This window comes from Hylobates moloch, unplaced genomic scaffold (genome assembly GCF_009828535.3).
Source record: "Hylobates moloch isolate HMO894 unplaced genomic scaffold, HMol_V3 SCAFFOLD_1, whole genome shotgun sequence".
NCBI classification, from domain to species: Eukaryota; Metazoa; Chordata; class Mammalia; order Primates; family Hylobatidae; genus Hylobates; species Hylobates moloch.
The window spans coordinates 171,041,613-171,113,701 of record NW_026652276.1 but is presented as its reverse complement, the minus strand read 5'-3'; positions in this window follow the sequence as shown (position 1 = coordinate 171,113,701).

The window sequence follows — 72,089 nt, the reverse complement described above, 5'->3', positions numbered from 1 at the left end:
GTAAAAAGCATTATGTTTCTGAAAGTCCAGTTACCTCAAACAAGAACCCTAGGTTTCAGATTCCCCGGCAACATATCTTTTCACTACAGCCCTGGGGCAGAGCTTCAAAAAGCAGGTGAAAAGAAGTATCCAGTTTAGTTATGGTCATTTTCTCTGGGTTTAGCACCTTGCTTTTCCTGCAGAAAAGTAGTGTCTGAAGCACTAACTGCAGTAGGAGTATAGCAGTTAAGCACTGGGTTCCAGTGAGCATCACTTGCTCATGAAAATCAGATACACCATCTCAATGGCTATTCATTCTTAGAGGCCCTTGGAGAGGAGTAGGAATGCAAATCAAAGAAAAGCATGATAGCTTGAAATGAGAAGCAGAAATAGCCTGGTAAACATTCCACAGTAATCTTAGAAGAACCATCAATACGTGTCTTCTAACAAATTGACTTGATACACTTGATTGCGCTCTACACAATGCTGAACACTTCTGAAACATTTTCTAGAGCCTATATTTCTAGAGTCTGTTTTCTAGAGTTGTGGGCCAACATGCCTGTGCCCAGAGGAAGGCAAGTAAAAAATGTGAGGTTCTGAAAAGCCTGTTTAGTGGTTAAAGAAATGGAGATCTTTACCCAAGAAGAGAAAAAAAAATCAGTGGAGTCAAGTAGTATAAAAAAATCCATAATTGCCATGGGAAAAACCGGGGCTTAAATGAGAAAAAAATAAATAAATTAAAAAACAACTTAGTTTCATGTTAAAAAACATGGTTCTAATTATAATTCAAAATGCTAAATTCTGTCTAAAAACAAAATGGATTGTCTTGCAAGGTGATGAATTCCTCATCCCAGAAAGTATTTCAGCAGGATGTCATGAAAGGGCTTCCTATATTCAAATATCTTACAAGATTATCTCAAAAATACTTTTGAAGTACACGTAAGATTCTGGGCAATGTCACAAAAGTATAATCTTTACAACATTGCAGGCCTCTATACGATCTCTTATCTTGCAAGGAAACATTTGCCTAGACAGTTCAGCTGGCTGAAAATGAGTTTCTAAAAGTTTCCAGAAAAGAAATTTTTAAAATACGCTTTCTTCTAAATTACATTGTTATGAATTCTAAGTAAATACCAAAAAACCTCAATAGGACTTTGCCAAAATTTATATTGTTTTTATTGTTCTATTTTCATTTGATTAGCTCTCTGCAGTGTACATCAACCCTTTAGCCAGAATGCAAAGACAATGAGAAACTTAACATTTTTCTCCCATTAACATTCTATCATTAGGGCTGAGCAAGTTAAATTTCCACTGGTGCAGTGTGCTCTGCATAAGATAGCAGAAATCTTCCGCATTGAGGGAGCTCTTCAGGGTACAGGATATCATATCACTAATGTATTATCTGCTGAATGCAATCTTCATTTTGGAGTATAATGAGAGAATAAACAATTATCTGGGCTTGGAGTAGATTACACATATGGGATTTTGCTTGAACAAAAGGAATTACAATCACCTAATGGTTGGAAGGAGTTCTAAATATCTACAGATCAGATATTTCTTCTAAGATGAAATTGCTACTTACAGGTAACCAGAGAATTGCTCAGTTTGAATTGTGGGTTATTGAGGGTCAAGGGCAGCATCCCTACAGCCACAGACAATAGCTAAGTCTTGCTAAATATCATCGCCCTCTGAAATCCTACGAAAACGTGACCAATGGGAAAAACGTTATTTTCTGCCTTTCTGATGAGCAGTCATCTCTTTTTCCCATGTGTTCTTTAAGTGTCCAGAAACTCTAGGGTCTCTTTACCCTTCTGCTGTTAAAATCTTTCTAAAGAAGAAAGCTGAGAGACTCATACAACTCATAGTGATCTCAGGTACATTTGTATTTTAAAAGCACTTAATTTTATTTTGTTGCTCTTCAAACTTGTATTTACCTTATCTTAGCTACTGTATCACCATAGGAATAGTTCGATAAGACAAATGATGCTATTTATTTTAGTGATGTATACACTACAATAAGATAAATACAAACTTGAGTTGTACATGCTATAACCTAGCACATCTGCAAACATATATACACGCATATACACATTCAGTCAAAAAGAGAATCCAGAAAGCACTCCTTTTACTTTATTTTAACCCACAGAATACAAACCTAAATTACTAAGAATACAAAACGCCATTTCAGGCACTGGTCAGAAGGCCCCATAGGACAGTAGCTATGTAACTAGAATATTCCTAACCCCACTTGTGCCTTTGCATCAGCTGAAGTATTTCCCAGGTTAACAAAATACAGAATATTAGTGTTTGAGGCAATCATAGCAAATTTGTGCAAGTCTCTCAACCTGGAGATAAAAATGCAAAACAAAATAAAACAGAACAACAGCAACAAAACCCTGAGACTCAAAAAGATGTAGGAATTGATTGTCACAAAACAACTATCCAGTGTCAAAATCAAAATGACAACTCAGATTTTTCCTACTTGTAGTCTTTGAAATATTTCTATACCCCTTCACTCATTCGTTGATATTCTACATTTTTATGTCATATCTTGAAGTTATGTGGATATTCTTTTTATGTGAGAAATTTAAGTGAAGATGTGATTTTTAAAGTAGAATTATGGTAATGTTATATACAAAAACGTATTTTTTAAGGAAAATATTTTGATGAGTGCATATGTGTGTGTGTGTGTGTGTGTGTTGGCAGGAGCAAGCAAGAAATTAATGTTTCAGAGTAAAGATGTGTTTTTATGCTATTAAGTACAACTCAAGTGTGTATTTATCGTATCATAATGTATAAATCACTAAAATAAGTGACTACCTCTGTTTTATTCTTTTGTCTTATTGAGCTATGCCTATGGTAATACAATAACAAAGGTAAGGTAAACACAAGTTTTAATAGGACTTGCTATAATCTAGCATACTTGCATATGTATATCCACACACATATATATTTTCAATCAAAGAGAGAATCCAAAAAGCAACTATGTAAACTTAATTTAACCAGAATATAAAATCATTCTCAAAAATTAGATATTTTTCCAATATTTCAACCACATTTAACAACTTTGTAAAATATTGAAAATACTGACTTAGTAGAAAAACTTTCTTCCATCAATTCTATATATTCATCAAAATACAACACTGTCATTCTCCAAAATTTTATCAGTACTTCTATAATTCATAAGTCAGTGACCACTTGTCATTAAAATCTATTTTTAATAAACTATCAAAAGCACTACATGGGGAGAGGGGGTTTTAAGAAAATAAAAATAAAAAAGCTTAAAACTGAGTTGATGCAAAATTAGATTATCTGCCTAAAAATATAATGCAAATCATCATTGATAACTCGATTATAGGCAGGAAGTACATTATACTCTGCATCTCAAAATCGGAAGCTGTCAAATGATGCTTGTGGGTTGATATTATTTTGAAGTTATATTGTGATTATTAGACAAATTCTCAAATATTTGTTTGTAATTTATCTTTATTTGCAAAATAACCAGGCATGAAAGTTGAAATTTAAAAAGTGTCCAGAAAATGAAAATACAGGAAAGCATTAAAGCTGCTGCCTGTGATTAATTTCTTTCTCATTTCTCTGGGAAAGAAAAAAAAAAAGCAGATGACTCAGTCTAATTTCCTTATAAATTTGATGGTAATTGGACTTCCTGACATATAGATTATTTGTGTTTGCTAAGAGTCTTTATCTATTGAAAGGTTTTATTAAGAGAATCCTGGATTAAGATTGCTTATAGTAAACAAATATAGAACCTGTGGATGCAGGAGGCATGACTCCATGGCAAATGTCTGATATGGTTTGGCTCTGTATCCCCACCCAAATCTCATCTTGTAGCCCATCTTGTAATCCCCATGTGTTGTGGAGGGACCCAGTGGCAGATGATTGAATCATGAGGGCAGGTCTTTCCTGTGCTGTTCTGGTGATAGTGAATGGGTCTCATGAGATCTGATGGTTTTGAAAACAGGAGCTTCTCTGTACAAGCTTTCTCTTTGCCTGCTGCCACCCATGTAAGATGTAACTTGCTCCTCCTTGCCTTCTGCTATAATTGTGAGGCCTCCCAAGTCATGTGAAACTGTAAATCCAATAAACCTCTTTCTTTTGTAAATTGGCCAGTCTCAGGTTTGTCTTTATCAGCAGTGAGAAAACGAACTAATACAGTCAATTGGTACTAGAAGTGGAGTACCTTTGATAAGATACCTGAAAATATAGAAACGACTTTGGAAATGAGTAACAAGCAGAGGTTGGAAGAGTTTGGAGGTCTCAGAAGAAGACAAGAAAATGTGGGACAGTTTGGAACATCCTAGAGACTTTGTTGAATGGCTTTGCCCAAAATGCAGATTAGCGAAATGGACAATAAAGTCCAGGCTAAGTTGGTCTCAGATGGAAGTGAGAAACTCGATGGGAACTGGAGCAAAGGTGACTCTTGTTATATTTTAGCAAAAAGACTGGCACCATTTTGCCCCTGCCCTAGAGATTTGTGGAACTTTGAACTTGAGAGAGATGATTTAGGGTATCTGGTGGAAGAAATTTCTAAGCAGCAAAGCATTCAAGAGATGACTTGGGTGCTATTAAAGGCATTCAGTTTCAAAAGAAAAACAGAACATAAAAGTTTGGAAAATTTGCAGCCTGACAATGCAATAGAAAAGCAAATCCCATTTTCTGAGGCAAAAATCCAAGCCTGCTTCAGAAATTTGCATAAGTAACAAGAAGTGGAATGTTAATCTCCAAGACAATGGGGAAAATGTCTCCAGGGCATGTCAGGGACGTTTGCAGCAGCTCCTCCTATCACAGGCCCAGAGGCCTAGAAGGAAAAAGTGGTTTTGTGGGCCTTGCCCAGGATCCCCATGATGTGTGCAGCCTAGGGACTTGGTGCTCTGCATCCCAGCCTCTCCAGCCAGCAGCTGAAAGGGGCCAATGTAGAGCTCAGGTCATGGCTTCAAAGGGTGCAAGTCTCAAGCCTTGGAGGCTTCCACATGGTGTTGAGCCTGCAAGTGCACAGAAGTCAAGAATTAAGGTTTGGGAACCTCTGCTGAGACTTCAGAGGATCTATGGAAACACTTGGATGCCTAGGCAGCAGTTTGCTATAGGAGCAGGCTCCTCATGGAGACCCTCTGCTAGATCAGTGCAGAAGGGAAATGTGAAGTGGGAGCCACCAGAGTCCCTACTGGGGTACCGCCTAGTGAAGCTGTGAGAAGAGGGCCACCGTTCTCCAGATCCCAGAATGGTAGATCTACTGACAGCTTACACCATGCGCCTGGAAAAGCCGCAGACACTCAGTGCCAGCCCATGAAAGTAGCTGGGAGGGAGGCTGTAGAGCCACAGGGGTAGAGCTGCCCAAGACTATGGGAGCCCACTTCTTGCATCAGTGTGACCTGGATATGAGACCTGGAGTCAAAGGATATCATTTTGGACCTTTAAGATTTGACGGCCCCATTGGATTATGGACTTGCATAGGGCTTGTAGCCCCTTTGTTTTGACCAACTTCTCCCACTTGGAATGGCTGTATTTACCCAATGCCTGTACCCCCATTGTACCTAGGAAGTAACTAACTTGCTTTTTATTTTATAGGCTCATAGGTGGAAGGGAATTGCTTTGTCTCTAATGAGACTTTGGACTGTGGACTTTTGAGTTAATGCTGAAATGAGTTGATATTTTGGGGGACTGTTGGGAAGACATGATTGGTTTTGAAATGTGAGGATATGAGATTTGGGAGAGGCTGGGCAGAATTATTTGGTTTATCTCTATGTCCTCACCCAAATCTCATCTTGTAGCTCCCATAATCCCCATGTGTTGTGGGACGGACCCAGTGGGAGATGACTGAATCATGAGTGTGGGTGTTTCTCATGCTGTTCTTGTGATAGTGATTGGGTCTCACAAGATCTGATGGTTTTTAAGTTGGGAGTTTCTCTGTACAAACTCTTTGCCTGCTACCATCCATGTAAGATGTGACTTGCTCCTCCTTGCCTTCCACCATGATTGTGAGGCCTTCCAAGCCATGTGGAACTATAAGTCCAATAAACATCTTTCTTTTGTAAATTGGCCAGTCTCAGGTATGTTTTTATCAGCAGCATGAAAATGGACTAATACAATGTCATATAAGCTGTGTAGCTAGCTAAGTATAAAATGAATATGTCTTATAACTTAAACACTCCTTACTCCATGAGTTAGCTCACATAGTTCAGTAGAGACTAAATGTTATATTCTGGCCCAGAGTATAGGCCTGATATGACAAAGATTTGGGAGGCTATCCTTGATGTCTCAAACTTCCCTTTGCTTTGCTTGTGTGTCTTGATAGAATGCATCCTTGAATTATGCAGCAAATCAGAATTCTGACTATTACCTTACCTTATTCATGTGAATCTGATTTGATAATATGATCTTTGTGATTGCTTGATCATCTGTTTATATCCTGCCTCTTAGAACATAGTCAGTATCAAATGTTCTCCCAAACTCAGTCTTATCACCACAATTTTCTTGACAAATATCATGGCACCACAAGACATCCCAAATTCCCATATCATTCCCTTCCAGATTCTCATCCCAACAGGGCTCCAGTATTACCTTATCTGCTTTTATTCCATACCCCTCCTGAAATTTCTAATGCTTCTACTGTGCCCTTAGTACTCGGAGGATATAATCAGCATAATGCTATGTTTCTCTAACATTTTTTTTTCTGAATGATTTTCACAGTAACTTTTTTTAACTGTAACCTGATTTTCTTCTGAGGCACTAACCATAGAAAAAAAATTTTTCGCATGGAAGCATTTTATCTTTCACATATTCTGTCTCACTGAGCCCAAAGATAGATATCTATCTTGCTTCTCATTTCTTTTCATCTCATTTTGTCTCTATCATCCCGTAACTCTCACACTGACTACCCACTTTGGCACAATTTCCTACAAAACTTTGACAATTCATTCCTTGGTGACTTTAGCTGTCACTCATTATAATGTGATGGTTTGTCACATTTAGCTGTTCCTAGCAGACATACATTGCTATGAATAGTTTTATTTATTCAGCTGGAAAAATTGTAAGTGTCATGAGATCCAAAGAATAACCACTTCTTTAGAATCCAAACCCTCTAACATCAAAGATACTTGTATCCTTTTCTCCAAATCTTTTCCACATTTTTAGAAAATATTTCCAATAACTTGGTCTTCCAGTTCCTTGTCCTCTTCTTCTCCAATGGCCTTGACTTCTGGTCTATCTCAGCCACTCATTCCTATCTTTATACCATAACATTTAATGCCTACTTTTTTTTAAACTCTGAAGTGTCTATTATTATTTATAAATCTTTTATATAGATATAGACACAGGAAAAAAAACAAATCTATAGATACAGACATAACTAGAATTTGAGGAAACATCTTGAGGACCTCCTCTCTCATTGGCCACCAACAAAATTAGGCATTTCTAACAGAGATTGGCAATGTTTACATAGCCTTTTGTAGATAACAAAGTGATTCTTTAGACATTCCCATACAATTGATACAAAATGATTTCTCCTCTGCTGATTTTTATTTCCATATGCAATGGCATTCATTTTAAGAAATGTTTTTTGAAGATTCAATACTAACCTTTGATTTTTTAGCATAACTTTGGTACCTGATAATAACTTTTAAATTATCCACTTATTATTTTTTGTACCTGCCACTTATTAAGTGTGTATCTGAAGGAGACAGAGACCAGTGATGTGTTTAAAATAGCAGAGACACTGAAGAAGTGATTATGTGATCTAAATAGACAGGGATTGAGAAGCAGAAGGATGATCAGGGGAAATAACTAATATTTATTGTTTATTAAAGTAGAATTTACCTTCATCAGAATGTACAGGTATTAACTGTTTATCTCAAGGAGTTTTACAGTCATATACACCCATGTGGCCACTACCCAAAACAAGATACAGAACATTTTCATGATTTAAGAGAGGGTTCTCATTCTTATTTTTAGTTCATCCTTCGCAGAAAATTCCCTTCCTGACTTGTATCATCACTGCTTCTTTTGCCTTTGTTTGGACTACATAGGGATGGAGTTCATATCTTTTCACACAGAAGATATTGACAGAAATTCTAATCTTATAAGGGGAAATATGGATACTTATTATTTAAAAAATAAGCAGGAAGATAAATTCTCAACCAGTAAGAATTACGTTTTAAATAGAAAGAAGCTGTGTGTTTACAAGTAAAGCTTGTATAACAGATGACAATTTCTCTTTCTCACACACACAAACACACACACATACTCACGTAAATACACAATATTATAAAGACAATGGAAATGAATAGAGCCTTAAACTATAGTAGAAGTTGGATGGGCTATGGCTGAAGAAAGAAAGCTCAGACAGCAATCAGGGAATTTCAGGGAAACATAATCATCACTGATTTGTAAAGATTAGGCTGTAGAGAAAGCCTGAGCAGCTATTTTTAAAATAGGCCTTATAACATCACTAATCAGCAGTAGTGACTGGCCAAAATATCAACATTACACTGTAGTTTCTCACCTAAATGTTGATTTCACATTTATTCAAAAGGTTTTGTTTTTAAAGAGAAAATGTTACTGCACTCCATTCTGATGTGGTTTGCTAGTATATGGATCAGGAAACAAATGCATACATTAAGAACAGTAAAATAGCCTCTATTGAATCACATTATTACATTTATCCTTGATTGTAACTATTTTATCCCCTGCAGTATACCCGTTAGAAACAAAATGGGTGTCCTAAACACATACTGTCCTCTTCACTGTGGGTTCATGCCCTATATTGGTCTTAAGGTTTTTGCATAATATGATAGCACAACAACCAGCTGAATGTGTACTTTTCTAGAATATGTGCAGTTTATTTCCTAATTATATCCATTGCTATTCCTGGTCTCACCTGCAGTCTCTGGACCTTTTTGAAACAAGTGAAGGACATTATTGTTGGTTACAGCACCTGAAATAAGTGATTCCCGCAGATTGGTCTTCCTCTTTCAATGAGAGAGATCTGTTTTAAAAGGAGATCTCAAAGCAAAGCCTAATGGGACATTTTTCGCTGTCCTAACTCTGCTTGGCATATCAAGTGTTAGATATTTCCCAAGAAATTGAACTGACGGCACTCTGACTGTCCTGGAATCAGTGCTCAAAAAAGCAACCAGCCGGCAGGTTCTCGTAAAGCACGCTTCAGTCTGCATCACTCCTCAGTTCATAACCTTTTAGTGGGTAAAAACAAGGTCCTTTTCTTATTAAATTGCTTCTTATTAATGTTGACTTCTTATTAATTTGTATGTTACTTTTATGTATTTTGAATACTAATTCTTCAATAAAAACATTTTAAAATATATTCTCCAAGTTTGTGGCTTATAGTATTTTCAAATCATTTTAATGTAGTCAAATTGGTGAATGATCTGTTTTAGAGTTTGATATTTTGTAGGTCTAATTTTTTAGATCTTTCTCTATTCTAATATTCAAGTATATATTCTGTATTTGTTTCCTTACACTTTGGAGTTTTGTCATACCTATAATGGATTTTAAAAATCAATTGGATTTTTAAAAGTGTTATATAAAATCGAAAACGAATGCCACCTTTTATATTGTTAACTAATTGTCTCAGAACCATTTATTAAATATTCAGTCATTTCCCCACCGATGCCCATTGTTAATACATCAGAGTCTCTTGTCATTTATCATTTCTATTAGCTTTTGACTCCACTGCCACCTTCCCAATGAGGACTTTACTTATTTTCCTATAATTATACCCTACCCTTCACACAATCACAGAGAAGCTTTCTATGTCCCTTTCTTGGATAATTTTTCTTCGTAGCAGTTATCACTACTGATGTATTATATGTTTTAGTTATTCATCTCATTGATTTATTTTCCCTCAGCTATACCACATCTCCATAAGAATAGAGTTTTATTTGCTCATTGTTGCTGTATCACTAAACTTTCAAACAAAATTAGAATACAATAAGCTAAAAATATATTAACTAATGAAATTTATAGTCTGTATGTTTTTTGCCATTCCTATACAAAATGTCTTAATTATTGTTTTACAATGTGTCAATATTTTGTATCTCAATCTATTTACCTGGTCTTCTTCACTGAGAGTATCTTGGAACTGGGTTAAATTTACTTTCACAGCTATAAAAAATACCCTATTTAGGGGGATGTTAAGTCGGCATACCAATTTGGGAGAAACTGAAAATTTTTTACTTTGAGAGTTCTTTTCTACGAATATTGTTTATCTCTTTAGTTGCATAGGTCTTATTTAATTGCCTTTAAGAATATTTGTAATTTTGTATATACAGTTCTTGCATACATTTTGCTAGTGTGTTTATTAAGTTCATTTTGTATTTGTTGCTGTTGTAAATGATAATTTTTATTTATTTATTTATTTTTGAGATGGAGTTTCACTCTTGTTGCCCAGGCTGGAGTGAAATGGCACGATCTCTGCTCACAGCAACCTCTGCCCCCGCCAGTTCAAGCAATTCTCCTGCCTCAGCCTCCCAAGTAGCTGGGATTACAGGCATGCGCCACCATGTCCAGCTAATTTTGTGTTTTTAGTAGAGACGCAGTTTCTCCATGTTGGTCAGCTGGTCTCAGACTCCCAACCTCAGGTGATCCACCTGCCTCTGCCCCCCAAAATGCTGGGGCCTAAATTTTTTTATAGAGGTTAAATTAGCTTTTTAAAATACAGACTGAAAAATGACAGTTTTATTTTCTATTTCAAACATAGATGTACTTTGTCTCTTCTTGTGTATTCTTTTGTCTTAATATGATGGTGAATATCTCTAATAAGTTGTTGAAGGAAAACCATAAGTCAGTTTTATCTTTCTCCTTATTTTAACAATAGCATTTACAAATTCACCACTGAAGTTATATTTGTTGTAGGAGTTTTCCTGGGGGTATTCTTTTTCAGATTAAAGTTTTTTATTTGAATTATTTCATATTTTTATTAAAAAAGAATATTTTAAAACTCTATCAATGTGTTATTTAGACTGTTATTGTGACTTCCATTTTTATGTTCTGTAGACAGCATTATAATGCTAGAATAAGACAAGTCATAAGCTTGTTAATTTTTAAATAATTTTTATGTATATTCTTACATATATATTATGTATGTGTAATAAAAACAGTCTTTATTAGTCTTTTCTCATTTGGCTTTGAGTTTAGTGTTAAAGATAAAAATATCCCATAAAATAAATTAGGAGGGGTTTTTGTTTATTTTGTCCTGGAATAGCTTATGTATATTTTGACATATGTATTACATTGTGTTACTATATATTGAACTCACTCTAAAAACCATCTCAGTCTGAAATTTTCCCCTACAGAAGAATTATCAACTGCTGTTACAATTTTCTTAATAATTTTAGGACTATTTAGTTTTTTTGTTTCTCCTGATTCAGTTTTGGTTACTGTGGTTTTAGGAATTGTTCATTATTTCTAATTTTTAAAAGGATATATGTTTTTTCTATTGGAAAATTGAAAATAATAATCTATTGGAACATTGTATATATTGCGTTTTACTTTTAGCTTTTTATTATGTAAAAATAAGACATCCACAAACGTAGATAAAATACTATCACAAACTCCCATGTATACACATCTATCAGTTTATGCGCATTGCATCAATGAATAAATAATTCTACAGAAGTTAAAGTTAATTAACTAGAACAACTTATATGAATAGCTATGATTCTCAAAAGAGTTGTATAACAGATGCATATTCCCAGATGTGTATGATAGAACATCATTAAAGTTTAGATGTAATAATTTATAGCTAGTATTTAAGAAAATATATCACAAAAATATTGCTATAGGCTAGTTTTAATACTGTTGCTCAATTCTGCAATAATTTCACTGTTATCCCTTCCAAAACTGTTCTTGCCATGCACAATACTTTTAGAAACAATAATCTGCCTTCAGTAGGCAGAGAAAAATCAGCTGAGATAAGGCTATCCATCCATTATGTCCTCACAGCCTGCAGCAACTTGTATGGCATTTTAGTTCTGAGGTCTTCCTTTTCAAATTGCTGGCAGAAGGCACCTGGTTTCTGGTTTTAGGGTTCACACAGGGCATTATCTCCCAAAAAGTTCAATCCAACGTCTTTTCAGTACTAGGAGGGATTTAAACCTTAAGAGTTCAAATCCCCTCTAGAAATAAAAAGAAGGGATTTAACATTTAGAGTTTGATATGAGATGGAATGACAAGGCATGGCATTGCAAATAATTTGGACAGAGCTATAATTCTACTTCACTGTTTATGAGTAGAAAACACTATTTTAGATGACTGACCAATTTTTTTAAAAACCATACCTATAATTTTCTTCTCGCAACATCATGTTAGGGTAAGAGTGGTGCTGTTTTTTTTTTTTTCTCTCCTAAGATTTGTTCTTTGTTAAAAGAGACAGAAATGCCATGCTTCCATATTATTCAGAGGCAATATATATTATATATTCCATACTTTGGAATTTATCAATATTTAGTTGCATCTAATTTTCCTTGAAGCAAGTTGGAATTTTCCACTTAGCAATTTTTATGTAAGATTCAGATCATAAGTGCACATACTGAAACATGAACTAAAGATGGGATGAGGAAGGATGAGATTGTTATTATCCTAGAAAAGAGTTGATAGCATTTGCCTGTGTCCACACCCAAATCTCATCTTGAATTGTAACCCCTACAATTTCCATGTGTTGTCAAGAGGGCCAGGTGGGAGTTGATTGAATTATGGGGGCAGGTCTTTCCTGCGCTGTTCTCCGGATAGTGAATGAGTCTCACGAGATCTGACGACTTTAAAATGGGAGTTCCCTGCGCGAGCTCTCATTGATTGCCTGCCGCCATCCGCATAAGATGTGACTTGCTCCTCCTTGCCTTCTGCCATGTGAGGCTTCCCCAGCCATGTGGATCCGTAAGTTCAATTAAACATCTCTCTTTTGTAAATTGCCTAGTCTTGGGTATGTCTTTATCAGCAGCATGAAAATGGAATATTACACTAATAATAGTTAAGTAAAGAATTTAGAATTTAAAAGTTAAGTAAATAATTTAGACATTACCACATTGGGAAGTAAAATGGAAACATTAACCTTACTTTACAATGGTTTTTTTCAACTATATGGCATGTTGGATACAAGACAAAAAAAAAAAAACGAGAAAGCAAACACTAGGACCCATTTAACACCAACTAATTCAGAATTGCTGAGGGTTGGGCTCAGGTGTTGGTAATTTTAAAATTATCTCCTAAGTTATAAGGAGTGTTGAAATACTCACCAGAAAAGTATTTAAAATAACATGTTAATAAGCAACACTATTAGATGGTAATTAACATTAAATGTTCAGGCTTTAATTATATGTGTGTGTGTGTGTGTGTGTGTGTATATATATATATTTGGATTTAGACTCTCTATATTTCATAGCTAATTAAAGTAATTATTATGTTCCATTATTTCCTGTAATGGGTCTTTAAATGTATTCAAAAACACCAAACTATCATTTTAGTTTTTAATTGTTTAAAATTCGGGAAAAAATCTTTGAGACTAAAGGATATGCAGTTAAACTCACTAGCCAGTGTACAATTTCCATGGAAAATAAAACTAAATGTTCTGAACATCACAATATTCATCAAAGAGGAAAAAAAAGCCCTTTGCTATGGGCTTTTGTATGGTTAAATTTTTAGAATATTTATAAAAATAATCCATATAAAAAAGAAATATTATTTAAAATATAGCAAGAAAGGAAAATGCTCTGGAAAACAGGATCTGTATCATTTCAGTTAATAAAACAAAATATGATGACTCAAGAGATATAAAGGAAAACAATATGAAGACGACTTTTGAGCATCAGGTTTAGAGAATATGTAAGAACTCCATTTCAAAAGACAACTCTTTTTCTTTAGGAAAATTTGTGGAGGGTCTTTTTGAAGGTCAAATGTGACAGATGCCCATCCCCATAGCCAGAATGAAGGATAAAGAGATAGGTGAGTTACAATTATTAAAGTTGGGGAATTTTTAGCTTCTTGGGACAACCCGGTGGAATCATGGGGGAAAAAAACAGCCTCAACAACAGGGTAGATTGCCAGCAACAGTCTGAGAAGGGAAGAAGGACTTGTAGGATTTGATTTGCCTTTCAAGAGAGGCAAGAGAATAACTACGTAGGAGTGGGAAGAGGGTATCAGGCCAAGAACGAGCCAGGGTTTTATAAACCCACAATTTGGAGTCTTGATCCATTTCATCTTATTTTAAATTTTAAGAAGAATGTGACCCCATGTGTATGAATTACACACACCTAACAAGCCCTTCTAGATAGTCCAGAAATAAACTTCATGAATACCAAAACTATAAATCCGGGATTCTCAAATTAGGGCACTTAAGAGTAGACGACTCCAGTGTGCTGTGAGAAGAGATAGAGTTAGAAGAAGGATAAATAGTCTTAAAATAGGGTACACAGACTATGGGTTACACTAAAACTTTTCAAAGGACAACATAGCCATAAATATTAAGATAATTAATCATCAGATTCTAATTTTCATTTTTACTCCTTCCTAAGAGATACAGCTACAGTCCAGGTCTCTCGTTCACTTTCTATTTCAGTTTCTCTTTTCAAAATTACTCTTCTCTCACTTTACAAAAGAAAGGCACATTTGCCCAGCCTGCCAGAACTTTTTAGCACTCTTCAAGTTTTCAGTGTTGCTCAGCAGTGGAGTGCATAAACTTCTCGGGAACAAAGGGACAATTCTAATTATTAGTCTTGAGGGGCCTCCTTTAATCAAGACAACAAAAACCTTTGGTGTGTTTTGTATCTTTCTATGCTTTTTACATATTTTTGTTCAGGACAATGGATGGTATTAGAGATACGATATTTTGGCCTGTGTAAGTGCGATGCCATGGAGTTTGTCCCCGCAAACTTCATGTTAAACTTTGGTCCTCAATGTTGAAGGTGGGACCTAATCGGAGATGTTTTGGGTCATGGGGACAGCCATTCCCTCATGAATGGCTTGGTGCTATCCTTGCAGTAATGAGTTCTCTTTTTATTAGTTCCCAAGAAAGTTGATTTTTAAAAAGAATCTGCCACCTCCCCGCCGCTCCTTACATCCTCTCTCATCATGTGAACTCTGCACATCCCAGCTCTCCCTTGCCTGCTACCACAAGTGGAAGCAGCCTGCAGCCTTCCCCAGAAGCAGATGCTGGTGCCGTGCTTCTTGTACAGCCCGCAATGCTGTAGGCCTAGTAAATCCCTTCTCTTTATAAATTACTCAACCTCAGTTATTCCTTTATAGAAACGCTAAATAGACTAAGACAGTTGGATAATCTGAATTCATGAATATTGTAGAGCATGGTGGTAGAATTGAGGAAAAATTCTCTTTAATGTCTTTCCCTCTACTCTTCAATAACTACTGTCAAATAGTACATTATTCCTGAAGAATAGTTATTTGAGAATTTTGGCAAAAGTGTTTTTTAATGCTATGAATCCGTCTCCTTCTAAAAATATCACTTACAAAATTTCTGAAATCTATGAAAAAGCTATTAATTTTTAATTATAAAACATTAATATTAGTAAAAGTGTAAGTAAAGCTAGAAATCTCATTTAGCCATCAACATTATCTTGGGAGCCTAATTTAAATTAGCTTTTCCCAGTGTGAAAGCTAATACTTAGTGTAGGAAAAATTATAATATCTGTTGCACTATTGATAGTTTGAAAATATTAGATGCAAAGTCTATCGTGGAAATCAATGGTATCCTGTGAATACAGAATTATACTTTACAGAGATCAGAAAATAGGAGAGAACATTATTCAATACATTTTGTCAAAACTTGCTGTAAATAAAAAGTACAATTTGAGTAATGAGGTCCAGGGATGTTTCCAATCTCTATCTATTAAAATTGGATATTCATATGTATTTTAAAGAAAATATTCATTAATGACTATGTGTGATGTGCAATTCTTGTCAAATAATATTATCCTAGTAAACGTATGTCTAGAACATTATCACTGTTGTTTGAGTAGATTCGGGCTGGATGGGCAGTGATCAGGTACAAGAATGGTTTACTGCTCATCCTTCCACTTAAAAAATTACTTTATTTGAGGAATGCTATTTTTAAAATAATCTCTTTAAATTATGTGTCAACTGTATACTTTGGTCAGTATTGAAAAAACGAAAATTCAAATATCTTAAAATAATAGATTATAGCAATGTAAGAATCTGAGTAGATATGAAGAAACCTAAGTGCTGATGTTTTAAATTAGGCATTCATAAGGAGCTAGTAGAGTAACACAAATACTCAATCTGGAAATTGTGGAATGTAGTTGGAAGTTTTACATTTATGAAGAGGAAAGTAAGTATAGGCTGAGTGTGGTGGCTCATGCCTTTAATCCCAGCACTTTGGGAGGCCAAGGTGGGTGGATCACTTGAGGTCAGGAGTTCGAGACCAGCCTCACCAACATGGTGAAATGCTTTCTCTACAAATAACACAAAAATAGGCCGGGCATGGTGGTGCAAACCTGTAATCCCAGCTACTCAGGAGGCTGAGGCAGGACAATCACTTGAACCTGGGAGGTGGAGGTTGCAGTGAACTGAGATCACACCACTGCACTCCAGCCCAGGACAGAACAAGACTCTCTAAAAAATAAAAAATAAAAAAAAATAAGTATAGAAAATACATACAAATTTATTATTTTTCTGGGCTGAACATTCCCAAACAAAAGGCAAAACAAAGTGAATATGTGTAATGTCCATGTCAAAATTAGAGCCTTAAAAATAAATCGAAAGTTGAATGAGGAAATTTGATCACAGCAACAATGAACAAGTGTCTTCATTCATTGATATTTGATAAGATTATAGGTCTATAATCTCATTATTAATTCCAGAGTCCAAAAACTTCTGAAAACCAAAACAGTTTTATAACTTATTTGGAAACAAGACCTGATATAAGCCGATGTGTGGCTATTTATAGTTTTTATCTTACTTTATCAGACTTAGTATGATATATTGTTATATGTTTCCTTACAGAGATAGTTATTAGTTTGAGTACAGGGTGCTTTCCTAGACCCTGCTGAGAATTTATATAATTTATGGCGTATGTACTCTCTTAACATTGTAATGTCTGAAAATTATGAATATCAAAACATACGTGTCAGCAAAGAATTTATAAAAGAAACTGTTGACCTGCTCAGAATATTGATGTAAAATAAACTACAGGAATCACTAGTCATTTTTCTACACGGAAAAGACCTTTGACTCAGGTTTCCCTGAGTTAGTGAAAGAACCCAACTGGCAGATGGAGGAACACTTCAGCCATCATAGGGAGTAGTTCATCTGAACTCACCAAAAGAGGCCGGGCGCGGTGGCTCACGCTTGTAATCCCAGCACTTTGGGAGGCCGAGGCGGGCGGATCACGAGGTCAGGAGATCGAGACCATGGTGAAACCCCGTCTCTACTAAAAATACAAAAAAAATTAGCCGGGCGTAGTGTCGGGCGCCTGTAGTCCCAGCTACTCGGAGAGGCTGAGGCGGGAGAATGGCGTGAACCCGGGAGGCGGAGCTTGCAGTGAGCCGAGAGCGCGCCACTGCACTCCAGCCTGGGCGACAGAGCAAGACTCTGTCTCAAAAAAAAAAAAAAAAAAAAAAAAAAGAGTGCACCTAAATAAGCGTTTAACAGCAGAAATCTGGAAAATATTGCTTTTCCATTCTTGGTGGTACTTTGGAGCTCCAAAATACTGGAAAATACTGTTGCTGTATGAAACCAGAAATATGTGTAAATTCAGCCCTCAAAATGTTGTGACAACAAAGTGAAGAAAATACATTACCTGAAACCTGAATATGATATATTCATTCATTCAATTAGCAACTATTACAAAATGCTTAAAGTGGGTCTGGCACTGCTTCAGGTGCTGAAAATGCAGTGGTGACATGCACATTTGCCTTAATTTTTTGACTATGGGGCCTGTGCTGACGAGCTTCCTTATATTTAGGAGATGGATTTCCTAGGTCAGAGCTGCTCTTCTCAAATTAGAAGTCTGCAACTTAATCTTCTAGATGCTCTTCATCTAGGGCTCGTGTAGGTCACTTACAATTTGCCAAACAGATGCACTCACCCAAGACTTTTGTCCAGAAGGAACAACTAGAGGAAGAAAACACTGAAAGGGACATTTTTCTAAATATTTTAGCTGTCGAGTCATTGCCAGTAGCTGAGAAGTTGTAGTTCCCGAAGCAGCAGGTGATCAGTGTATGAACTGTTGTTATGTGACTCCCCTGGCAACAGTGGTGGGATCTTTATTAGAACATCCCTACTGTGAGGTTCCTGGTGGCTTAGCCTCCAAGTCTAATGATCTTGCCCTTTGGAGAGTCTATAAGCAAAGTTTCAGCTTTTAATAAATTTATTACTTTCTGTGATAGCTATGTATTTCTGCAATTAACAACCATGAATCATATAAAAAGTGAAAAAAAGTTTCTGACCTCATTGGCTGGCATTCTAGGAGGACAAACTGATGAATTCTTAAACTGATCAGTACCAGGCATTTTTTTCAAAAAGAGGATGGATAGTGAATGAGGGGATACCATTTTAAAAGGCAAGGGCAGACCTCCCAAAGAAGATAGCATTTAAGACTAAGTGAGATGTGACAGAAGAGGGAGTTAGCCATGGAGATAGGGAGTTAGCTATCTGACAGAGAACATGATAAATACAAAGTTGCTGAGGTGGGACTTTGCTTAGAATATTTGAAGAACAGCAGGAAAGTTAATGTGGCTGGACTAAGTCCAGATAAATTTAGATAAAATTAGGTCTGAGGGATAGCTAGGGCTGAGAATTATGTAGATCATTGTAGACCATAGCATAGATAGGTGATTGGTTGATCGTTAGATAGATGATAGATAGATGATAGATAGATAGATGATAGATAGATAGATAGATAGATAGATAGATAGATAGATAGATAGATAGATAGTAGATAGATAGATAGATAGATAGATAGATAGATAGATAGATAGATAGGGTGAGTATTCAGCCTGTTTCACAAAATCCTTGGAATCAACCTAATAATATAATGCTCATTAATCAAAGTGACAAATTAGAATATTTAGTTTTGTGGCTTTTTATTTAAAAATAGTTTTATATTAAAGAGATACATAGTAGAATGCTGATTTTGCAGGAATTTGAAAGTTATTATAGGAGTCCCTAAGGATTAAGTTTGTGGACAATTTAGATTGTTTCCCAACCTCTTATTTGTACGGTATCTTTTGCAATTAGGTAAACTAAGTTAAAAAGTTTAAGAACTATATTGTTAAGCAACATACATTCAGAAAAATGAGTCAGTTTTTTTTAGATAAACATTTCCTCTTTTTTAGTTTTATACATTTAGTGAATAGAAGTGCAGATTTATTACATGTGTACATTGTGTAGCAGTGAAGTCTGGGCTTTTCGTGTACTCATCACCTGAATAGTGAACATTGTACCCAACAGGTGATTTTTCAAACCTCCCCCACATCCTCCCTTCCCACCTTTTGTAGTCTCCAATGTCTCTTATTCCACTCTGTGTTTCCATGTGTACCCATTGATAACTCCCATTTATAAGTAACAGCATGAAGTATTTGACTTTCTATTTCTGAGTTATTTTACTTAAGAAACTGGCCTCCAGTTCCATCCATCTTACTGCACAAGACATGATTTCATTCTTTTCTTTGGCTGACTAGAATAAAAATTTAAATTAATTAGACATTTAAAAAGATGCCCTTGCCTATTTAAAATAAGTGTGGTCTAGTGAAATAGTACAGACCTTCAAGTCACTCAGTCCTGGATTCAAATTTTGTTCTGCCACTTATTGCCCGTGTGATCATGGAGAAAGTTACTTAAATATTCCTCAGTTTCCTATTTGTAAAATTAGAAAAAATAAAACTTACCACACAAAATTGTTATATATATTAAATTAAATAAGGCAACTTTTTTTTTTTTTTTTTTTAGATGGAGTCTCTCTCTGTCTCCCAGGCTGGAGTGCAATGGCACAATCTTGGCTCACTGCAGCCTCTGACTCCCAAGTTCAAGCAATTCTCTTGCCTCAGCCTCCTGAGTAGCTAGGATTACAGGCACCCGCCATTATGCCCGGCTAATTTTTGTATTTTTGTAGAGACTGAGTTTCACCATGTTGGCCAGGCTGGTCTTGAACTCCTGACCTCAGGTGATCCACCTGATAATGCAGCATTTCTAAGGCACAAACTAAGATGCTTTCCATAAGTCACGTAACTAATATGTTAATTTTATTTCTTTATTACATTTAATTTTTTATCTTTTGATATCCAGTTTGTTTCACAGTATAGCTAAAGAGCCAGAAGAAAAAGGAGAAAAAGATGCTTGGAATAACATTTATGCTAACTAACTACAATGACAAAAATAAAAGACTAGTTTACCAAGAAACCTCTCTGAGAGTCTCTATATCATACCTTGAAAGCTTCATGTCTCTTGATAAATTCACAGGTTTTGAGTTTGTTGAATTTAGCATCTCATCTTCTTTAGTGCTTCCTGTCTCTACGAAGCACCTGGAGATAGAAAAGCCAACAAGAATAAAACAACCTGCCTCCGTTACCTGACAGTAGGATGGAAATAAACGCAATATAATTGGCTTTTAAGATAGCTAGTAGGTACGTTTATGTAAACATCATAGAGTTTTGGAAAGTACCAGTGACTGGAAAAGCTCAGAAGCTAACATCAAGGTCACACCACTCCAGAACAAACTAGGAAATACATATTTGGAGATGTGTTGGCCATCTAGAACTACAGCCAGCTAGAAACTGATAAATAAAGGTACCAAAAATAGGGATCAGAAGGGTTACACAACAATGATGTGTGTAGAAAAGAGGTCACAATCAGAAATGTACGAAATTAAAATTTAATGCCAAAAAACAAATTTGTTGAATATTTCAGTGCAGTAGGAAATATGTGAGAGAGGACAAATGAAAAGAATCTTCAGTGAAATAGTGTGATTAGTAGATTTTTTTCACAGTTAATAGGCAGCAAATGGAGAACATTACTAGTGCAAGGAGGACTTAGTGAAGGTTATGTACTACTTTAACAGACAAAAAAAAGCTCAGAATACAAACACAATTCCTCAGCAAAAGAACAGTAGGGAAGTATTGGTGTTGAACCTAGGGGCCTGTGTATATGAATATCCACCAGGAATGGCTGATTTGTGTTTCATTTTGCTAACAAAGCATAAATCAGTGAGCTTATTTTGCAATGTAGGATTTTCAGTGTACTGGAATCATTACATGTACTGGTTCAAATTCTGCCTCCTCTACTTAACTACCAGTATGGCCTTGGGCCACAGATCCAGTTTCTTCAACTTCGTTTGTAGAATGGAAATAATAATCCCTATCTTATAGCATATAAGAGGCAACTGATATATTATTTACTTCAGTATTTATCTTACTTTAGTACTGATATTATGAAAAGTCAATATGAACATCTTTTTTTCTCACAAACCTACATAACCACATTTAGATATCCCTGCATATTATTAGCTCTTTTATATCTAACTAAAACACGAACCCCAAGAACATCAAACTAGAAGGCCTAAGGAAAGGATATGGTCTTTAGTCAAGACATTTATTGCCAGTGCTTCTGCATGAAATGATTAAGACCTTGCTTTACATATAGGTCTAAATGTATTATCAGTTCAAATAAATTCCACTTAAATTTAAAGTGTTATTTTCTTTTCTATAAGAAATATATAAGTTATTTGATCCCCCAATTCCCTACCAGTGCCAGACATTTCAGTAGCTATTCTGGGCATTAAAAATCCTCCTGGGTTTAACTGCTCTCAGTTAAAGGAATTATTTCAAAGGTGTTGAGTTCAGAAAAGAGGCTCCCTCTGAAGTATTCAAAGGATAGTGGTGCTAAAATATGCAGTGTTTATAAGGTTTCAGGCCAGCGAATTTTTCATCGGCCTTCTCAGAACACAGTAGGATTTTATCATTTCATACCTCTATTTCGAGATCTCTCAGTAATCAGTATTGTGGGTCCTATTTTTGATCAATCAACCTCCCTATTGGTTTGTGCCCAGGAATTGAGGATAGTTGCTAGGCTGACAAATGTTCTTGGGGTTTAAATTTGGTGAATATTTACTCTCTAACAAAAAGAACACAGATACTACACCCAGTACCCACTTTCTTCTCTTGATCAGGAAATAATTATAGCTTCTGAATTTGTTCAGTGACTTAAACATTTTCCCACCCAGGGTGCTGGCATTCTGGGAAAAAAGAACATACAATATTTGATTTCAGGCTATCGTGTGAGTCTGGATTTTAAAAGTAGAGTCACCCTCCGCACCAGTTTATTGAGTATGCAGTAACTAACAACAGCAGCTCTGTGTGAAAACTGAAGGACAAGCATGCAGTTGGTCAGCTTGATACTACCACCCATGGTCATTTAAATAAACGGGAAGAACAAAATTAGTTTTGCCATGACTTAGGCAACAATGGATACTGTCTAATGCTCTATGTGAAAATAGTCAGTAATCTGCTATTTGAAATTTTACTGACATTTAGACATTTATTGAAGACAATTTTACTCTATCATCAACAGAAAAATTTTTGTAGAGCTGCAAATGACCTGACTAGACAAAGTCTTTTCTCCTAAACGGTTAGTGCCAAAAAGTGAATTAATAACTGTCATTTCAAGGATTAGTGCCATATTAGAGTCCTCTTGCTGGGGAGGAAATTGAGAACAGTCTCAGGTGAAAAGAGAGGAACAACCAGGGCAATATTATATGGCCTTGTTCACCCAGCTAGCACAAAGCAATGGTTTTAAATGTGTTTTCTAAACAAATTCAACTAATCACTTTGATTCATCCATTTTGTAGGGTGGATAGATTTCAAAACAAATTGCCGCTTGGATAGCTTAGCTCACAGGAAGAGTATGCTCTGGACCCTGAGGAATGAGTGAGGAGCCAATTGTTAAGATTATTCCTTTGCCTGCATTTTTCAGGATGTGTGTCACTATCCACTCTGCATTTAGATAGCTCTCAAACTGGGCAATAGTCACAGTGTATACTGCATGGGTTTTAAATTAGGATAAAATGTTAGAAGCTTCCTCAGCTTCATGGCCAGGAGAAAATGAATTTGCCCATGCCAGACAGAGATGGCCACAGTTTGATTAAGGGACTTTAAAAAGTTAAGAGAAGTATCCGAAATTTGCAAAGCAACCACTCAAGGGAATTACATGGCAGCGCTCATGAAAATAATATGAAACACCTTGCAAAGCTTTTCACTAAGCTTTGAGCTTATCACTTGCTCTTTAACTTACTTCTGGAAACTAATGCTGTGGAAAAAAATAGGAGAAGGTACTTGAACAAACAGCTTAAATTATATTGTCTAAAAGTTCCTTACACAGTCCAAACACCTTGAAAATCTAGAGTTTCTTGGCTTTAGCATTGAGCAATAATCTTGCCTGATAAATCGATACATACTGATATTACCTAATAGCTGAAAATGTTTTTACTCAGTTACCAAATAATCATTAGTGCAGAATAGATGTGAGGCCTATTTTCGGTGTCAGCCAGAAGCACTGTTTACTCCTCCACATTTCCAAAAATTCCTCTGTTCTATCTTCCCTCTTGAACTTGCCTTTTGTTTAAATGTTTGTAATAAATGCTGACACAAAAGAAATGTTGTTTACTTCAACTTACTCTAATCGTGGCTGTCCACCAAGAACAAAACAAATCTCTCAATTTCTGTGAAATAAGCCTCTTGCTCTTTCTCATCTTATTTTTAACTTTTGACAATAAAAATGTATGCATATGAGCTTGGCCAAAGCAATAAGTAGGAAAAATGAACTAGCAACCCTGGATCTAAACCTGACTCCTACTCACATTTCTAGCCCTCAATATCTTTTATATAAAATAAAATGATCTATATTAGAATGGTATTTAAAGTCCTTTTCAGCTATGAAATTTCACGAGTCTTTCATTAGACTTTAATCTGTGTATACACAGAAAACAATATCTCACCCTTTGCAAGTTCTATAGTTTTTTTTAAATTTTAATACTCCTCCAATTCATCTTTATCTTAAAAACCAGCCTCCTTGAAATTAAACTGACATGGATTAATATCTCACTTATATTCTAATGACAGAAAAAAAAATTAAATTTTTGCAAAGAGATCATTAAGAAAAACGTACATGTAAGAGGACATATATATTCTATATCAGTAAATATAGAGGTGTGATACAGATCTGTGTCTATAATTATATAGACAACTATATCAGGTTATATACCTTATCAGAAAACAGAATGAAAATACATCAATGTAATAAAACTTAAAATGTACCAACTAGATAAAGCCAAGAACTGATGACTACTGAGAAATAAATAAAATGGTATTATGAATGAATTTGCGTTGTTCTAACTGCATCACATATTTCCAATGACAGCTTCACATTGATTTAATATGGCCAGGCCAAGACTGGAAGAAGAATGTGTTGTCCTGGACCCTAGAAAACCGCATCTGATTGTTATTGTGAATTGTATTTCACATGGCTGTGATTATTCTGAATTGTGTTCACTAATTTCTTGTCACAAAAAAATGCTTAAAATACAGTAAGAAATGGGCTAAAGCAGATTTTAAATGGATTAATAAAACCACTAGAGTATTACTTCTATTTTTAAAGAAATACCATGTATTTTGGAATTGTGAAGAACTGTGTCAGCACATTTTTAAACCACTAGGCTTTTGTTGTTGTTGTTGCTTTTCTTTCCAATTCCAGCTTTTTTTTTTTTTAATTTTTAAGTTCAGGGTTACAAGTGTGGGTTTGTTACATAGGTAAATTTGTGTCATAGGGCTTTGTTGTGCAAATTATTTCATCACCCAGGTATTAAGCCTAGTATCCATCAGTTATGTTTCCTGATCCTCTCCCTCCTCCCACCCTCCACCCTCCGAAAGGCCCCAGTATGTGTTGTTCCCCTCTACGTGTCCATGTGTTCTCATGATTTAGTTCTCACTTGTGAGAATATGCAGTATTTTGTTTTCTGTTCTTGTGTTAGTTTGCACTTGTAAGTGAGAACATGCAGTATTTGGTTTTCTGTTCATGTGTTAGTTTGCTAAGGGTAATGGCCTGCAAAGGACATGATCCCGCCCTTTTTTATGGCTGCGTATTATTCCATGATGTGTATGAACCACATTTTCTTTATCCAGTCTTTATTTTCTTTATCCAGTCTATCATTTAGTTTGATTCCATGTCTTTGCTATCGTGAATAGTGATACAGTAAACGTACATGTGCATGTGACTTTATGATAGTATGATTTATATTCCTTTGGGTATATACCCAGTAATAGGATTGCTGGGTCAAATGGTATTTCTGTCTTTAGGTCTTTGAGGAATCACCACACTGTCTTCTACAATGACTGAACTAATTTACACTCCCACCAACAGTGAATAAGTGGTCTTTTTTTCTCCACAACCTTGCCAGGATCTGTTATTTTTTGACTTTTATATAATAGTCTTTCTGACTGGTGTTAGATGGTACCTCACTGGGGTTTGGATTTGTATTTCTCTACAGATCAGTGATGTTGAGCTTTTTTTCTGACGTTTTTGTTTAAAAATAAATTAGAAATCGAAGAAAAAAAGTAAATGTGGTGAACGGTGTAAGTCAGTTTATTCTGTAATTATAGGGGGATGTTTCAGTATGCTGTAATTCCTATCCCATAGAACAGCACTCCATGGTCCCCAAACTTTTTGGCTCATAAGGAGTGCACAACCTAGATCCCAGGCATGCCCAGTTCATAATAGGGTTCGTGCTTCTTTGAGAATCTAATGCCACAGCTGATCTGACAGGAGGTAGAGCTCAGGCAGTAATGCTCCCTTGCCCACCCCTCAACTCTTGCTGTGTGACCTGGTTTCTAACAAGCCACGAACCATTGCCAGTCTGCAGCCTAAGGGTTGCTATAGAAGGCAATTAGTATGGGGTTAATACCAGATGAACAAGAAAGATAACATCAGGCAAATAAAACACACAGTAAAACAATGTAGATAACAGCACAATGGTTTTATTGACGGCAGAAGAAAAATTTCCTTTGACTTGTAAAAAGACTTTGTTTTATTTAACTCAGTATTTTTCCCATTCTTTTTGTGAGTCGAATCTTTTTTTTTCACTCTAAAATACGTTTTTTCTTGCTACAAGTAATACTATCCACCATAGCTGCTACTTATTCTGAAGAGAAAGTAGAGAGGTCTATCAACAGGTTTTGACCAGAATGTTTCAGTCAATGGCTCCTTTCTTCACATAAACTCTATTTTAAATAGAAAGGAAGAAAATGAAGTTGAACCCTCAAATTAACTTTTTCATACTTTGTCAAGACACATTTCTGCTGAAACTTATCTATAAATATGAAGTGTTTGCATGTTTTCATAAATATAAATAAGTCTCTGATAGAATAAATTTTGGACAGTGCTGTCAAAAGCAAGCAAGAAGGGAGGGAGGCAGGGAGGGAGGGAGGGAGGGAGGGAAGGGGGGGAGGGGGGGAGGGGGGGAGGGAGGAAAGAAGGAAAAGCTTCTGAGGCAAAAAACTTATAACCTGAAAGCTTAATGGGGTAGATGAGAACACAATCCCTAGAAGTAAAAGTCAATGATAAAAGAAAGAGAGACTATAATGGAAGGAGAGAAAATACCCATTGGTTTGCTACCATTCAGGCCACAGCTTCAAGAGGCAGTACAGTTGATAGCTGTAAGTTGTGAGTTGTTTCCAGAGAAATTGTGAAAGTCCCTATGTTTGCACTGATCTATTGGATGCTGAAGTAAGTAGGGAAGGAAGGCTAGTGAATTACTGATTCTTTTTTGTCCATTTTTCCTACTGGTAAAAGACAAGCTCATTGGTTAACTGTCCTGTAGCTGCAGGTTGTGTTTCCTGGGTTCCCTAGGCAGTTGTGGAAGAAATGAGGGTTCCAGTGGTGCAGTGAAGTCAGTGTTTGGTTCTGTGGACTCCTCCAAGTATGTGTGTAAATGTGTGTGTATGCTGGTTGGGGGATACTTGGCCTGTTTTGATGGTGGTGGTGATGACAGCAGTGGCAATAACCTAAGCTTTATGGTTGAGGTAATTTCATCAGTCCTTCCTAATACCATTCTGGCCAGGAAGAAAAGCAATCTGCCAAGTCCTGAGGGTCAGGTGAAGTCGGGTAGAATCAGAGGGCAGAAACTCATTTTCACTTTCACTCTTCAGTGATCTTCAGATCTCACATAAGAACACTTTGCATTCAATTCTTCCCTAGGAGAGGAGGTGCAAATCTAATTCTTCAAGGTGATAATTAGTTGCAATCTCCTAAAAAAAAATTAAAGGGGACTAGAAACCAAGCCATGTTCAAGCTATTGCAGGTGGTACAGAATAGATGTTTCTCGTCATTCTTTTTAACTCAAACTCCCTAGATTCCCCTCACTCCCTCTCAGCCCTTTGGCAGGTCAGGAGATGACATATCTTTCTTTTTTTTTTTTTCTTTTCATTATACTTTAAGTTCTAGGGTACATGTGTACAATATGCAGGTTTGTTACTTATGTATACATGTGCCATGTTGGTGTGCTGCACCCATTAACTTGTCATTTACATTAAGTATATCTCCGAATGCTGTCCCTCCCCCCTCCCCACACCCCACAACAGGCCCCAGGGTGTGATGTTCCCCTTCCTGTGTCCAAGTGCTCTCATTGTTCAATTCCCACCTATGAGTGAGAACATGCGGTGTTTGGTTTTCTATCCTTGCGATAGTTTGCTGAGAATGATGGTTTCCAGCTTCATCCATGTCCCTACAAAGGACATGAACTCATCCTTTTTTATGGCTGTACAGTATTCCATGGTATACATGTGCCACATTTCCTTTTTTTTTTGCAGAGAAACTCAAGTTATTTATTTATTTTTTATTTTTTTATATTCGTGGCTTTTTATTGTAAATAAATTATAGCTCAATTATAAAACAAATAATAAATCATTTGTATTAGCATATTCATTTCATTTTATATTTACATTTCCAAAATAAGACAGAAAACCATGTATATCTTTCCTATTTTCACCATCAGAAACGACAAGACATTTTATTTCTATTTTGTGCACTGTTTTGGGAATTTCTGCAAAGTACATTAAAAGAAGCATTGAGCTGTATTTCCTAAGAACTTAAAGTCATTTTCAAGTAATAATTTTCATCATGGAAATTCTTTTTTTTTTTTAACATGTCAGTATCCCTCATTATTGTTACAAAAATCACAGGCTTATAAACAGTACTTTGCTCAAAATATACAGTTGCAAGATATTGGTTCCACTAAAAGAGATTTCTTCTGTTTTACACCATAGTAATAGATCACATTTATTAGATGCTGAGTGCAGTGTATTATTATTATTATTTTAATTTAATTTTATTATTACTATACTTTAAGTTTTAGGGTACATGTGCAAAATGTGCAGGTTTGTTACATATGTATACATGTGCCATGTTGGTGTACTGCACCCATTAACTCGTCATTTAGCATGAGATATATCTCCTAATGCTATGGTTCCCCCCTCCCCCCAACCCCACAACAGTCCCTGGAGTGTGATGTTCCCCTTCCTGTGTCCATGTGTTCTCATTGTTCAATTTCCATCTATGAGTGAGAACATGCAGTGTTTGGTTTTTTGTCCTTGCAATAGGTTGCTGAGAATGATGATTTCCAGTTTCATCCATGTCCCTACAAAGGACATGAACTCATCCTTTTTTATGGCTGCATAGTATTCCACGGTGTATATGTGCCACATTTTCTTAATCCAGTCTATCGTTGTTGGACATTTGGGTTGGTTCCAAGTCTTTGCTATTGTGAATAGTGCCACAATAAACATATGTGGCATGTGTCTTTATAGCAGCATGATTTATAGTCCTTTGGGTATATACCCAGTAATGGGATGGCTGGGTCAATTGGTATTTCTAGTTCTAGATCCCTGAGGAATCGCCCCACTGACTTCCACAATGGTTTAACTAGTTTACAGTCCCACCAACAGTGTAAAAGTGTTCCTATTTCTCCACATCCTCTCCAGCACCTGTTGTTTCCTGACTTTTTAATGATGGCCATTCTAACTGGTGTGAGATGGTATCTTATTGTGGTTCTGATTTACATTTCTCTGATGGCCAGTGATGATGAGCATTTTTTCATGCGTTTTGTTGGCTACATAAATGTCTTCTTTTAAGAAGTGTCTATTCACATACTTTGCCCACTTTTTGATGGGGTAGTTTGTTTTTTTCTTGTAAATTTGTTTGAGTTCATTGTAGATTCTGGATATTAGCCCTTTGTCAGATGAGTAGGTTGCGAAAATTTTCTCCCATTTTGTAGGTTGCCTGTTCACTTTGATGGTAGTTTCTTTTGCTGTGCAGAAGCTCTTTAGTTTAATTAGATCCCATTTGTCAATTTTGGCTTTTGTTACCATTGCTTTTGGTGTTTTAGACATGAAGTCCTTGCACATGCCTATGTCCTGAATGGTATTGCCTAGGTTGCCTTCTAGGGTTTTTATGGTTTTAGGTCTAACATGTAAGTCTTTAATCCATCTTGAATTAATTTTTGTATAAGGTGTAAGGAAGGGATCCAGTTTCAGCTTTCCACATATGGCTAGCCAGTTTTCCCAGCACCACTTATTAAATAGGGAATCCTTTCCCCATTGCTTGTTTTTGTCAGGTTTGTCAAAGATCAGGTAGTTGTAGATGTGTGGTATTATTTCTGAGGACTCTGTTCTGTTCCATTGATCTATATCTCTGTTTTGGTAGCAGTACCATGCTGTTTTGGTTACTGTAGCCTCGTAGTATAGTTTGAAGTCAGGTAGCATGATGCCTCCAGCTTTGTTCTTTTGGCTTAGGATTGACTTGGCGATGTGGGCTCTTTTTTGGTTCCATATGAACTTTAAAGTAGTTTTTTCCAATTCTGTGAAGAAAGTCATTGGTAGCTTGATGGGGATGGCATTGAATCTATAAATAACCTTGGGCAGTATGGCCATTTTCACGATATTGATTCTTCCAACCCATGAGCATGGAATGTTCTTCTATTTGTTTGTATCCTCTTTTATTTCATTGAGTAGTGGTTTTTAGTTCTCCTTGAAGAGGTCCTTCACGTCCCTTGTAACTTGGATTCCTAGGTATTTTATTCTCTTTGAAGCAATTATGAATGGGAGTTCACTCATCATTTGGCTCTCTGTTTTTCTGTTATTGGTGTATAAGAATGCTTGTGATTTTTGTACATTGATTTTGTATCCTGAGACTTTGCTGAAGTTCCTTATCAGCTTAAGGAGATTTTGGGCTGAGACAATGGGGTTTTCTAGATATACAATCATGTCATCTGCAAACAGGGACAATTTGACTTCCTCTTTTCCTAATTGAATACCCTTTACTTCCTTCTCCTGCCTAATTGCCCTGGCCATAACTTCCAACACTATGTTGAATAGGAGTGGAGAGAGGGCATCCCTGACTTGTGCCAGTTTTCAAAGGGCATGCTTCCAGTTTTTGCCCATTCTGTATGATATTGGCTGTGGGTTTGTCATAGATAGCTCTTATTATTTTGAGATACATCCCATCAATACCTAATTTATTGAGAGTTTTTAGCATGAAGGGTTATTGAATTTTGTCAAAGGCCTTTTCTGCATCTATTGAGATAATCATGTGGTTTTTGTCTCTGGTTCTGTTTATATGCTGGATTACATTTATTGATTTGCATATGTTGAATGAGCCTTGCATCCCAGGGACGAAGCCCACTTGATCATGGTGGATAAGCTTTTTGATGTGCTGCTGGATTCGGTTTGCCAGTATTTTATTGAGGATTTTTGCATCAATGTTCATCAAGAATATTGGTCTAAAATTCTCTTTTTTGGTTGTGTCTCTGCCAGGCTTTGGTATAAGGATGATGCTGCCCTGGTAAAATGATTTAGGGAGAATTCCCTCTTTTTCTATTGACTGGAATAGTTTCAGAAGGAATGGTACCAGTTCCTCCTTGTACCTCTGGTAGAATTCGGCTGTGAATCCGTCTGGTCCTGGACTCTTTTTGGTTGGTAAGCTATTGATTATTGCCACAATTTCAGAGCCTGTTATTGGTCTGATCAGAGATTCAACTTCTTCCTGGTTTACTCTTGGGAAAGTGTATTTGTTGAGGAATTTATCCATTTCTTCTAGATTTTCTAGTTTATTTGCGTAGAGGTGTTTGTAGTATTCTCTGATGGTAGATTGTATTTCTGTGGGATCGGTGGTGATATCCCCTTTATCATTTTTTATTGCATCGATTTGATTCTTCTTTCTTTTCTTCTTTATTAGTCTTGCTAGCGGTCTATCAATTTGGTTGATCTTTTCAAAAAACCAGCTCCTGGATTCATTAATTTTTTGGAGGGTTTTTTGTGTCTCTATTTCCTTCAGTTCTGCTCTGATTTTAGTTATTTCTTGCCTTCTGCTAGCTTTTGAATGTGTTTGCTCTTGCTTCTCTAGTTCTTTTAATTGTGATGTTAGGGTGTCAATTTTGGATCTTTCCTGCTTTCTCTTGTGGGCATTTAGTGCTATAAATTTCCCTTTACACACTGCTTTGAATGTGTCCCAGAGATTCTGGTATATTTTGTCTTTGTTCTCGTTGGTTTCAAAGAACATCTTTATTTCTGCCTTCATTTCATTATGTACCCAGTAGTCATTCAGGAGCAGGTTGTTCAGTTTCCATGTAGTTGAGCTGTTTTGAGTGAGTTTCTTAATCCTGAGTTCTAGTTTGTTTGCACTGTGGTCTGAGAGACAGTTTGTTATAATTTCTGTTCTTTTACGTTTGCTGAGGAGTGCTTTACTACCAACTATGTGGTCAATTTTGAAATAGGTGTGGTGTGGTGCTGAAAAAAATATATATTCTGTTGATTTGCGGTGGAAAGTTCTGTAGATGTCTATTAGGTCCGCTTGGTGCAGAGCTGAGTTCAATTCCTGGGTATGCCTGTTATCTTTCTGTCTTGTTGATCTGTCTAATGTGGACAGCGGGGTGTTAAAATCTCCCATTATTATTGTGTGGGAGTCTAAGTCTCTTTGTAGGTCCCTCAGGACTTGCTTTATGAATCTGGGTGCTCCTGTATTGGGTGCATATATATTTAGGATAGTTAGCCCTTCTTGTTGAATTGATCCTTTTACCATTATGTAATGGCCTTCTTTGTCTCTTTTGATCTTTGTTGGTTTAAATTTGTTTTAGGCCGGGCACGGTGGCTCATACTTGTAATCCCAGCACTTTGGGAGGCTGAGGTGGGCGGATCACGAGGTCAGGAGATCGAGACCACGGTGGAACCCCGTGTCTACTAAAAATACAAAAAAAATTAGCCGGCAGTGGTGGCGGGCTCCTGTAGTCCCAGCTACTCAGAGAGGCTGAGGCAGGAGAATGGCATGAACCTGGGAGGTGGAGCTTGCAGTGAGCCAAGATTGTGCCACTGCACTCCAGCCTGGGTGACAGAGTGAGACTCCGTCTTAAAAAAAAAAAAAATAAAATAAAGTCTGTTTTATCAGAGACTAGGATTGCAACCCCTGCCTTTTTTTATTTTCCGTTTGCTTGGTAGATCTTCCTCCATCCCTTTATTTTGAGCCTGTGTGTGCCTCTGCACGTGAGATGGGTTTCTGAATACAGCACACTGATGGGTCTTGACTCTTTATCCAGTTTACCAGTCTGTGTCTTTCAGTTGGAGCATTTAGCCCATTTACATTTAAAGTTAATATTGTTATGTGTGAATGTGATCCTGTCATTATGATTTTAGCTGGTTATTTTGCTGGTTAGTTGATGCAGTTTCTTCCTAGCCTCGATGGTCTTTACAATTTGGCATGTGTTTGCAATGGCTGGTGCCAGTTGTTCCTTTCCATGTTTAGTGCTTCCTTCAGGAGCTCTTTTAGGGCAGGCCTGGTGGTGACAAAATCTCTCAGCATTTGCTTGTCTGTGAAGTATTTCATTTCTCCTTCACTTGTGAAGCTTAGTTTGGCTGGATATGAGATTCTGGGTTGAAAATTCTTTTCTTTAAGAATGTTGAATATTGGCCCCCACTCTCTTCTGGCTTGTAGAGTTTCTGCCGAGAGATCAGCTGTTAGTCTGATGGGCTTCCCTTTGTGGGTAACCCGAGCTTTTTCTCTGGCCGCCCTTAACGTTTTTTCCTTCATTTCAACTTTGGTGAATCTGACAGTTATGTGTCTTGGAGTTGCTCTTCTCGAGGAGTATCTTTGTGGCATTCTCTGTATTTCCTGAATGTGAATGTTGGCCTGCCTTGCTAGATTGGGGAAGTTCTCCTGGATAATATCCTGCAGTGTTTTCCAACTTGGTTCCATTCTCCCTGTCACTTTCAGGTACACCAATCAGACATAGATTTGGTCTTTTCACATAGTCCCATATATCTTGGAGGCTTTGTTCGTTTCTTTTTATTCTTTTTTCTGTAAACTTCTCTTCTCGCTTCATTTCGTTCATTTCATCTTCCATCACTGATACCCTTTCTTCCAGTTGACCGTGTCAGCTACTGAGGATTCTGCATTCGTCACGTAGCTCTCGTGCCTCAGTTTTCAGCTCCCTCAGGTCCTTTAAGGACTTCTCTGCATTGGTTATTCTAGTTATCCATTCATCTAATTTTTTTTCAAAGCTTTTAACTTCTTTGCCATTGGTTCGAATTTCCTCCTGTAGCTCGGAGTAGTTTGATCGTCTGAAGCTTCTTCTCTGAAGTCGTCAAAGTCATTCTCTGTCCAGCTTTTTTCCATTGCTGGTGAAGAGCTGCGTTCCTTTGGAGGAGGAGAGGTGCTTTGATTTTTAGAGTTTCCAGGTTTTCTGCTCTGTTTTTTTCCCATCTTTGTGGTTTTGTCTACCTTTGGTCTTTGATGATGGTGACGTACAGATGGGTTTTTGGTGTGGATGTCCTTTCTGTTTGTTAGTTTTCCTTCTAACAGACAGGACCCTCAGCTGCAGGTCTGTTGGAGTTTGCTAGAGGTCCACTCCAGACCTTGTTTGCCTGGGTATCAGCAGCAGTGACTGTAGAACAGTGGATTTTTCATGAACTGCACATGCTGCTGCCTAATCGTTCCTCTGGAAGTTTTGTCTCAGAGGAGTACCCGGCTGTGGGAGGTGTCAGTCTGCCCCTACTTGGGGTGCCTCCCAGTTAGGCTGCTCGAGGGTCAGGGGCCCACTTCAGCAGGCAGTCTGCCCGTTCTCAGATCTCCAGCTGCATGCTGGAAGAACCACTACTCTCTTCAAAGCTATCAGACAAGGACATTTAAGTCTGCTGAGGTTAATGCTGTCTTTTTGTTTGTCTGTGCCCTGCCCCCGGAGGTGGAGCCTACAGAGGCAGGCAGGCCTCCTTGAGCTGTGGTGGGCTTCACCCAGTTTAAGCTTCCAGGCTGCTTTGTTTACCTAAGCAAGCCTGGGCAATGGCAGGCGCCCCCCCCCCCACCGCCTGGGCCTTGCTACTGCCTTGCAGTTTGATCTCAGACTGCTGTGCTAGCAATCAGCGAGACTCTGTGGGCATAGGACCCTCCAAGCCAGCTGCAGGATATAATCTCCTGGTGTGCCGTTTTTTAAGCCCATTGGAAAAGTGCAGCATAAGGGTGGGAGTGACCCGATTTTCCAGGTGCCATCTGTCACCCCTTTCTTTGGCTAGGAAAGGGAATTCCCTGACCCCTTGCACTTCCCAAGTGAGGCAATGCCTCGCCCTGCTTTGGCTCAGGCACAGTGTGCTACACCCACTGTCTGTCACTCCCTAGTGAGATGAAGCTGGTACCTCAGATGGAAATGCACAAATCACCCACCTTCTGCGTTGCTCAGGCTGGGAGCTGTAGACCGGAGCTGTTTCTATTCGGCCATCTTGGCTCCACCCCCCGCCACATTTTCTTAATCCAGTCTATCACTGTTGGACATTTGGGTTGGCTCCATGTTTTTGCTATTGTGAATAGTGCCGCAATAAACATACGTGTGCATATGTCTTTATAGCAGCATGATTTATAATTATCTGGGTATATACCCAGTAATGGGATGGCTGGGTCAAATGGTATTTCTAGTTCTAAATCCCTGAGTAATCACCACACTGTCTTCCACAATGGTTGAAGTAGTTTAGAGTCCCACCAACAGTGTAAAAGTGTTCCTATTTCACCACATCCTCTCCAGCACCTGTTGTTTCCTGACTTTTTAATGATGGCCATTCTAACTGGTGTGAGATGGTATCTCATTGTGGTTTTGATTTGCATTTCTCTGATGGCCAGTGATGATAAGGATTTTTTCATGTGTCTTTTGGCTGCATAAATGTCTTCTTTTGAGAAGTGTCATTTCATATCCTTTGCCCACTTGTTGATGGGGTTGTTTGTTTATTTCTTGTAAATTTGAGTTCTTTGTAGATTCTGGATATTAGCCCTTTGTCAGATGAGTAGATTGCAAAAATTTTCTCCCATTCTGTAGGTTGCCTGTTCACTCTGATAGTAGTTTCTTTTGCTGTGCAGAAGCTCTTTAGTTTAATTAGATCCCATTTGTCAATTTTGCTTTTGTTGCCTTTGTTTTTGGTGTTTTAGACATGAAGTCCTTGCCCATGCTATGTCCTGAATGGTATTGCCTAGGTTTTCTTCTAGGGTTAGTATGGTTTTAAGTCTAAAATTCAAGTCTTTAATCCATCTTGAATTAATTTTTGTGTAAGGTGTAAGGAAGGGATCCAGTTTGAGCTTTCTACATATGACTAGCCAGTTTTCCCAGCACCATTTGTTAAGTAGGGAATCCTTTCCCCATTTCTTGTTTGTCAGGATTGTCAAAGATCAGATAGTTGTAGATGTGTGGTATTATTTCTGAGGGCTCTGTTCTGTTCCATTGGTCTATATCTCTGTTTTGGTACCAGTACCATGCTGTTTTGGTTACTGTAGCCTTGTAGTATAGTTTGAAGTCAGGTAGCATGATGCCTCCAGCTTTGTTCTTTTGGCTTAGGATTGACTTGGTGATGCAGGCTCTTTTTTGGTTCCATATGAACTTTAAAGTAGTTTTCTCCAATTCTGTGAAGAAAGTCATTGGTAGCTTGATGGGGATGGCATTGAATCTATAAAGTACCTTGGGCAGTATGGCCATTTTCATGATATTGATTCTTCCTATCTATGAGCATGGAATGTTCTTCCATTTGTTTGTATCCTCTTTTATTTCATTGAGCAGTGGTTTGTAGTTGTCCTTGAAGAGGTCCTTCACATCCCTTGTAAGTTGGCTTCCTAGGTATTTTATTCTCTTTGAAGCAATTGTGAATGGGAGTTCTCTCATGATTTGGCTCTCTGTTTGTCTGTTATTGGTGTATAAGAATGTTTGTGATTTTTGCACATTGCTTTTTTATCCTGAGACTTTGCTGAAGTTGCTTATCAGCTTAAGGAGATTTTGGGCTGAGAGAATGGGGTTTTCTAGATATACAATCATGTCATCTGCAAACAGGGACAATTTGACTTCCCCTTTTCCTAATTGAATGCCCTTTATTTCTGTCTCCTGCCTGGTTGCCCTGGCCAGAACTTCCAACACTATGTTGAATAGGAGTGGTGAGAGAGGGCATCCCTGTCTTGTGCCAGTTTTCAAAGGGAATGCTTCCAGTTTTTGCCCATTCTGTATGATATTGGCTGTGGGTCTGTCATAAATAGCTCTTATTATTTTGAGATATGTCCCATCAATACCTAATTTATTGAGAGTTTTTAGCATGAAGGGCTGTTGAATTTTGTCAAAGGCCTTTTCTGCATCTATTGAGATAATCATGTGGTTTTTGTCTGGTTCTGTTTATATGCTGGATTACATTTATTGATTTGTGTACGTTGAACCACCCTTGCATCCTAGGGATGAAGCCCACTTGATCATGGTGGATAAGCTTTTTGATGTGCTGCTGGATTTGGTTTGCCAGTATTTTATTGAGGATTTTTGCATCAATGTTCATCAGGGATATTGGTCTAAAATTCTCTTTTGGTTGTGTCTCTGCCAGGCTTTGGTATCAGGATGATGCTGGCCTCTTAAAATGAGTTAGGGAGGATTCTCTCTTTTTCTATTGATTGGAATAGTTTCAGAAGGAATGGTACCAGCTCCTCATTGAACCTCTGATAGAATTCAGCTGTGAATCCATCTGGTCCTAGACTTTTTTTTGGTTGGTAAGCTATTAATTATTGCCTGAATTTCAGAGCCTGTCATTGGTCTATTCAGAGATTCAACTTCTTTTTTCCTAATGTATTTGAGGCCTTCCTTGCCTTGCCTTTGTTGGGCTGTGGGTGCTGAAATATTTCACTCACAATTATCCATGGTCACAAAAGAACCAAAAGACACATCAGTGAATACCCTAGGATAAAAACATACTCTACTATCCCTCCATTGTGTAATAACAAACTTATCCAGCCTTACATTCCTGCTTTATAACCATCAGTTAGATCCATTTCCTCATGTGTTTCCCTGGTTACTGCTGCCATATACTAATCAGGCCTTACATTTCTTTGCTGTTTAAGATTTCTCTTCCCAAAGCCAAGTCTACTCTTCTCTTTTTGGATTGTGAGGAGATTTGATCATTTGGTCCTGGGGCCAATGAGGGATATTGGGGACTGATTATTTTGAGCACAAACATTATCTTTTTATACTCCCACTTAGGTCAAGTTGGTAGACAGTCCCTAGAAAACAGCAAGCTGTTCTCCTATGACAAGTTGTTTTAGGACTGTCTCTACTGACCAAGAAGATTAAAGAAAATTTAGTAAGTTGATATTCACAGGTTCATTTATCATCCCAGGTTTTAGGGTCTCACTCTTTCTCTGTCAAGGCCCTAGTTTGATGTATGAAACTTACTAAGAGGACACATTTCATCTCCTCTACAATTTCCCATTCTATGTTCAGATCTGAGACTTGATCTTCAACACAATCTACCAGAGGAACAATATATAAACAAATAACTCCTTCAAAGCTCCCATAAAGCCTTTTTGGTTTTCATAGAAAACAGCTGTCGTTAGACTGTCATTTTTATCTTTCTCAAAGTTTCCAGTGGTACTAAAAGCTCAGTTATTATTGTCCCCATAATGATCAGTGCAGCAGCTGCTTGTATTCCAGCACTTTACTTACCTGTACTCCATTCCAATTAACCCCAGGTCAAGGTGTGAGTAATTATGATATCTCTGAATACCAAAAGTTATTAACCTCCCCGACTTACCATGAGCTTTGTGATTGCTTTTGCCTTCAAACAGGCAGGGAATCCAACTCCAAAATACTCTCCTGAAGGATGTGTGCTGTCTAGAACTAGTCTAGGATTTCCTCAAACACAGAGCCTGAGGAAAAGAATAAGAGCAAAGAGGGAAGAGAAACAGAGAAAGAGGAAGAGTAAATACAAAAGGTGTCTAACGGAGCTGACAGCATCACCAGAAAAACAGCTGGTTTGTTCAGATGTGAACAGCTGATATGTTCACAGGGAACATATCCAGAGACACAGCATGAAACCCCCATGTAGTAGTCTGCTTAGGCTGCCAAAAGAAAATACCACTGACTAGATGGCTTCAACAGCAGAAGTTGATTTTGTCACAGCTCTGAAGGCTAGAAGTCCAAGATCAAGATGTCAGCAGGTTTGATTTCTCCCAAGGCTCTCTCCTTGGCTTGCAGATGGCCACCTTCTCACTGTGTTCTCACATGGCCTTTCCTCTGAGTGTGTGCATCCCTAGTGTCTTTTTCTTTCTATGAGGACACCAATCATTATGGTATTAAAGTCCCACCTTTGTGCCCTCATTTAGCCTTCATTGCCTCCTTAAATTCCCTGTCTCCAAATACAGTCACATTGGAGGTTAGAGCTTCATAATATGAATTTGTGGGGGAGGGATTCAATTCAGTCTAGAACCTGCACTTCTCAAAACAGTCTGTTTTGTATATGTGAGGGGGTAGTGGCGAGGTTGAGAGGACACATCAAGGGAAAGTTCAAGCAATTCAACTGTTGTATATTCCTTGTTTTCTGTGTCTCATTGAGCAATGTCGGCCACATAAGCATTAACTCCCCACACTTTGAGGCCTATCTGGGCAGCCTTTGAAGAGGACAGAAACTTTATGGGTCTATTCAGCAAGTCCTCATTTGTAACAATAATTGTTTTCAATTAACGCTGTTTATCAGGCTCTATGGTCTCTAGCAGTGCTAAGGCTGTAATTAGGAAGAAAGCCAAGAAGGCCTGGAGGAGGAAACTGGTAGAAGGGAACTGGAAGGGTGAAAATATATAGTATTGGAGATCTAATAGTATATTTTTTCTGGATTGATAAGTTTTATCATTACATCAGATAATATGTTTGACTTTTAATGATTTGAGATATTAGACATTTCATTCTAAATGAAGCCAAACTAGCAATTTGTAATGGAGAACTCATATGACATAGTCTATGCTCATGACACAAATCTCTGAAATAATGTTTCTGTGGGATATGGGAAAATTAGCTGTTAGATTGCCAATTTGTGCAACTTGGGAATATTTGGCTACAGGAGAGCTTGTAAAGCGGTAGTCCTTGGTATTGTCCTTCAAAGCTAGGGGTGAAGGGGTATGAGGAAAGCTCTTATTTTTACAAAGTATTATGTACTTTTCTTGTCCTTTTTCGAAAATTATTTGAACTTACAGTTTTAGAGATAGAATAAATGATTGCTGGGTTAAAGACTGGATATCCTTAGAAGCATGAATAATGACATATAATAAAGTGAATATAGATCTTTTTTGTTTTCATTGCAGGTTTTTGGCCCTGGACTGTTATACTTTCAAGGATAGTCATAAGGGTTTTGGTCATTTTTAACCAGGATCAGCTGAGACAGTGATAGCAGAGCATTACACCAAGTGTGAGGCCTTCTAAGCTCAGGGACTTGGGCAATTGCAAAGGACATTAAATCATGAAGCTGGCCTTGTTTACCTCATTTATTGCAAAATAAAGAAAAAGAAACAAGTATTTTTACTATTTCACACAGAAAATATGTATTAGTACAAAGAAAGTAGAAAATATATTTTGAATAAAGTAAAAATTATCTTAATATAAACAATCTTTCCCCATATATCAACATTTAAACAGTCAATATTTAAACTTTAATTCAGAAAATGACAACAATTTATTAATATTTTAATACTATATCATATTTAGTTGTTTTCTTCATACACGACTGCAGTTTAGGAACTGGAATATCTAACGTGTTCTCATATAATTTCTATGATAGATTTAATATAGTACTTCTCATATATCCCACACCCAGCTTTGCCTATTATGAATACCTTAAAATATTATGCTACATTGGTTAAAATTAGTTAGCTGAAAGATGGAATGAAGGAAAATTAGCTTACATTGATACATAAGTATTAACTAAAGCCCATACTCTATTCAGATAGCCTTAGTTTTTACCCAATGTCCTTTTTCTGTTCCAGGATTCTATCTAGGATACCCTATGACACATAGTTGCCTACTCTTTTTATGTTCATCTTAACTGTGACAGTTTTTCAGACTTTTTTTTTTTTTTGGTTTTGAAAACCTTGACGATTTTGAGGAGTACTCATCAGATATGTTGAAGGATGCCCCTCTACTGCAATTTTTCTGATGTTTTTACTCATGATTAGACTGGAGTTAGGGTTTGGGGAAGAATATCACAGACATAAAGTGCCATTGTCATCATATCATATCTAAGATAGATGCTAAAGAGATGATTTACAACTGTTAATGTTGACTTTAATCACTGATGTGCTGTAATGTTTTTTAGGTTTCTCCACTGTAAGGTCATTCATTTTTCCTCCCCTTTCCATGTAGTACTCTTTGAAAGGAAGTCATATGCACAACCCATGCTTGAGAGGAGTCACGTTCCACCTCCTTAAGGCAGAATAATACCTATGTAGATTTATTCTGTCCCTTTCCCCTATTTATCTATTTATGTATTAGTAATCTATTCTTCTATTAATCAATTTTTTATTTGTCAGTATGGCTTCATTCCAGCAGAGAGAAATCTGACTCCCAGTATCCACCATCCATCTACTCTCCTCAATTCCAGTGTGCACAGAAGCAATATAAAAATCATTAACCCATACCCCCATAGGAACAACTTTATCAACAAAATTATAATGTCTATGTACAGTTACTTCTGCCTTTAGTTTCACAGCCTCTACTCGTTTACAAAATTACTTAGGTTGCCACGTTTTCTTCCAATCCCCTTAAGCAAGGCTGCATTATACTTTTGTACTAGGCATATTATTTTATCACATTTTACATCTCATCCTGGGATTCCCCCATACCTCCTGAAAATAGTGTTTTTTTAAATTGTTATATATTAAAGCTCACTCTTTGCATTTTAAATTCTGTGGGTTTTTATAAATTCATAGTTTCATGTATTTGCCATAAGAACACAACACAGAATGAATTCATTTTCCATAAAATTTAGTTTTTTATATTTTCAACCATCTTAACTCCCATCTGAACCTCTGGCAACAACTGATTGGATATAATTTATTTAGTTTTGCCTTCTCTACAATGCCATATAATTGGTCCCATCTAGTATGCAGCTTTTTCATACTAGCTCTTTCACTTAGCAACATGTACTTAACATGCATCCATGTCTTTTCATAACTTGAGAACTCATTTACTTTGTCTCTAAATAATATTTCATTTTATGGCTAACCATATTTTATTAATTAGTTGATAATTATTTGGATTATATCCGCTTTTTGCCTGTTACAAATAATGTTGCTATGAACATTCATGTAAAAGTATTTGTGAGGACATACATTTATATTTCTCATGGATATATAACTAGGAGTAGAATATATAACTGGATCATATGATAACTCTATGTTGAACCATTTGAGGAACTGCCAGATTGTTTCCCAAAGTGGCCACATCATTTTATATTCTACCTATCTACAAATATGAAATATATCCCAAATATTTAGGTCTTCTTGGATTTATTTTGTCAGTGTTTTATAGCTTTCTACATATAGATCCTATATATATATTTTAATTTTATATGACAAGATTTCAAAGTTTTGGCACTAATTAAATTTTCTTTTAGTTTCAAATTCTAATACTTTGCTGCTGGTGTATAGGCAAGCAATTGAATTTCATATGTTGACCTTTCACTAGGTCAATTTACCACATGCACTCATTAATTCCAGAAGTTTTTGTAGATGCATAGACAATTATGTCATACGGCAACAAAGATAATTTTATATTTTCCTTTCTAAATTTTATGTCTTTTATTTCTTTTTTCTTGTCTTACTTCAGTAGATAGGACTTCCACTATGACATTGTTTAGGAGTCGTAAGGGAATGCATCCTTGCCTTATTACTGATCTTAGGTGAAAAGTGAATATTTTCTCACCATTAAACCTGTTGTTACGGAAGATTACATTGAGTTTTTTTCAGTATTGAACCTGGAATAAACTCCATTTAGTTGTGGAGTAAAATTATTTTTGTATCTTTTTGGATGTGATTTGCTGATAATATTTTGTATCTATGTTCATAAGAGATATTGTTCTATAATTTTCCTTTCTTGTAATGTCTTTATTAGCTTTTATTAGGATAATGTTGCCCTTATAACAAGGAGTTAGAAAGTGTTACCTTTGCTTCTATTTACTGCAAAAAAATTGTGAAGAATTGGTAGCATTTCTTACTCAAGTATTTGGTAGAATTAACCAGCAAAGCCATATGAGTATGGTGATTTTGTTTTTAACTGTTATTTTAAGTTCAGGGGTACAAGTGCAGGTTTATTACATAGGTAAAGTTGTGTCATGACAGTTTGTTGTACATATTATTTCATCACCCAGGTATTAAGCCTAGTACCATTAGTTATTTTTCCTGATCCTCCCCCTCCTCCCACTTTCCACCTCCCCATCAAAAGGCCCCAGTGTGTGTTCTCTCTACTCTGTATGTCCATGTGTTCTCACCATTTAGTTCCCACTTATAGGTGAGAACCTGTGGTATTTGGTTTTCTGTTCCTATGTTAGTTTGCTAAGGATAACGGGCTCCAGCTCCATCCATGTCCCTGCAAAGGACATGATACTGTTCTTTTTTAATGGCTGTGTAGTATTCCATTGTGTAAACATACCATACTTTAAAAACTGAATAAATAATTAACAACTTCCCAAAAGAAAAATCACCATAAAGCCCACAAAGATGAGACAGTATGGTGATTTTTCTTTTAGAAAGTTATTAATTATTGATTCAGTTTTCTAAGTAGATACAAGCCCATTTATATTTTCTCATTCTCTTTCTATAAACCTTGTTGGTTTGTATCTTCCAAAGCATAAGTCCATTTCATCTAATATAAAAATTGTGAGTATTCAAGATATGAAATCAACCTAAGTGTGCATCAGTGGATGAATGGAGAAAGAAAAAGTGGTACATTTAGACAATGTAATACTACTCAGAAATAAAAAATAATGAAATCCTGTAATTTGCTGGCACATGGATGAAACTGGACGACATTGTGTTAAATGAAACAAACCAAGCACAGAAAGACAAATATTACACGTTCTCTCTCATATGTGAAAGCCAAAAAAAAACTGAACTCATGGAGATAGAGAGTAGAATGATGGTTACCAGAGGCTGGGAAGGGTAGTAGGGCATGGGGAATATAGAGGGGAAGGTTGATGGGCACAAAGATACAGTTAGGTAGAAGGAACTAAATCTAATGTTTGATAGCACAATAGGACAGCTATAGTTAACAGTAGCATATTGTATATTTCAAAATAACTAAAAAAGTAGAATTGGAAAGTTTCTAACACAAAGAAGTGATAAATGCTTGAGGTGATAGATATTCCAATTACCCTGGTTACCTTAGCTAGACATTGATTTTTAAAAATATTTTCATAGAGGCAACTTTTGGTTAACTTGATTGTCCCTAGTGTTTTACTGTTTAAAATGTCATGGATTTCTGCTCTTTTATTTCTTCTCTTTGTTTTGGGCTTAAATTGACCTTCTTTCTATAGTTTTCTATGTGAAATATGGATTAAAATATTACTGATTTAGATATTTCTTAAATACATATGCATTTAGTATTAAAAATTTCTGTCATGCCCCTGCTTTAACTCTATCCCATACATTTTGATAAGTTGTATTTGTATTTCACTCAGTTCAAAATATTTCTAAATTTCTAAATTTGAATCTGGCACTCGCTATGCAGCTTCAATGAGTTATACAACCTCTCTAATCCTTGGTTTCCTTAACCTTAAAATGGATACACTAATATTTAACTGGAAGAATTGTTGAAATGTTTAATTTGGTTCATCAAAATAAGTAACGCAGAATGATAGATATTCAATAAGTGATAACTATAATTATTGTTAATGTGTAAAAGTTTTCTCGCAAAGATATATTTCATTAAAAACCATCACAACTTGCATTTGAAATGAATAGAGAAAAGGTCTGCTACTCTGTTTCTACTTATACCTCCAGATAGCATGATGCTTCTTCCTGAAATAAAAATAAGAGGAGGAAGGGCTGGGCGCAGTGGCTCACGCCTGTAATCCCAGCACTTTGGCAGGCCGAGGTGGGCGGTTCACAAGGTCAGGAGAACGAGACCATCCTGGCTAACACGGTGAAACCCCGTCTCTAATAAAAATACAAAAAAATTAGCCGGGTGTGGTGGCGGGTGCCTGCAGTCCCAGCTACTCAGGAGGCTGAGGCAGGAGAATGGCGTGAACCTGGGAGGCAGAGCTTGCAGTGAGCCAAGATGGCGCCACTGCACTCCAGCCTGGGTGACAGAGTGAGACTCTGTCTCAAAAAAAAATAAAATAGAGGAGGAGGAAGGAGAAGAGGAGGAGGAGAAAGAAAGGAGGAGACAGAGATGGCTCCACTCCTGAATATGTTTTAGGTAGTGTGGTATTTAAGCACTTCATCTGGACCAAATTTGATAACAATTAAGGTTTGTTTCCAGGTTCCTTGGGACTCTATTTTAGTGTTCATTTCCAATCCAGGTTAGACCTTTCCAAATACTCTCAGAAACTTTAGATGTCCTCCAATCAAACTCTGCTCTCTTGAAAGGACTGCCAGCAGTCTTTTATACCTCTCTACATTGCCATTCCAGAAATACTGGTATTTGGGGTCATGTTTCTAACTAGGGAATTGAGAGTTACAGGTAGCATAAGGAGTAGTGTGTCCGGAATTGGTGGGTTCTTGGTCTCACTGACTTCAAGAATGAAGCCGCGGACCCTCGCGGTGAGTGTTACAGTTCTTAAAGGCGGTGTGTCTGGAGTTTGTTCCTTCTGATGTTCGGATGTGTTCACAGTTTCTTCCTTCTAATGGGGTTCGTGGTCTCGCTGGCTCAGGAGTGAAGCTGCGGACCTTCGCAGTGAGTGTTACAGCTCTTAAGGTGGTGCGTCTGGAGTTGTTCATTCCTCCCAGTGGGTTCGTGGTCTCGCTGGCTGCAGGAGTGAAGCTGCAGACCTTCATGGTGAGTGTTATAGCTCATAAAGGCAGTGTGGACCCAAAGAGTGAGCAGCAGCAAGATTTATTGCAAAGGGCGAAAGAACAAAGCTTCCACAGTGTGGAAGGGGACCCAAGCAGATTGCCACTGCTGGCTGGGGCAGCCTGCTTTTATTCTCTTATCCAGCTGCACCCACATCCTGCTGATTGGTCCATTTTACAGAGAGCTGATTGGTCTGTTTTGACAGGGCACTGATTGGTGCATTTACAATCCCTGAGCTAGACACAAAGGTTCTCCAGGTACCCACTAGATTAGCTAGATACAGAGTGTCCACACAAAGGTTCTCCAAGTCCCCACCAGAGTAGCTAGATACAGTGTTGATTGGTGCATTCACAAACCCTGAGCTAGACACAGGGTGCTGATTGGTGTGTTTACAAACCTTGAGCTAGATACAGAGTGTCGATTGGTGTATTTACAATCCCTTAGCTAGACATAAAGGTTCTCCAAGTCCCCACCAGAGTCAGGAGCCCAGCTGGCTTCACCCAGTGGATCTGGCACCAGGCGCCAGGTGGAGCTGCCTGCCAGTCCTGCACCATGCGCCTGCACTCCTCAGCCCTTGGGTGGTCGATGGGACTGGGCACTGTGGAGCAGGGGTTGGCGCTCAGCGGGGAGGCTTCCGCTGCACAGGAGCCCCGGGGAGGGTTGGGGGAGGCTCAGGCATGGTGGGCTGCAGGTCCCAAGCCCTGCCCCACGGGGAGGCAGCTAAGGCCTGGCGAGAAATCGAGCGCAGCGCCGGTGGGCTGGCACTGCTGGGGGACCCAGTACACCCTCTGCAGCCACTGGCCCAGGTGCTAAGCCCCTCATTGCCTGGGGCCAGCAGGGCCGGCCGGCAGCTCCAAGTGTGGGCCCACCAAGCCCACGCCCACCCGGTACTCCAGCTGGCCTGCAAGCAGCGCGCAGCCCAGATTCCCGCTCGCGCCTCTCCCTGCACACTTCCCTGCAAGCTGAGGGAGCCAGCTCCGGCCTTGGTCAGCCCAGAAAGGGGCTCCCACAGTGCAGTGGTGGCCTGAAGGGCTCCTCAAGTGCCGCCAAAGTGGGAGCTCAGGCAAAGGAGGCGCCGAGAGCAAGCGAGGGCTGCAAGGGCTGCCAGCATGCTGTCACCTCTCAGTAGTATAAGTATATTGCAACAAGGATTTTGTAAAGGATCCCTGAGTAAGGGATCTCAAGCCTTAGATGGAAGGAATATATCATGTTTACATGTGTGTTAATATGTTAGTGTGTGTGTGTGTATGTGTGTGTGTGTCTCATCCAGCTTGTGGCCCTATGAGCAGAAAATGGTAGAGGCTGAGAACATAGACATTGCCACATTTAATAATGCAAGAGGGTATTCTTTAGTTGAATATTTCTTTTCAGAAATGCACACAAAATCAGATATAAAGAAATTCAACAGAAAAGAAAAATCAGGCTAGGCATGATGGCTCACTCCTGTAATCCAAGCATTTTGGGAGACTGAGGCAGGAGGATGGCTTGAGCTCAGGAGTTCAAGACCAGCCTGGCCAACATGTCAAAACTCTGTATCTACAAAATATACAAAAATTAGGTGGGTGTGGTGGTGCATGCCTGTAGTTAAGCTACTTGTAGACTGAGACAGAAGGATCACTTGAACCCAGGAAGCTGAGGTTACAGTGAGCTGCCATTACACTACTGCACTCCAGCCTGGGTGACAAAATGAGAGTCTGTCTCAAAAAAAAAAAAAAAAAATTACCTAAGCATGGTGGTGCATGCCTGTGGTCCCAGCTACCTGGGAGGCTGAGGTGGGAGGATGGCTTCAGCCTGAGAGGTGAAAGTTGCAAGTAAGCTGAGATGGTGCCATTGCATTCCAGCCTGGGTGCCAGAGTGAGACTTTGTCTCTAAGAAAAAAAAAAGAAAAAAGATCACTTTTCTAGTTTGTTTATTTCATAAATTGGCAACAATTCGTTAATTCTTTCAAAAGAGTTTTAAAATGTGTTATTTATTCCAAAGAAACCCATGAAACATTGAGAAAGGAAGAAAAACAATAGTTTTTCTTCATACTAACACATAGCAAATATTGAATGAACAATTCAATTCCATCAGCTTTCAAAACCCAAGGTTTTTGGTTCTTGTTTGTGATGGTGCTGGTAGTGGCAATATATATATAAGTGTGTATATTTTAAATTATAAAGGATTTTGAAATCCTTGTACCTTAATTACTGAAACCGCAGTCATATAATATGGAGTTTCACCAGTCTATGTGTGAAAGACTAATGAGAGGGTTAAAAGAATTCACAATTTCCCAAAAGAAAAAAGAAATCATGAAATAAATCCACTATTAGAGTCTAAATGGTAATGCAGCCTCATTTAAATAACAAGGAAATTATAACTTTCCAAATAATAAGCTTAAAAATAGCTCTGAGTGAACACAGGACAACTAAAAACAAAATGGAAGAATGGAAGCTCAGTTCCTACCTTACCACTGAGGAATTTTAAGTCATCATTCCTGTATACATTTCTCCAGTGGCTCCATGGAATTTAAAAATGCCCTCCAAATTGCCTTCAGTTTTCACAGGCCATCTAAAAGAAACATCCTTTCTTAGCAAACATGATAAAGACCTTGAGGAGATATAAGCAATCTATTGATGAGGACAAGAATGGCTTTTAATTTGCCATGGGTGATTTGAGCCAGAAGTTACTGGAGCACCAAATCTGTGAAGCTGACATCTATAGGTCAAAAATAAAAACAAAAGAGCAAATAAAACACAATCCATGAACAAACACATTTTTAAAAATTAGATTAAATTGTATAGTTCCAGTTGAAAGAAATTTTCAAAGGAAATAGTATCTTTTGGTCCATTGTAAGATGCAAAGAAAAAAAAAGCATTTGAAAAGATTATTCTACATCAGAGGAGAAAATGCATAACGTCTAGTTCATGGTAAAATTTTTTCTCTCTGCTATGAATGTTAGGAAGAGTTGGGTATACATCTTTGTGTGGACATATGTTTTCATTTATTTGGGATTGTTTCTCTGGTGACTTATTTTGTGACCTTGCCAAACATTCGGGGATTTTCCAGTTTTCCTTCTTTTTTTGATGTATAGTTTAATTCCATTACATTCATATAACATACTTTGTATTATTTCCATTTGTAACATTTTGGGGGCTTCTTTTGTGGTACAGGAGATGGCCTATCCCTTTGCTCCATGTACACTTGGAAAGACTATCTTTTCTGCTCATTTGATAGAGTTCTTTATAAATATCAATTTGAATCATTTGGTTGATACTGATGTTCAAGGCTTCTATATCATTGGATATTTTCTATTTACTTTTTTAAATCTTATCTATTACTGCAAAAGGAGTACAATATATATTTGTAGGTTTGTCCATTTTTCCTCTTAGTTCTGTCAGTCTTTAAAGTTCTATAAGTACTTTAATGTTTTGTTATTGGTTCTATACATATTTGATATTTTTATGTCTTCTCCAGATAGACCCTTTATTACTATAAATTAAAATTTTTCTTTATCCCTTTTTAAATTGTTTTTGACAGAGTCTTGCTCTTTCTCTGTCACCCAGGCTGAAGTGCAATGGCAAGATCTTGGCTCAATGCAACCTCTACCTCTGGGACTCAAGTGATTCCGTGCCTCAGCCTCCCAAGTGGCTGGGAATACAGACATGGGCCACCATACCCAGCTATTTTTTGTATTTTTAGTAGAGATAGAGTTTCACTGTGTTGGTCAGGCTGGTCTTGAACTCCTGAGCTCAGGCGATCCCCCCACCTCAGCCTCCCAAAGTGCTGGGATTACAGGCGTGAGCCACTGTGCCTGGCCATCTCTTTATCCCTTATAAAAGTCATCTTGAAATATGCTTTGTGTGATATTAATATAGTCTTCCAGCTCTCTTTTCATTAGTATTTGCATATGTTACTTTTAATTTTTTAAAACTTTCTATATTTTTATGCTTAAAGGGGATTGTTCTATAGACAGAATACTTTTGGTCTTGCTTTTTTTTTAAAGCCAATATGACAATCTCTGCATTGTAATTGGAATATTTAGACCAAATAAATTTAAGGTAAAGTGATAATGTGTGTGGCTGGCCAAATAATGCCATACCCAAAGATATCCACAGCCTAATCCACAGGATCTGAGAACGTACATGATAAAGGGGATTAGATTACGTTGCAGATGAAATTGAGGTTAATAATGAGTTGACCTGAAAATAGGGAGATTATCTTATTTAATTAATTATAGGGTCCTTAATACTAGAATAGGGAAGTGGAAGGGAGAGACTGTGGCATAAAAAGGACTTGGCCCAATTTTGATATACAAAAGTGATCAATAGGCAAGGAATATGGGCAACCTCTATAAACTGAACAAGAAAAAGTTATTTGGATTCTCTCACAGAAGAAAAGCAGTCCTACTGATAACTTCATTTTAGTTAACTGAGACCCATTTCAGAAATCCAATGCTGGGAAGTAATATAGAATACTGAAGGTAAAGTTACAAAGATGAAATTTTTCATCTCATCAATTGGCATTTGTGTGTATGTATACATACATAAACACATAGTGTTATATATATATATATATATATATATACACACACACACACAAACACAAAACCCACATATATTCACTTAAATCAATTAAAATTCAATCAAATTTTTAGTACCTTCAATATGTAATTTAGCAGTTACAGTGGCATCTATCCCTAAATAGTTTTTATTTATGGGGTATGATATGTAATAAGTGGTGATAATACAAAGTACTGTGATATTTGCCAAAAGTAAAGTGCAAATTGAATCCAAATGCTAAATAAGGAATAAAATTAGTAATCAAGTGTAACAAATCATGACTGCAGAAGTGTTTAATGAAAAGTTTACATATGAAATGGATATTGCAAAGAGCTCTTAAATGCCTTTACTAAGATGTTTAGACTTTAGTCAAGAGTTAGTAGGGAAGATGAAAATGTTTTCTCTTTTCTTTTCTTTCCTTTTTTTTTTTTTAGTAGTGAAATCATCTAAACCAGAATCTTCTTTTAGAAAGATCATATTGATGGTAGTAAAGAAATGGAAATGGCAAGAACATAAGAGAAGGGTGTCTAGGTTAAAAACTAATGCAATAATTCATCCATGAGAAATAAAAGAATAAACTCTGTACTGGAAGGATATACAAAAGAAACATATATGAATACTACAGAAGTAGAATGAACAGAATTTGAAGACAGAAAAACCATAAAATGATTTTTATATGAATTATTTAAATTATATATAATTTATAAATTGGATCTCTTGGGTTTTGTACTCAATGGTTAAACTCCTTGTAATTCCACATATGAACTATTATTTACTTTGCTAGTATTTATCCCTTACGGCCAGCCTCTTAATAATTTGAATAATATTATTATGTCCATCAGATAGAAAGAGAAAGGGTAGTAAAATGTAATCCAATTAGTTGTCTTTCCTACTTGCCAGTAATATTCTGGGCAAAAAAAAAAGTTTATATGGTATAAGCTTATACATTTTTACTTTATATACTCCCTTAATATACAATTAGAAGATGAATATAAGTAAAAGGCCTACTGCATTTGATCTTTGGATGACTTCACAACCAATAATTGTTTTTTCACCTGAACTTCACATTTAAAACTTTCAAGCACGAGAACTTAGAGAATGCGCAATTGCTCACTCCAAGTACTTGTAACAGTAGAATATTTATATATGTAAAAATGTGAAATTATTATTTATAATCTATCCCTTTTGTATATATAAGTCTCATCTGGTAATTATGCCCCAAACTCAGAAGGAACTGTAATCACAGGCATATAAATATATAATATATATGATTTTTATGATATATTCATTATCACAATGTGATTTTATTTGATAAATCAATTAAGCCTACTTAATAAATACTATAGAAAAGGACTATAATTTTTATTTCTCTTAATGGATTATTTGTAGCAAAAATAATTGTTTGAAAAACAGTTATTTATCGGTATAATATATAGAGGAAATTGGTTGGAAATAAAGTAATTATTTGCTATGAAACTTTTTAGATGTCACCCCTACCTAACTTGTAGAATTCTTGGGATTTTGGAATGTATGGCATAGAGACCTTTATGAAAGATAATCCCATTACCTCTCTGTTTCAGATGTATTGTTTCAGGACAGGCAAACCCCAAAATTGGGGTTTAGCCCAAAAGAGTTCTTGGCTTTACCCAGGAAAGAATTCAAGGGCAAGCTGCTGGCAGTGTTAGACAGCAATCTTTTATTGAATGGTACTGCTCTTTGCAGAGCAGGGCTAACTCATAGGCAGTGCACCCAGATTTGCTAATGTATGGGCTCTTGGCAACTGTACTTAACTTCTGTAAATCCACTTTCAATTATGTGCAAATTAATGGGTGGGTCAATGCAAATTGGGGAGCAGTTTACTTAAAACTTTCTAAGAAAGGGGCAGTCATTTCTGGGTTGTTGCCTTGGAAAATGGTAGTAACTTTTGGGTCATTGCCATGGCATTTGTAAACTGTCATGGCACTGGTGGGTGTCTCTTATGCCATTGAGCAATGAGAGCAGCTAGAGATCATTTTCATTGCCATCTGCTTGTTACTGTCAGTTTCTTCATTTTATCCTGGCTGGACAATATTTTATTTTGGTCATCAGGGTTGTGAACAGAATAAAACGTCCTGCAGTCTCTCACCTTGTACCACTGAGTTCATAAGTTGTTCCTTCATGGAATTTTTTTTTTTTTTTTTGAGACAGAGTTTTGCTTTTGTTGCCCAGGCTAAAGTGCAATGGCATGATCTCAACTCACCTCAATCTCTGCCTCCTGGGTTCAAGGGATTCTCCTGCCTCAGCCTCCCAAGTAGCTGGGATTACAGGCATGTGCCACTATGCCCAGCTAATTTTGTATTTTTAGGAGAGACAGGGTTTCTCCGTGTTGGCCAGGGTGGTCTTGAACTCCTGTCCTCAGGTGATCCACCCACCTTGGCCTCCCAAAGTGCTGGGATTACAGGCGTGAGCCACCGTGCCTGGCCCCTTCATGGATTTTAATCATTGCCTCACAAACCACCACTCACTAAATTAAAGGTCTTTACTACTTCAGTAAGTACATATTTGCACTTAGCAAAGGGAGATATAAAATAGTCCAGTGAAAACAAGAAATTCAGCTAAGAATCTAAATGTGTTTTTTATTATACATAGCAAGATCTTATTCTTAAAAGCTTTAAAAAATTTTTAAATCATATATATCTGGGGCAGAGGGGAAGGCGCTCTCTGTATTCAAAAGCTTGACTTCAAATATCAACAGATGCAGGCAAGTAGGTAATTCTTAGTGACACAATAGGAATGTGTATTGTTATGAAAGCTGGCTTTTGTGCTCCAAGAACAATAAAGTTGGCTGGTTGGCAAGATAAGAGACAGCTGGGAGCTGAAGATTAAGTGTGTAAGAGTATTATATTTTAAAATTGAGTAATGACCTCAGCACTACTTGCTCCTACCACTTCTATCTGCAGCAAAACTGTTTATAACATTATGTTCCAGGAAAGTATAGGAAACAGATCTACCAACATTGCACATGATGAAAACTCATAAATTCAAAAAAAATGCTTTCTAATAACATATAGAAACAAAGCTAAAAGTTAAAACTACAGTTCAGACATCTATGCTGGTAAAGTCCCTAAGCCTTATTAATCAAATTATTAGTAAATTTGCAAAATAATGAAATGACTTACAATTGATGATTTCATAGGCAAAAGAACTGAAACTGTGGGAGAAAACCAAAAATCACTTCTCAACTATTTCTGTAATGTATGTCAGTAGCAAAACCCAGAATTTTCAAACCTTATTTTCCAAAGGGAAAACTAGAAAAAGAGCTGCATGCTGCACATTTGTTATTAAGGAGAGTGATTCGAAATCAGTCGAAATGTAAAGATGAAGTTTTTCACCATTGAAAATTATTTCCAGATATGTGGATTTTTTTGGCTACAGCAAGATAATAAACACTTTAGGAACAAAAACAGAGCTGTAATATCACCACCGCTCATGATTCAGGACTTCAAGTAATGGTGAAAAATAGAACAATAATTATTGCCCCCCGACCCTCCTAAAAACACGCAGTCTTCTGCTTGGGGAAGAAAGGAGAGAGAAGAGAAAGAAATCACAGAAATAGCCAAAGGGAAAAACGAAATAGGAAAAGGTGTAAAACAAGAAAGCAGGAGAGTGAAGCTGAGTTTTATGGCTCCTTCTGTTCCCTGGTTGCATGCACCCATATCTTCCCTGGTCTAAAGAGTTCTAAAGATGATGTATAAAGGAGCAATGTGACAATAGCAGAGAATAACTTGGGTAATTTATTAGGTCTGTAACAATTCTCATTGTCATTATCAGCACATTATCTTTTACATCCACTCTTCCCAACTTGAAGTGCAAAGTGCAGATGGCAAGTTCCTTCGAGAAAGCACATTGTTTTGTTGCTTAATGTTTCAAAAGGAAGATGTATAATGAATTGAGCATAACACATAATTACAGCTTGTTCACTGTATTTAGCATCGAAAAGTTCATAGCCAGATGGAAACATCTGACGAAAACTAGGAGTGTCTCTTACTAAGCACGCGCCATAATATGTCTAGGACCTAAATTTATGAATCCTGGGCATAAGCACTTTTAAATAGAAATGCTAATAGATATTTGACTATAGTGTCAAGAAAATCCCTGCTCTAATGAAAATGTTCAGATGTTTCAATAGGCTAAAGCTTGAGAAGAATAAGGGATACAGAATTTTGCAGCCCCTGCTGGTTTTTTGGGGTTTTTTTGTTTTTTCTGTTTGTTTGTTTGTTTGTTTTTTTCCATTAGAAAAAGGAGGAGAAACCGTGGTATCCAGGCACAGGGAATACATTTCTGGAAGCTGTTTAAGAAGAACACACCAGCAAAAGAACCAATACATTCTAGTTACATTGTAAAATATTAGAGGCTTTTATTTTATTCAACTATTACTCAATATAAAATATTGTTCACAGTCAAAAGAAAAGTCATCCTTAAGCCTTTTATTAGAATTTTTCATAATGTTATTTAGATAGACTCCCAGCATGCCTGTTTAAGATTGCCTTACAAAGGAGAGGCAAAAGTCTAGGCTGCCTTGGAAACAGGGTTAAAAGTAATTTAGGTTTTATTCCAGTAATACATACTTCATAGAAATGGACTTCCGAGTCTCGACTATATGTTTATAAAACCTGAACATAAAAATAATTCCATCCCTTTCATCCACCTCACATTTATAAGAAAAATAGCAAATATTTCCAATTACTTGGTGTTTGGGATGAGTACAACGGCCCCTTTCATTTTATGAATATGACATTTGAGTAAGTTTGTAGATATGGCATTTCAGCAAGTTTGTTGTACATAAAGACATTCTTTAAATGGGGTTCAGAACATTTGCATTGCAGTGTATCTACTTAAAAATACTTTTGTATCCTCATTAAAATCTTAGACTTCATCCCTCCAAAACAAACACACAGACACACACACACACACACACACACACCTGTTGATAGTGTTAGCAATGGGGAAAAAAAGGACAGATAATACCTCATCATTTATTTCATTTTATGGTAGGAACAATACAGAGATACAAAACCATTCGTGAAAACATTCTTGTTGACAGGTGTCAACTGAACAAGTTAAATTGCATTGACTGTGGCCTTTAATCACATTCTCCTGAGTTCCAACTATGCGTAATTCCTACTCAGGATGCCTACTGGGATGTGTAATGGGCATATCAAACTTGAACATGCCTCAGTCAGAATTTTTGATACATTCTACCTGTCCAGAGCTACTTTTCTTTGATTCCCTACCAAATTTTCAGTTCATGAGACCTTTATCAACACTTTCACAGACCAAAAATGTAGTGGATAGCTTTGACTCTTTTCTTCTTTACCACCTTCATGCTGCCAGCACCCCCTCTCCTGTATAGTTAGTTTATTGGATTGTATTATTCTACCTCCCTTATCATTGTTTGAATGAATTACTACATTTGTCTCCTAAACGAACTCCTTGTTTTCATTCTTGACCTGTTACTGCATATTCCCCAAAGGCCAGCCAAAGGGATCTGTTTGGAACATACATGTATATGTTCTAGGCCACTGCCACTTTCTTGATCTAATTTGTCTCACATTTTGCTTTGTTCACTGACTTTCAAACAAACTAGTATTCTTTCTAGTCCATCAGAAGCCAAGCTCCTTCTTCCCTCAGAGTATTTGTACATTTCTTCTTTGCATAAATGCTCTAAATTTACATTTTTCATTCAGGTATTGTATTAGTCTGTTCCCACACTGCTAATAAAGACATATCCAAGGCTGGGTAATTTATAAATGAAAGAAGTTTAATTGACTCAAAGTTCCACATGGCTGAGGAGGCCACACAATTATGGCTGAAGGCGAATGAGGAGCAAAATCACCTCTTACACAGCAGCAGGCAAGAGAGCTTGTACAGGGAAACTCCCAATTATAAAACCATCATATCTCATGAGATTTATTCACTACCAGGAGAACAGTGTGGAGAAGCCACCCCCATGATTCAATCATCTCCATCTGGCCTCACCCTTGACATGTGGGGATTATTACAATTCAAGGTGAAATTTGGGTGGGGACACAGCCAAACCATATCAGGTATCAAGTCAAACTTTATTTTCTCTTGAAGGATCCTCCTGCTGACTCTCAGCTTTGTCAGTATCCAGTATATAACAACTATTTCTTCTCAGTAATTGAATATAACTGTCTGATACTAGAATGCCATATTTATCTGTTCTAATATTAATAGAATGTTATATTTATTTGATTTACTTATGGCCCATCTTTCTTTCCATTTGAATGTTAGTTCTCTGAGAGCAAGGAACTCATTTGTTCTCTTCACTGTATATCCAACATCAAGCACTGAGTAAATATTCAAAATTTATTCTTCCAAAGTGTCAGCAAATTTCTGAGATCACCCCAGTCATGATCTGTGATAAACTTTAATGGCAGATATCCATAAGATTAAGTGGCAGGTTCATTGTTTCCAGTCAAATACATGCAGCATTTACTTTTGTCTAAAATATTATATTTTTTTGTTGTTGTGCTTGTCAAAAATTTTATTTTTTAGGAAATAAGCGACTCTTTGTTGAAGCATGACCAGGACAAACTTAATGTCTTCAGCTGGATCATGCTTTAGACAGGCTTCTTCCTTCTCTAACTAGGCCCACCCGGCCTCTCTTTCCTTATAGCATTTACTTTAGAAAACTTTCAATGGAAAATCCTTTCTCTGCCTTTGAGATGTAAATTTTTTAAAAAGCCTCTTATCCAGGACTGTCTTTTTCAAAGAACTGGGAGCCATCCCTTTGAAATGTGATTATCAAGAATGATAGTGCCCCATCTTCCAGTATCTATGAAAGCTACCTAGAGGGAGCCTTGTTCCAATTTGTAAAACTACTTCCTGTCTGAAGATACAGGTTTACACAAATGGCCTGAAATATCCTCCTTCACCTGGGCTACTAATAATCCTGCTGTGAGTTTCAGCTGAATTGAGTTCAGACTCAGTTCTGGTTTCACTCCCCTTCGACAATAGTGTTCAATAAACTCTTCGTTGCCTCTTCACCTTTCTCCAGAGCCATTTTTGTTTCAGTAGGTTGAATTAACTAACAGTAAAATGCAGGGATCTTAAGTGGCATTTCAAGAAGTTTCGACAAATGTGTGAGTCCATGCAATCCCTATCCCTCTCTAGTTGTAGAATATTCTCATCATCCTAGGAAGTTCCTTCTCATGTGCTTTCTCCCAAACTCCAACTTCATAGAAACAACTGCTGATTTATTTCCACCATTATGACTAATTCCATTTATTCCAGAAATGTATATGCATAGATTTATATAGGATGTGTGTACTCTTTCTTTTCTTTCTGGGTTATTTTACACAGCTTGATGTTTTTGAGATTTATTCGTGATGCTATTTATACCAGTAGTTTATGCCTTTGTATTAGTGAGTAGTATGCCAAAGTGTGACTATATCTGTTGGTTGATTGATAGATAGCTGTGGTTTCTCCAGTTGGGGGTTATTATGCATGAGGCTGCTAGGAACATTCCTGTATAACGCTTTTGTTTTCTAAACTTACATTTTTATTTTTGGGAGATGAATCCTTAGGAACAGAATTGGGTCATAAGAGAAAATGTAAGTTTAAACTGTTAAGAAACTGCCTAAGAGTTTCCCAAATTGCATTGCTTTACATTTTCATCAACAAAGTATGAGTTCTGGCTGTTTCACATCCTCTCCAACATCGAATGTCAGGCTTTTTAACTGGAATCATTTTAGTAAGTGTGCTTAGTGGCTCAGTATAGTTTTAATTTGCCTTTCTCGGATAACTAATGATGTTAAGCACTCTTCTGTGTGGTTATTGACCATTTAGATAACTTCTTTTGTAAAACATCTACTTAATTTTTTCCCATTTATTTAGTGGCTTCTTGGTCTATATATTACCTCTTTTATAGTAGTTTTTAGTACTCTGAATAAAAATTATTTGTCACATATATGTATAAAATATGCTTCTAGAACCTTCCTCCAATACATTGATAACCCCCTTCTCTGTAGCCCCTCCCTTAACCCATCTATCCAACACCCATTCAACTTCCAAACTTTCAACATACTCATGGATATTAGGTCTCACCTACAAAAGCTCAGGTGGCCTAAACCCAGGTCACCTACGTTGGACTCATCCTAACTGCTGTAGATCCAGAAAATCTGAGACAGGTCTCAGTTAATTTAGGAAGTTTATTTTGCCAAGGTTGAGGACACATGCCAATGACACAGTCTCAGGAAGTCCTGACAACATGTGCCCAAGGTGATTGGGGTGCAGCTTGGTTTTATGCATTTTAGGGAGACATGAGACATCAATCAAGTACATTTAAGAAATACATTGATTTGGTCCAGAAAGGCGGGACAACTCGAAGCATGGGCTTCCAGGCTATAGGTAAATTTAAACATTTTCTAGTTGACAATTGGTTGAGTTTGTCTAAAGACCTGGGATCAGTAAAAAGGAATGTTGTTTGGGTTGCAATAAGAGGTTGTGGAGACCAAAGTCTTATCTTGCAGATGAAGCTTTTAGCTAGCAGGCTTCAGAGAGAACAGGCTGTAAAATGTTTCTTATCAGACTTAAAGTCTGTGTTGATGTTAATGCTGGAGAGGTATAATGAGGCATGTCTGACCCCCACTTCCCTTCATGGCCTGAATCAGTCTTTCCAGTTAAATTTTAAGAGCCCTGAGTGAAGAGGAAGTCTGTTTAGATGGTTGGGGAACCTTAGAATTATATTTTTGGTTGACATTCTCCCCCTTCTGGACAAGATTTGCTAGAGGCAACTTCAAAGGCCAGTAATTTTTATTTTGTTTCATAGCATTGCCAGGGTGGCATGGCTGCCTGCCCCAGGTCCATCTTGTCCCTCAGTGGGACTCCCTATAGCTAAGGGCCTTAACAATCAAAAGATTTACAGCCAGTTAATTGTTCTAGGCCAGATAGGAATGAATGTGGACAGGCATTCATTATCTTTTAAAATTATTATTTTAAGTAAAAAGCCAATGAATGAAACCAAAAGGCAAAATTAAGACAATGACTTATTTTTAACTTCTATGTTTTGAGCCACTGTAAGCTTGGTTTTTGTTACAGACATAGCAATTAGCTATACACAGATATAAGCATTGTTCTGAAAAAAAGTAAAATATCTAAATATTATATATATTTATTTATTTTCATAATTTATAACTGGAGTATTGTACCCAGGAGGCTTTGTTACAAGGTGTTTTTACCCTGTAAGTAAATATTTTACTTTAATTCTATAGTAAGCAGAAAATTATTTATGGTTGGGGTGGAAGCAAAGGTGACACATAATAGTTTAGAAGGCAACTAAATTTGACTTACCAGCGGTTTAGGCATTTTTCTACCCCTTCTTGATTTGGAAGGTTTGACCTTGACCTAATTTTATCCCTCAAAACTGGCCCTTACAATCTTATGCTCCCACCTCTCCTGTGATAGTCTCTGGGCCTGGAGAAAGGATGCTTGTATGGTTTTAACAGCAGAGCATTCTCACTGAAATAGATCCACGCCCAGTGGGAGGTCAAATGAGGGAGATTCATATCTACAGTTCCATGATTCTGGTTTCCTTGAACGTAAAACAAGGAGACATAAATAAAATTTATAATTTGACAATGATAAGAGTAATTTGTTTGTAAGAATGGAAAAAGGAACCTATTTCACTAGGTCACCCATTAAAAATATGAAGAAAAATTATAATCTGGTATTCTCTAAAGAATTATTGTAGCCAATAAATAATGATTTAATCTCCACTCAGAGAAGTCAGGGCTGAAATTTAGTATTAAGTGTTATGCTTCTCCCTTAACAATTTCTCTAGTGGCTTTTTTTTTTTTTTAATTAAGGGAGAAATTATAGCAAGACCAATTTGTGTGCAAAATAAGTTTCAGGCTTATTATATTTGGCCTGATTATTTTGCATCGAATGCAGCAAGAATCGATTGGCCATATAGGTTTCGTTTAAGATGGCCTTGCCTGAACTTTACCTAAAAATATGCTATTTTAGTTAAAGTCTTGGTAAAATAACCAGTGCCTCCAATTGTTCCAAAAGACTCTTGCTGAACTTATGCAGATAACTATATTGTTATAAAAATTACAATCTGAATTTTAGAACTCACAGAGAAAGGTAAATTTGCTTACAAAAACATACTTTCCCCAAATAACTTTTCTAAAAAAGTTTTTTTGGCTCTTCTTTAACCAGAGCAGCAGCTTTTAAAACAAGATGTTTGTTTACCTTGGAAATGCCATTTACAAACCAAACAGCTCATGAGACCTGTCTATTAGGCATTGTAGAATTTAGTAGCTCCTCATAATTAGTCCTAGGAAAGAGGCTTTCTGTTTATTAAGTAGCAAGATTTTATGTAAACCATTTTTATTTTTTTGACAGATCTTTTATATATTTTTAGTAGTGAAACTGTGTACACAACACATAAATACATAGATGTGTTTAGGCATGCTGATAGAAGTACATTTTACAGATTCATAAAGACCACATTTTTTTCCTTAGACTTTCAGATTCTTGATAACCAGTTTCACAACCCTAGGCAGTTGTCAGCTAAATAACCTTAAATTTGCATATTAAAGGAAACTACTCAGGTGAAAATCAAATAGCAAAATTTATATCAAAAGTTACAGAGGGAAAAGTCAGGTGTTGTTTGAGATTATTTTTATTTTTTTAGCCAAATTAAACATAAAATTATAGAAATCAATCACAGGATTATATAAGAAGACTAATTTTATTTAGATAGGTACTACCTATCTTTTAAATGGATCTCTGAGCTCTAGCCAGAGCCCATATTGAATCCTGAGTTTCCAGAAAGGGGGAGAATTACTTTGAGGTTAGACCACATGGTACTTCTACAGTGGACTTAATTTTTTTTTTTTTAACAAAGACGTTTCTAAGTGTCTAAACTGCACTCTTCCTTAAAAATCCCCAGAGTAGCCTCTGTTGCAATAGATATTAAGAAAACAGAATTGAGTTAACTGAGAAGAAAAATAAAATTTGCTCAAAAAAAAGACAAGATCCTAGGAAAATAAAAACAAAAACCTGAAAGCCTTTTAAATACAAACATGGACACATACACAAATACACACACATATCTTGGATGTTAGCTTCAATTAAGCTGAATTATAACCATTGGGCTTCTTTAAAAGAAGTCTTGAATAGAGTTGTCAAACCTAATGGGAAAAAGACCAAAACAACAACAAAAACAGAAACAAACAACAACACCCTAAAAAAAACTGTTAAGCAAAACAAATAATCACAAAACTTTTATAATTACTGAACACTCTAATAGTAAGGGGAAATTAAGACCAGCTTGTGGTTAGCCAACATTAGCCAAGACAAACCCCAATTCACTTACTTACCTAGGGATGGGTGTCAGGCTGTAGACTGCTCTTTACCATCCTAGAAGCATGAAAACAAAACAAAACTCATCTTTGGAAGTGAGCACAAACTCCATAAAGAGGTTATTTTCCTTACAACATCATGGAAGCAGGAAAACTTGGCTTCATTGTTGGAAGCGAGTAAAACTCAAAAAAGAGGAGCTATACAGTAAAATAATTTTTAGATAGCTACCAAATTTCTTGTGATCAAGGATTCTCTAGAGGAGGTGCTCTCAGACCTCAGCAAATTGTCCTGTTGGTTTGAGCCATAAAGTTAGCTCATGCTGGTACCAGTACCAATAGGAGATTTGTAAAAGGTAAGGGGCATCTTCACTCAGGATCCTTCTGTGGTTACCAAATGTAAACCCAGAAAATCTGAGACAGGTCTCAGTTAATTTAGGAAGTTTATTTTGCCAAGGTTGAGGACACATGTCCATGACACAGTCTCAGGAAGTCCTGATGACATATGTCCAAGGTGGTTGGGGTGCAGCTTGCTTTTATACATTTTAGGGAGACATGAGACATCAATCAAGTACATTTAAGAAATATATTGGTTTGGTACAGAAAGATGGGGCAACTCAAAGAGGGGGCTTCCAGGATATAAGTACATTTAAAAATATCCTGGTTGACAATTGGTTGAGTTTGTCTAAAGACCTGGAATCAGTAGAAAGAAATGTTTGTGTTGCAGTAAGAGGTTGTGGAGACCAGTTTTATTATGCTGGTGAAGCTTTTAGCTAGCTGGCTTCAGAGAGAACAAGCTGTAAAATGTTTCTTATCAGACTTAAAGTCTGTGTTGACGTTAATGCCGGAGAGGTATAATGAGGCATGTCTGAACTGCACTTCCCTTCATGGCTTGAACCAGTCTTTCAGGTTAAAGTTTAAGAGCCTTGGCTGAAGAGGAAGTCCATTTAGATGGTTGGGGGGCCTTATAATTTTATTTTTGGCTTACACCCCTCACTCTCAGGCCATACCAACTTGACAAAAAGCTAATTTGGGACATGTCCCTTCCTCATACAAAGAAAAACCTCTTCTTCTTCTTAGGCCTTGTGGGATACTTCCTGCTGTGAATTCCCATCTTCAGCTTACTGACCAAGCCACTCTACATGGCATCATGTGGGTCCATCCTAAAAACCCTGGACCCAGCTTGCCCCATTAACTCCCATTTCAAAAAAACTGAAAAAATGCTCTTTTAATGGCCCCAGCACTGGGACTACTCAACCCCACCAAGCCCTTTACTCTGTATGCTTATTCCAACCAAGGCCTTGCTCTTGGGCTACTCTGTCAGACATATGGCAATGCCTCACAAGCAACTACATACCTCTCAACATAACTGGACTCTGTCATCCAAGGTTGGCCACCCTGTTTAAGGATTTTGGATGTGGCCATGCTGCTGGCCTCAGAAGCACAAAAACTAAACATCTACTAACACATTACTGTTGCATCCTCTCATAACCTGCAGGAACTCATGAGCCATCACTCCCTCCTTTACCTACTGCCATCCTGCCTACAGCAAATACATGCCTTACTCATAAGCCTTACTCATAATCAATCTTTAGTCGCCTTCCAAAGATGCAAAGCTCTCAACCTGGCCACCCTCCTTCCTATGAGTACCTCCAACTCTGAACTCTCTCACTCCTGCTTGGACCTTTTAGATTCCCTTTCTTTCCCTTTCCAACACATAGCAGAAACCCCTAACCTGGGACACCTACATGGTTTATTAATGGAAGCGCTTTTAAGGAACCACATCCTGCAGTGGACTACACCATCACTGACAAAAAAAAAAAAAAATGGACTCTTGGAGTCCAACCTCCTCCCATCCCATACCACCTCCCAACAAGTAGAACTAGTTGCCCTAACCAGGGCCCTCACCCTAGCAAAAGGAAAGAGGGTTAATATGTACACCGACTCTAAGTATGCATACTACATGCTACATTCCCATGTCCTAATCTGGCAGGAAGGAGGTTTTCTGACCACCAAAGGAACCCCAATAGTAAATGGCAGGCTAATAGGTAAGCTGCTGGAGGCAGCTAAACTACCACTAGAGATTGCCATTATCCATTACAAAGAACATCAACAGGCTACAAACACCATTGCTAAGAGGAACACCTTGGTGGATTCGGTAGCCTAGCAGGCAGCTCTATTTTTTTTTTTTTTTTTTTCTGAGACGGAGTCTCGCTCTGTCGCCCAGGCTGGAGTGCAGTGGCGCAGTCTCGGCTCACTGCAAGCTCCGCCTCCCGGGTTCACGCCATTCTCCTGCCTCAGCCTCTCCCAGTAGCTGGGACTACAGGCGCCCGCCACCACGCCTGGCTAATTTTTTGTATTTTTAGTAGAGACAGGGTTTCACCGTGGTCTCGATCTCCTGACCTCGTGATCCGCCCGCCTCGGCCTCCCAAATTGCTGGGATTACAAGCGTGAGCCACCGCGCCCGGCGCAGGCAGCTCTTAAAATCCCCTGACTACTAACCATTTTTTTCCCAGCATACACCCTGTATATACCCAGGAGGAACAAACCTCACTCTCCCAGGCTAGCGCCATTCAGGAAGGAGAATGGTTCTATCTCAATAACAAAATTCTCCTGCCCAAGTCCCAGGAACCCTCTGTTCTTTCATATGTACACAACCATTCCATACCACTTACTGCGCCCTACTCCAGCTCTTAAAAACTTATATACATTCTCCCACCATGGCTGCCAATCTCAAACGTATTACTAAGGCCTGTTCCATTTGCACTCAAACTTCCCCTCAGGGAACCATGAGGCCCCTCCTTTCCCCACACACTAGGCCCAAGTACACCTGCCAGAACAAGACTGGCAAATCAACTTCACCCATATGCCCCCTGTGAAACTGGTCCAGTATCTTTTGACAATAGTAGATACATCCTCTGGATAAACAAAATCTTTTCCCAGCACCAAAAAGGCACACACTGTCAGTTCTATTGTCTTCACTCATATTATTCCCCAGTTTGAACTACCCTCTTCCATCCAGCCAGACGACAGGCCAGCATTTGTTTCATAGGTTAACCAACAGCTGGTAGAGGCTCTAAACATCAAATGGGTCTTCCATATCCCCTACCACCTCCAATCTTCAGGTAAAGTTGCACTGGCCAATGGCCTTTTAAAGCAAAAACTGACCAAACTCTCCCTAGAGGTTAAGATGGCCTGGACTTCACCTCTCCCATTGGTGCTCATGTATTACAAGCCATTCCCCGCAAGCTCCTCAGCCTAAGCCCATTTGAACTCATGTACAGACACCCCTTTATCTTCCAGAATCTCTCTCTATTCCCCTTCTGTCTATATGGGATACTTGGCCAGCATTACACTTCATTACACATCTAATAAAACAGTACACTAATGCTTCCTTGCCCCAAGCTTGAAGGCCGATCCTCTGAATACTCGTCCGCCTCCCTGCAACCAGGGGACTGAGTCTGGATTGCAGACTCCTCCTCCCTTCTCCAAACTAAGTAAATGGGTCCTCACCAAGTTATCCTAGATATTCCCATGGTGGCAAATCTAGCATCTTTTCCACAATGGATACACCATTCCAATCTAAGAAGAGCACCAGACCCACATCCAAAAATTTCCTTACCCCAAAGATATTCTTCCTCCCTCAAATCACTGCACTTAACAAGAATTCCAGAGGTTGTCAGCCCTAAAGGCCCTGGCCCATAACATTTTCCATCTCCAATTTTAAATCTTTCATTTGATAACTTGTTTCAGATCTTTCCTGGTACCCCTTTCCCATGTCCTGAAACAGTCCACTTCAATTTCTCACACTAAACCAGGAGCTGTGGTTGCAAATCACCTTCCAAGATTTCATTCCTACTCAAATCTCCCTTTTCTCCTTTTGTCTTCTTTGTTTGTGAGATGCTCTAAGTCCCCACCCCCAACCTTTGACAGTTGGGCACCCTTTGCCAACCTAATGCACTACCTCCTCAGCCCCCCAAGCCCAGTCTCCCCTCTCCTCTAGTTGCTGAATATGCTTATCCACACAAACCCAATAGTTTCCTGCCATCACCACAGACTTACACACTTGTACTCCATCTAGCATGACCCTGTACCTCATATATAAGGCTGTTCCATTTTCTGAAACTTTTTATACCCTCAGCCATCTAAACACCTTCCCCCCACAGACATTTTGTTCTTTTCAAAACTCTAAACTCAGGGCTGTTACCCTCCTATGACTCCTTACTCCTGATCTATCCCTAATACAGGCAAATTCCCCCAGACCACCCACTGGAAGTTTCATTTCCACCTAGACATCACTCACAGCTCAGGTCCCCCTCTGCTTTTGCAGATCTTTCTCCAACCCCAACCATGGGACTCTGGTGGGCAGTCTACTTCCATCCCTGTACAACTTTACCCTCACTTTCAACCCATCTCAGGATCATCAAAATCACCAAATAAATTACTGAACAGGCTCTTCCTCAGCACCAAATAAATCACTGAACAGGATCTTCCTCAGCCTTCAAAAATCCACTGCGATTTTCTGCAACCCCCCTTCCATGTTGGCACCCACTTCTTCTATCTCCTCCCCACCTCTCTCTGTAAGTGAGAGACTCACATGTACTCAGGTTGAGGAAATCCACTGGAGGGAATGCAATAACTCCTCTCTCTCATGCTTCCTCCTGCGTAGCCCTTCTTCCAACTCACGATGGCTGTTAAAGGACAAAACCCATTATTTCCTTTTTTTTTTTTTTTTTTTACAAAATCACACTTCCTTCACTCCCTCCCGTACTAACATACCTTATCAGTCACTCACCATAACTGTCCTTGAAGGTAACTTTTCAATATGGGAGAATAAGAAAAATGTCCAAGACGGTATAAGGAAATGGCTGTGCTTCAGTCAGGAGTAGGCTGAGGAAGATATCTGGTAAAGCATGACACAGCAGGTTTGGAGTGCAGGTGCACAAACGCCTGCACTATGTAATCAGATTTATGTAGCCATTTAATGTAACCTGTTTGTGTGAGCTCATATCTGGCTTTGAGCCTCTTTTGTCTGTGAGAAATATAACTGCACTGCTGGCTCTATAGGAGAGAGACAGAATAAAGCCATGTCCCAACTACCTACAGTCCCTCAAGTGTTCTTTCAGCTACCTGCCACCTGTCCACCAGCTCCTCTCAGGCCCCAGCTCAGATTGGAACCTGACAATTGGTGTAGTCATCAGGATACAGAGCCATGCTGCTAGGATGGGCTCTGGTGAAAACATGGGTGGTGGTGGATGGGTCCCCTGTGAGTATGGAGAAGGCACTGAAGCACCTGGAAGCACACAGCACTGAGAAGGAGCACGCCTTTGCCAGCAGAGTTGGATGGGCATTTTTGACTGTGATACAGAAAGTGCACACTCAGTCCCTGTGGGATACAGCACAGGTAAGGGATTTCCAGACACAAGCAGAACACCTGGAGGCCCGGATACAAAGCTTGGAATGTGAATGAGGGGCTGCTGTCCTCACTCCATATGTGGGGCATCACATACATGAGGTGACTACTGCCATGGCAGTCCTCAGGGAAGCAGAGGGCCATTGGTGGGAGTGGGGGTATGTGCCATAAAAAAGGGGAAAGCACCCCTTCTGCAGGGGACCACCTCATGGAACAAGAAGGGGGCCCAGCAGGTTACCCACTTGCAGATGTAGATTGATTTAATTTTGGCTGGGGTTGCCGGAGAGAAAATTGATAGGCGACCCAATGAAGTGCTGTTAAGTTTGTGGAGGCAGTTGTCCCCAAAGCAGCAATTCCAGAAAATGCCCAAAAGGGGGCAGGATGATGCTGCTTGACCCAGTCTCGCCCAGCTGCTCCAGCTCAATGACTACTTGCAGACAGGTGGTGGTATAGAGCTTTTTAGTTTGATTAGGGAGCTGGCCAAGGTGCCTGCCTTGTGTGGGGGGGGGGGGGGGGGGGCACTGGATGACTGAAGGCCACATGTGGAATTGGCAATCCACTGGTGAGCCCTAGACCTACTAGCAGCTGAGAAATGGGGCACATGTATATATCTCCAAGAAGAATGCTGTTTTTATATTAATGAATCTGCCATTGTTCATGACGCAGCCCACAGGCTCCTTGATAGGGCCACAGAAATCCAACGTCAGGTCACAAACTCCTAGTGGCAAGGGTAATCCCTTCTAAAATGGATGATGTGGGTTGCCCTTTTCTTGGAGCCTCTAATCTTTTTCCTTCTGTGACTAACAATTGGCCAATGCATACTTAATGTTACATGTCACTTCATCTCCCATTGTCAGAGCCTCCAGGAAAGCGACTCTGAAATCAAACACCTACCACTTCAAAACCTGAACCCTGATTACAATGCCCCTATTCAGCAGGAAGCAGCCATGTCCCCTTCCTTTTATACTAAAGTAAAGGACAGTAATGTTAGCCCAACCTGTGCCATCTTGTAGACCCCGCCATTTTACACACCCTGGACAGATTGAAAAATTCCACTGGGGCCTGGGCCATGAGAAACATCCTGTTGGGCAAGTCCCAGGCCTAATTGCCTGACCATGGGAAATTTCTCGCTTATCAGCAGCTACTCACACCACTCCGTCCGGTTTTGCAACCCCCCCCTACCCATCTAGACCTATAACTGCCCTCGTCTATAAGTGGGGCTTGGGCTCTGGCACTCGCTGGTGTCCCCCTCTGCAAGTATCTTCCTCCAATAAACCTGTGTTGCTGTGGAGCCGTGCCTCCCACCCCTTGTCTCTGTCTCTTTTTCATCCCAACAATTATAAGCCTATATCCTGTCTTCATTCCTGTGGCTTTATTGTAATAATAAAATTCAGATATAGTAAGTACTCGAACTCAGTTCCTCCATTTCAAGATTGTTTTGGCTATTCTAGGCTTTTTACATTTCTGTATGTTTTACAGATCATCTTGTCCATTTTTACAAAAAAACAAGCAAGCTAGGATTTTGATGTGGATTGTACTGAATCTATACCCCAACCTGAGGAGAGTTAGATTTAATAATATTGTGTCTTCCAGTACATGAGTGTGATATATATCTGTATTTATTTAGGTCTTCTATAATTTCTCTCAACAATGTTTCCCACTTTTCAGTATAAAAGTAGACATTTGGTAGACAAGTAGACATTTGGTAAATGTCTAATTATATTATGGTTTCAGAAACTATTTTAATATTGTAGTTTTATTACATTTACCAATTATTCATTGTTACTATATATAAAAAGAATAGATTTTTATATTTACTTGGTATTTTAAGACTGCTAAATTCACCTAGTAATTAATTATGATTATTTTTTGGAAAATTATTTAGGATATTGTATACAGACAATTATAATATCTACATTTTCTTGTTATCTATTGCAACTTAATTCTCTTTCAGCTAACCAGCCAAGCATGAAAGCCATCCTGTGTCCATTCTTTTATAGAGTAGAGATAGTCATTTTTGGTATTTACTTCATTCGTTTTTTTTTTGTTTTTTTTGTTTTTTTTTTTTTTGCAAACTCTGCTCTCTGATGACCTTAGAAGAAAAAACAAGTCTTTTTTTAGTTGGCTTACTCTCATTATTAGGGTAGGAGAAATTCTCATTTGAAAATTTCTCCAGCCTAAGAGGAAGCAGAAATCCTCTTTTTATTGTGGTTCTTTGTACTTATAAAATCAATTTTATGTTTATTATTTTAAAAGTTTGCACAACTACAAAGAATAATGAACTTAATACTAATGGCCCCACCACAAAAAAAAAAAAAAATCCTCACAAAGCCATTAGTTAATTTTTGTAACATTAAAGCATTTTAAATAAAATCAAAGAACCAGAAACCTGTCCTCACTCCACCCTCCCCTTGTCCTCTTATTCACAGACATTTCACTGCTATAAATTTACTGTGTATTCACCTCACACTTTAACCACAGGCATAAAGCAATAAAGCTAATATTACTTCTAAAAAATTCTGCTAAACAGTATCATAGTGTGCAAATAACTGTTTTCAAAAATGATACTTTTCAAGATTTATGTTTGTATATAGATCTAATTAATTCATTTTAACATACACTCTATTATAAATACATCTTAATTTATCGATTATATATGACAAACATTTAGATAATTTCCTTTCCTTTCTTGTTGTTTTGTGTTATTTGTTTTGCTAATCACAACCAGATCCACAATATGCAACATTTTATTAATTTTCTGAAACACATGTATAAGAGTTTGTTCAGGGTCCATACCAGTATAATAGGAATTTTCTGTGATAATGGGACTGTTCTATGATCTGTGCTGTTCAAGATGGTTTCCATTAGGCATAGGTGGCTTCTGAGAACTTGAAATATGGCTACTGACACTGAAAAACTACATTTTCAATTTTATTATTATTTTTTTATTTTATTTTTTAAATTATACTTTAAGTTTTAGGGTCCATGTGCACAACATACAGGTTTGTTACATATGTATACATGTGGCATGTCAGTGTGCTGCACACATTAACTCATCATTTAACATTAGGTATATCTCCTAATGCTATCACTCCCCATTCCCCCCACCCCACAACAGGCGCCAGTGTGTGATGTTCCCGTTACTGTGTCCATGTGTTCTCATTGTTCAATTCCCACCTATGAGTGAGAACATGCAGTGTTTGATTTCTTATCCTTGTGATAGTTTGCTGAGAATGATGGTTTCCAGCTTCATCCATGTCCCTACAAAGGACATGAACTCATCATTTTTTATGGCTGCATAGTATTCCATGGTATATATTTGCCACATTTCCTTAATCCATTCTATCGTTGTTGGACATTTGGGTTGGTTCCAAGTCTTTGCTATTGTGAATAGTGCCGCAATAAACGTGTGCATGTGTCTCTATAGCAGCATGATTTATAATCTTTTGGGTATATACCCAGTAATGGGATGGCTGGGTCAAATGGTACTTCTAGTTCTAGATCCTTGAGGAATCGCCACACTGACTTCCACAATGGTTGAACTAGTTTACAGTCCCACCAACAGTGTAAAAGTGTTCCTATTTCTCCACATCCTCTCCAGCACCTGTTGTTTCCTGACTTTTTAATGATGGCCATTCTAACTGGTGTGAGATGGTATCTCATTGTGGTTTTGATTTGCATGTATCTGATGGCCAGTGATGATGAGCATTTTTGCATGTGTCTTTTGGCTGCATAAATGTCTTCTTTTGAGAAGTGTCTGTTCATGTCCTTTGCCCACTTTTTGATGGAGTTGTTTGTTTTTTTCTTGTAAATTTATTTGAGTTCATTGTAGATTCTGGATATTAGCCCTTTGTCAGGTGAGTAGATTGCAAAAATGTTCTCCCATTCTGTAGGTTGCTTGTTCACTCTGGTGGTAGTTTCTTTTGCTGTGCAGAAGCTCTTTAGTTTAATTAGATCCCATTTGTCAATTTTGGCTTTTGTTGCCATTGCTTTTGGTGTTTTACACATGAAGTCCTTGCCCATGCCTATGTCCTGAATGGTATTGCCTAGGCTTTCTTCTAGGGTTTGTATGGTTTTAGGTCTAACATGTACGTCTTTAATCCATCTTGAATTCATTTTTGTATAAGGTGTAAGGAAGGGATCCAGTTTCAGCTTTCTACACATGGCTAGCCAGTTTTCCCAGCACCATTTATTAAATAGGGAATCCTTTCCCCATTTCTTGTTTTTGTCAGGTTTGTCAAAGATCAGATACTTGTAGATATGTGGCATTATTTCTGAGGGCTCTGTTCCATTCCATTGAGCTAGGTCTCTGTTTTGGTACCAGTACCATGCTGTTTTGGTTACTGTAGCCTTGTAGTATAGTTTGAAGTCAGGTAGCATGATGCCTCCAGCTTTGTTCTTTTGGCTTAGGATTGACTTGGCAATGTGGGCTCTTTTTTGGTTCCATATGAACTTTAAAGTAGTTTTTTCCAATTTTGTGAAGAAAGTCATTGGTAGCTTGATGGGGATGGCGTTGAATCTATAAGTAACCTTGGGCAGTATGGTCATTTTCATGATATTGATTCTTCCAACCCATGAGCATGGAGTGTTGTTCCATTTGTTTGTATCCTCTTTTATTTCATTGAGCAGTGGTTTGTAGTTCTCCTTGAAGAGGTCCTTCACATCCCTGTAAGTTGGATTCCTAGCTATTTTATTCTCTTTGAAGCAATTGTGGATGGGAGTTCACTCATGATTTGGCTCTCTGTTTGTCTGTTATTGGTGTATAAGAATGCTTGTGATTTTTGCACATTGCTTTTGTATCCTGAGACTTTGCTGAAGTTGCTTATCAGCTTAAGGAGATTTTGGGCTGAGACAGTGGGGTTTTCTTGATATACAATCATGCCATCTGCAAACAGGGACAATTTGACTTCCTCTTTTCCTAATTGAATACCCTTTATTTCCTTCTCCTGCCTGATTGCCCTGGCCAGAACTTCTAACACTATGTTGAATAGGAGTGGTGAGAGAGGGCATCCCTGTCTTGTGCCAGTTTTCAAAGGGAATGCTTCCAGTTTTTGCTCATTCTGTATGATATTGGCTGTGGGTTTGTCATAAATAGCTCTTATTATTTTGAGATATGTCCTATCAATACCTAATTTATTGAGAGTTTTTAGCATGAAGGGTTGTTGAATTTTGTCAAAGGCCTTTTCTGCATCTATTGAGATAATCATGTGGTTTTTCTCTTTGGTTCTGTTTATATGCTGGATTACGTTTATTGATTTGCATATGTTGAACCACCCTTGCATCCCAGGGATGAAGCCCACTTGATCATGCTGGATAAGCTTTTGATGTGCTGCTGGATTCGGTTTGCTAGTATTTTATTGAGAATTTTTGCTTCGATGTTCATTAAGGATATTGGTCTAAAATTCTCTTTTTTTGTTGTGTCTCTG